General features: G+C 37.0%; 3 non-coding genes and 1 pseudogene across 3 annotated transcripts; all 4 read right to left on the bottom strand.

The window, feature by feature from the left end:
- Positions 1 to 7,840: 7,840 nt before the first annotated feature.
- Positions 7,841 to 8,001, bottom strand: LOC142173042 (U1 spliceosomal RNA). Its single transcript, XR_012702476.1, has one exon. It is a non-coding gene; the product is annotated as a U1 spliceosomal RNA (small nuclear RNA).
- A 44,252-nt stretch (positions 8,002 to 52,253) lies between these two features.
- On the bottom strand, positions 52,254 to 52,432 carry LOC142173067 (U2 spliceosomal RNA; annotated as a pseudogene).
- Positions 52,433 to 55,638: 3,206 nt separating this feature from the next.
- On the bottom strand, positions 55,639 to 55,833 carry LOC142173052 (U2 spliceosomal RNA). Its single transcript, XR_012702486.1, has one exon. It is a non-coding gene; the product is annotated as a U2 spliceosomal RNA (small nuclear RNA).
- A 9,996-nt stretch (positions 55,834 to 65,829) lies between these two features.
- On the bottom strand, positions 65,830 to 65,990 carry LOC142173038 (U1 spliceosomal RNA). The gene has a single exon (XR_012702472.1). It is a non-coding gene; the product is annotated as a U1 spliceosomal RNA (small nuclear RNA).
- Positions 65,991 to 72,089: the final 6,099 nt, after the last annotated feature.

Raw genomic sequence — 72,089 nt, 5'->3', positions numbered from 1 at the left:
AAAGTCAACAAAAGTCAACGCGAGACTCGCCTCTCGGAACCTGACATAATTTTCATGAAATACGAACACCCATTCCGATACGAGTTCAAGCATACCAATTTTATCGAATTCCAATAACAAATCGACCTCCAAATCTTAAATTTAAACCAAGAGGGTTTTCTAAAATTTTCAACCCAATTCACTAATTTAGTGATAAAAATAACAATAGATGTATGTAATTTAACCAAAATCAAGTTAGGAATTCTTACCGCAATATTTTCCTTGAAAAACTTTTGAAAACTCGCCTCACCCGAGCTTCCTTGGTCCAAAAATGTAAGAATGACACGAATTTGGACTTTATTCTACTGCCCAGGGATTTGTTCTTCGCGTTCGCGATGAACAAATTCTTCAAAAGTCATTTTCAAACTCTTCTCAGACAGCCTATAATTTAATGGTCATAACCTTTTGTACAATACTCCAAATGATGAATGGTTTGACTCTCTGAAAACTAGACTCCAAGGGCTATAACTTTCATTTGTTGCTTATCTCCCAATTCCTTATAAATTATGAGATATAAGCTTCCAAAATCAGCCATGTGCAATAAAGATTTCCTAACTTTTCTCGGACAGCCTATAGTGTATCCACCATAACTTTTTGTACATAACACCAAATCACAAATAGTTTACCTTTCTGAAAACTAGACACAAAGAGATACAACTTTTATTTTTAGATCATCTCCAAATTCCTTATATATTGCAAGATATGAGCCTCTAAAGTCAGACGACGAGCAACAAAATGTCCTTCTTCGCGAACGCGAGAACCTCTTCGCGAACGCGAAGAATAAAGTCCTAACAGCAAAATCCTTCTTCGCGAACGTGAGAGGCTCCTCGCGAACGTGAAGAACAACACCAGAACCAACAACCAGTAGCATCAAAACACCCAAACTTAGTCCGGAACCACCCCGAATCAAACCCGAGGCCCCGGGACTCCGTCCAATCGTACCAACCAATCCCAATACATAACACGAATCTGCTCGAAGCCTCAAATCACATCAAACAACATCAAAGCCACGAATCATACCCCAATTCAAGCCTAATGAACTTTGAAATTTCAAATTCTATATTTTGTGCCGAAATACATCAAATCAATCTGGAATGACTTTAAATTTTGCACACAAGTTATAATTGACATAACGAAGCTATTCTAATTTTCAGAATCGGATTTCAGCCCCGATATCAAAAATTCATTCTTCCATTTTTTGACCAAGGAAGGCGTATGATGATTTCAGACTTAGGCGTATGTTCGGATTTGGATTTGGAAATCCGTAGGACAATTCGACATATATATATATATATATATATATATATATATATATATATATATATATATATATATATATATATACGAATAATAATAATATACAATATATATTATATATAATTATACAATATTCATATATTAATTAACACTGCGCAAAAATACATAGAACAATTTTAATATAGTCTACCTAGCTTTAAGTTATAATAAAGTGTATACACATAAATAAGTATTATACAATATCCTACATACAATATATAATATTGTGGGGCTGAAATAAGAATGATTCCAATTCCATTCTGTTTCTAAAGAAACTAGAAGTTTCAGAATTTGATACGGAAGAGACTAGTGACATATTTTATGTTGATTAGAGAGAAAATATGATAATTTTAAATTTAGTGTAGTGATGTGCTTTAATTGGCATAATCCCTATTTCTTAGGTTCAATAATGCGTTTTTAGGAGAGAGATATTAGGGATGAAAAATTATATATAATTTAATTAAAAGGTAAAATTTTAAAATAAGTTGTATGATATGTAATTTTCAAGAAGTGATTGTAAGTTATTTAAATAAGTCTTAAAAAGGTTGTATTCTATGTAAATTTGTTTATGTGGTGCATATATTGAAAGAATAACATGAAGAGGAAGCTTGAGTTTCTGTGTGATCTATAGGCCACGGGTTCGAGCCGTGAAATCAGCAACTGATGCTAGCATCAGGGTAAGCTGCCTACATCGCACCCCTAGGGTTCCAGCCCTTCCCCGGACCCTGTGTGAACGTGGGATGTTTCGTGCACTGTGCTACCCATATGATGAAAGAATAACATACATGAGCCACTTTGAGTTATACAGCGAGAAAAAAAATTGACGTGCTAATGATAGAATAATCAAGCCAAAAAGCATTATGAATAGCTTTAATTTGCAAGAAGAATTCATAACAAGTGCAAGATATAGGGTGTGAAGAAATCACATAAAAAAAGAAGTATAGTTTGATCCGAAATATGAAAGAGTTATTACTCAGAGAAAAGTCCAAAACTTTTAAGCATCAGCGACATATTCCTTAAAATAAGCTTATTTGAAACTGGATAGCCTTTTCTTTACATCAGAATACTGGCATATGCAGAGATATCGCACATAGTATCTCCGCCTTCATAAGGTAGAGGTAAGATCTGGGTACACATTACTCTCCCCAAACCCCACTTGTATGATTTCACTGTGTTTGTTGTTGTTGTTGTTGTTGTTGCAGATATATCGCACAGAATCACAGACCATTAAGCAAATAATGTGAACTCCAAACTATAAATGAGTGGCTTATTTTAATAAAACTTCTGGTTTTATACATGATATTTTGTTAATAATCTCAGGAGGGAAGAGGGATTATCTGTGAGATTATTGTTGTATGAGAATAGTGGTAAACTAGTAATACTAGTAATTAGTAAAGTGATTAAAGATGTGATAGGAGCAGAAATTAGAGACTCATTTTCTTGTAATTTGTAAGAGGCTGAGAGGGAAATTTGAAAATAGACATGGCAATGATAAAGGATAGTTATGGAGGAATTATTTTGTAGCTAGCATAAAGTTTTGGAAAAAGGCAACAACTTTTGAGAAAAGGTTTTACACTCAAAGAAAATAATTCAAGAAATTTTTGGAAAAGACTAACTAAATAAAAGTTATCAAAATAATTCAAAAATTCTCTAGTCCAAACGACTTATTAGACGATCCTTGCGGTAATAATTTGGGTACATCTTAAAGAACACTTACCTATTAGAATAGTAAAAGAGATTTTATATTATGATTTCACCAATTATCGGAATCCTTCCCACTATATCTGCTCTATTATTTCGCCTAGATATTCTCTATTGATCGTGAGCACTTCAGGAGTCGTAATTTTCTTTCGAGCAACTACAACAATTTACTAGATATATTCCCCCGCACTATGCTAGCTGGCTGTGATGACCCAAAATATTATCTTTAAATTTAATAATTAATTATATGATCTAAGCACTATTTACCATTACCAGACTTGCGTGTGCAGTCCGTAAAAATTTTCCGGAAAGTTTTCAGGTGAAAAATGGATTAAAATGTGAATTAGATGTTTAAAACACAACTGAATTGACTTTGGTCAACATTTTGAGCAAACGAACTCGGATCAGTATTTTGATAGTTTCGGTAGGTCCGTATCGTGAATTGGGACTTGGGCGTATGCCCGGAATCAAATTCCGAGGTCCCTAGCCCGAGATATGAAATTTTTGATGAAAAATTAAAAGTTTAAGTTTAAATAGTGACTGGATGTCAAATTATGTGCAAACGACCCCGGAATAGAATTTTGATGATTCCAACAGCTCGTATGATAATTTTGGACTTAGGAGTGTGATCGAAATTTTATTTGGAAGTCCGTAGTAGAATTATGCTTGAAATGCCAAAAGTTGAATTTTTGGGAAGTTTGACCGGGGGGTTGACTTTTTGATATCGGGGTCAGAATCCAGTTTTGAAATTTTTTACAGCTCCGTTATGTCATTTATGACTTGGGTGCAAAATTTGAGGTCAATCGGACTTGATTTGATAGGTTTCGACATCGAATGTAGAAGTTGGAAATTTTAAGTTTCATTAAGATTGAATTGGAGCATGATTCGTGATTTTAGCGTTGTTTGATATGATTTGAGGTTTCAAATAAGTTCGTATGATATTTTAGGACGTGTTGGTGTATTGGGTTGAGGTACCTAGGGCCTCGGGTGAGTTTCGGATGGTTAACGGATCAAAAGTGGGATTTAGCTGCTGTAAAAGCTGCTGCAATTTTCTGCTGGAAATGCTGTCAAAATCGGGCTGCCTGCCAAAATCGAGGTCCCTGCCAAAATCGAGGTCCCTGACAAAATCGAGGTCCCTGATAGATCGAGCTCCCGAGTTTGAGCTCCCAAGATCGAACTGGACAGACCGAGCTCCCAAGATCGAACTGGACAGATCTGTAATTTATAAAAAAAACAGAGGCATTCAACCCATTTGCCATTTTTGACAAACTTGAGCTTGCACAGAGGCGACTTTTGACATATTTTCAAGGAAAGACATTTGGGGTAAGTGATTCCAACTCGGATTTGGTCTATATACACAAATATATCATTGTTTTCACCATTTAATTAGTGTTTTGAGATTGAAATTTGGAAATTTTAGAAATCCCATAGAAATGAATTTTTGAGATTTCGGTGTCGATCCGGAGTCCGATTGGAGTGAAACTGGTATGGTTGGACTCGTAATTGAATGGGTTATCGGATTTTATAAGTTTCGCTGGATTTTGAGATGTGGGCCCCACAGGCAAATTTTGAGCTAATTTCGGATTTTATTGAAAAATATAATATTTTCTTATGAAATTGATTACTATAATTTTTGTTGACTGTATCGAATTAATTATGACTAGATACGAGTCGATCGGAGTCGGAAAAATCGAGAAAAAAGCATAATATTTAAATTGGAGCAAGTCGAGGTAAGTGACTTGTCTAACCTTGTGTGGGGGAAATTTTCCCTAGAATTGATATTAATGTGATTATTGAAATGTGTTGAAAGTCGTGTACACGAGGTGACGAGTGTGTACACGGGCTAAATGTGAAAGATTATATTTTTAAATTGTGTAGATCATTATTGCGCATTTATTAAATTATTTTATCTTGTTATATTCTTCATCATTGATCTGTGATATATATTATAAAATTGTTTGACTTTTTTCTGCTAATTGTTTTACCTGTTTAATTGAAACTTGGTTTCTTTTATACTGTGCATTATTTGAAGGTTAATTTTCTTTAAATTAAATATTATTAATATGAAGTATTTGACATTTTTTAAATTTTGATATTGAAGTAACGTATTAAAAATTTGAAATATTATTTTTCCTGAATTATTTATTCTTGAATATTTTCGTAAGATTTTTTTTGGATTATTCTGGCATGAGCCGTGATCTCTTTATTATTAAAAAATATTGTTGTTGATTTTTTTTGTGAAAAAATTAAAATATTGGGCACTTGAGGTGCAAATTGTGATATATTGTGATATTGATACGCATGCGATGGTATAAGGTGTGGGTGTTGAAACGCATGCGGTGAGATAAGGGTGGCTTGATACGCGTGGCTAGTAGGAGTGACTACTAGAAGTCATGCGGTGTGATAAGAGTGGCTAAAACGCGGGATGCTATTTCGGAAAAAATATTTTCTTTAAATAAATTGTGAAGACTCCCGCGGTGGTATAAGAAAATGAGATATTGTGAATTTGTTTATGATTTGGGACTACGAGGCGGTACCTCGGGAGTGCCCTTGTTGATATTGATTTATGGCCGCAATTGCCTTTGATTATTGTTGTAATTTTCTTAAAGTTGTAAAGAATTCTGTTTTTGTTTCCACGAGATATTTATTTGCCATTATTTGATGTAATTAAATGTGACATATTACTTGATTCATTTCCATTGTCATTTTATCTTATAATATTGTTTAAACATTTTACCATGCCATTATTTATTCTTCAGTAGGGCCTGACCTGACCTCGTCACTACTCTACCGAGGTTAGGCTTGGCACTTACTGGGTACCGCTGTGGTGCACTCATACTATGCTTCTGCACATCTTTTTGTGCAGATCCAAGTACATCTTATTAGACCATGCATCAGTAAACTAGCTGTACGAGGAGATTTTGAGGTATATCTGCCAACGTTCGTAGACTCCGGAGTCCCCTTCTATCTTACTATGTTGTCTTCCTTATTTTTTTTAGACTCTGATGTATAGAGACATAGAGAATAAATTCTTAGAAGCTTGTGACTTATTTCTACCGGGTTTTGGGGGTTGATATTGTTTGAATTGTAGTTTAATTATTTTAAATATTTATTATTATTCCGCATTGATAGGCTTACCTAGTCTTAGAGACTAAGTGCCATCACGACATCCTACAGAGGGAATTTGGGGTCGTGACACTGGCACTATTTTACCGCTCACTATGACCACGTTAAGACTTTGTTATTCCTAAACTCACATTTAAACCTGCCGTATTGATTCTTCACATATGTTAGGAGTGACGTTGATCAACAACCACCTAAATATGTACCCTTTTCCAAGCAATACATAATAAATATGCACAGTCAATCGATGGTCATTCAATCAACTAAAATAAAAACGTAGTTGAGCAAATAGAGAAATTCAAATGCTCAATTGTATAAAAACATAACAAGAAAGACTTTTGGTAAACAAAATAATGACAATCTAAAAATATTATGAAACTTTAATTTGAAAAGGGAATATTTTAAAATAAATTGTTATTTACCACATTGTATTGGATGTAATTGCAAGATCCAAATCTCTAAATAACAAAGGGCATACACTTATACAAGGGAAAATGGCCAAATATATCCCTCTACTTTTAGATATTGTCTACATTTAACCTCTGTTATACTATCCAGTCAAATTTATCCCTATCGTTATACTATCGGGCAAAATTTATCCCTACAATCAGTAAACTTTTAAAAATTACCCCTCAGTCCGTCAGGTGACCCAGAATCTCCCAAATTATTTTAATTAAGTTACTGATTCTTCTTCTTGATCCACTATTTTCAAAATAATTGGCATTTACCTACTCTTTGAATTGGAGAAAAAAAAAGAAAAAATATTAAATAATACAACCATTAATAAATAAAATATAGTTATTTAAAAAATCTAAATTAGGTAGCTTGTCTAAATTCTAAAAGTATTTACAACATCCCAATTTTAATGAATTCATTGCACCAAATTTATGGGAACTTTGCAAGTATTAGTGATTGAAGTTGAAGTTCCTCGGAGACTTTACATTGTCGAATTCAACTTTGCTTTAATCAAATGTCTACACATTGTGCACTCTTAAGTTAGTCGATCGAACTCTACAAACAACCAGACAATGAAAAAATATATTTGAATATAATACATGTACATACATGGTGATCGGCTGCATATAATTCACAATAAATAGACTCTCTGAATTCTACAGTGTGTATATGGTTGAAAAATAAAAAAAATTAAACTAATCCAAACCCATTATTACAAGAAAAGAAGTGGGTGCATTGGCATGAATAATTTGTATAGTCTAGTAACTTTAACATTCACATCAATAGTAATTTTTGAAAATAGTGGAATAAGAACAACAAGTAATTTAAATAGAAGTATTTTGGGAGATTTTGGATTATTTAATACATCAAAGGGTAATTTTTAAATGTTTGTTGATGATAGGGTAAATTTGGCCAGATAATATAACGGGTAAATTTAGCTGAATAGTATAACAGAAGTTAAATGAGACAATATTCGAAAATAAAGAATTTGACAAGATAATATAATGGGTAAATTTAGCCGAATAGTATAACAGAGGTTAGATGAGACAATATTCGAAAATAAAGGAGTATATTTGGCCATTTTCCCTTTATACAATGACGCTCCATTGGGACTTCAGTGGAGACTAGAGAAAAATAGTGTTCCCTTTATACAATGACGCTCCACTGGGACTTCAGTAGCGACTGAAACTAGGCTATAGACACAAGAGTTGGGACTGAGGATTGGGTAGAGGCCGCGCGAACGCAAGCCCTTACTGCCACAAATTATGATGTAGGCTTGATCACTTGGGCCGATCTTAGGTAAGCACCCCTCCAAAGTGCAATGAAGGTCACAAGCCTAGATCACAGGCCTTCTTGATTGTACATTGACCCCGTCCAGGTAAGTATGTTAATCTGTCAGCTTAGCCCAAGTTTTATTGTACAGAATTTGCTCATTCTCAGTTAGTATTTACGGATGTGGGATTAATCAACCAATGAAGTCATAAAAACACTCTTTTGTGACATTTAGATCTTCAGAATTTTAAAAACATTAAGATTTTGCAATTTCATCCAAATTATAGGTCGATCAAACAAATATCCTAAGTGTGAGAAATTTTCTCTCTGTTTAAATTCGGTTTCAAGATGTATTTTTCCTTAAAAAAAGTTAGCGGCAAACGTTTTTAATAAATATGTCCTTTTGTTCCTCTTATGAAAATAAATGTATAATGTGAAAAGAGAATAATATTCTAGTGTATTTTATTCTCTATAGAGATTGTGAACGCAGTCCATAAATCCATTGTAACGACCCGACTTGTCGTTTTGAATATTTACGCTCCTTCCAACTATTTGAAGTCTTTAATAGCTTCATATGATGTATTATGACGTGTGTGAATCGCCGGTTTTGATTTTCAAGTGTTTCGGGATTAGTTCGGAAGAATAAATTCCATATTGGAAGCCTTAAGTTGAAAGAGTTGATCAAATTTGACTTTTTAGTATTCGACCTCGGATCGGAATTTTGATTTTTCTGTTAGGCCCGTATGGTGATTTTGGACTTGGGCGCATGCTCGGATTTGCATTTAAATATCTAGAAGGTTTCGGCACTAATTGGCAAAAGTTGAAAATATTAAGTGGAAAATGTGTCTTAATTTGCACAACACCTACCTTTGAACGGGTATAACTCTCATAATGTTAAGATACATTCTATGAATTTTGATCCTAGAGTGTAGAGTTCTTTGAGTCTAGTTTCTAACGTATCAAGCCGTTCGTCATTTGGACATTCCTACTAAAAGCTATGATCAAATTACCAAAGTTAGATCACCTAGTTATTTTGGCGAACAACGAAGTGAGGGTCACTACACCAGATCGGGCGCAGATCCTGTCTTCTCTTGCATGCAGTGGACAACGAAGTAAGGGTCACTTTGCCAGACCGGGTGCGGATCAACTCCAGCTCTTTTTAAGCCAATTCGGGGCTCCTTTTCCCTATTTCATTTGGACGAATTTTGGAGCTCTTCTCCACTCTCTCAAGACCACCAACTCCTCTCTTCTTCAAGGTAAGCAATCCCCATTATCTTGGTGTGAAATTCCATAATTTCTACACTAGTATTGATGAAATCTACACATAAAATACCTAGATCTTCAAGAAATTTCTTCAAGAACTCAAAGGAGGGTTTTGCAAGTTTTCTTCCAAAATGTAATCCTAGATCCTTAGACTTACATGTATGGATATATTATGGGAATATGAGTATGAATTAAGTATTGAAACTTATGGTATGGTGATTGGAAGCCAAAAGTTCCCAATTTAAATACATAACCATTGTAGAGATTAAAATGTGAATATTTGATGGAATTTTGTTGGTTGGGTGTGGATGGATTGTCATGTATGTGATGTTGGAAGTTATGAATTATTTAAGAATAATGGTGGGATAAATTATTGGTAAATGGTAGTAGTTGAATGAACTGATTCTATGGTTAAGAGATGTAGAGATTCATACCTACTAGGTGTTTGATAAAATGCCTAAATGACCTAAAACCTGAAAATTTTACTAATATTGGTCCAATCGAATTATGTTGATGTAGATCAAAGTTGTAAAAGTAGTTGGAGGTTTTAATATCACTAAGAGCTGAATCAAGAAAGCTCGATTTGTAGCGATTTTGCTGAAGGATTTTCAAGGAAATATTCATCTGGATTCGAGCCATTCGGAGTTGGATAATCGCGAAAAAAGGCTTACCATTGGATTGAGTTGCTTGAGGTAAGTATCTTGCCTAATCTTGAGCGGGGGAATTACCCCTTAGGCATTGAGTCTTATGTGAAAATTGTGTAATTGAAAACCATGTACGCGAGGTGATGAGTACATACTTGATTTATATGTGCAAATTATATCGGTTGAAATTCGTAGACGCCCTTATGTATTAAATTGGAAAATTGTTGGAACTTAGTAAATCCATGATTTGTCATGCCTCATTCCCTGTTTGTCGAATTTGTATTTTATATGATAATTTGGTGTGACAACCACTTGGATTTTTATGTGAATTCCGTGTGTTTGTTGATTTGATATTTCTTGGAAATAATTACGTTATGAATTTTTCATATGCAAATAATTAATTAAATAAGTTTAAATTAAGGCGTTTATATATTTATCAAAAAGTTGGATTAAAGAAGGCGTTGTCCTGTGATGAGTTATTTTCCCATCCTTGTGGTTGGTTTTGAGATTTTATATACATTGTGTTGAGCCGTGGACTATCTGTTGTGTAATTAATTGACTTTATTGTACCTTTGGAGTGGTTGTAACCTATGGACAATTTGTAAAAACGAGTTGATGATGATGTGTTGTTGTGATAATATCCTGTGTGAATTGTTGTGTGATTTGGGTTACTGTTATGCGGCGTATAAGGGAGGCATTCCATTATTGACATTATGCGGGCATAAGAGTGGCATTTCACTATTGTTATGTGTGTTGGGATATTGTCTAGGTGGAGCGATAAGGGAGTCTATTAAACGGAGCGATAAGGGAGTCTATTAAACGGAGCGATAATGGAGGCTATTATATGAGCAATAAAGGTGGCTACAAGTGCGATAATGGTGGCTATATGAGCGATAAGAGTGGCTATTGATATTGTCAGGGCGGAGGGATAAGGGAGGCTATTTTAGGTGTGATAAGGGTGGCTATTGTCAGGGATGATACGTGATGATGCGGGGTTATTCTGTTGGTAAATTTCATGTGATGATATGGGGTTATTGCGTTGGTAATTTTCATGTGGTGTTGTGATTTTTCTTTTGTTTATTTTTATACCTTGTACAACTTGTCTTGTTGTTTCGGTAAACTTGATAATAGTGTGATATATGTTGAAATTGTGAGCATGTGATTATTGCCGGGCGAATTATGTTATATGGGATCGGGTTGCACACCGCAACAGATATGAAATGTGGGCACGAGGTGCCGGAAAAAATATGATAATTTTTATTATTGGCACGTGAGTTGTCCGTGCGGTTTTGATAGAAATATGGGTACAAGGTGCCATGGAAATATGAAAGTGGGCTGAGACCCGTGTTACAAAAATATGAAAGTGGCTGAGACCCTTGTTACGAAAATATGAAAGTAGGATGAGACGCGTATTACAAAAATATGAAAGTGGGCTGAGACCCGTGTTTTATATTTATGAAATGAGGTGTCACAAAGTGATATTTATTTGAAAGAAGTATATTCGAAAGATATTTTTTTGAAAGAATTTTATATTCGAAAGATATTTATTTGAAAGAATTTTTATATCCAAAAGATATTTATTTGAAAGAAATATATTAGTAAGGTATTTATTCGAAAGAATTATATGTGAAAGATTTATATTTGAAGGACTTGTTTAATTGGTTGTACTTGTGTTCCTTATTCGTTTGAGTAATAATTATGGTGTTCTTGTTGCCTTGTTGTTTATATCACTTGTTGATTTTTGTTGCTATTATTGCTAGTTGTTTTTCAGTACTATTGTATACTGTTATATTTCACAGGTTATTTGACTAGTGAGTGTCTTCACTGTACCTCATCACTACTCCACCGAGGTTAGTCTTGATACTTACTGGGTACCGACCGTGATGTACTCGTACTACACTTCTACACATTTTTGTGCAGAGCGGGTACTAAAGATATTGGACTTGAGCAGAGTTAGTGTGTTGATCGTAAGGATTCAAGACCACAAATGCTGTTACACCCCATGCTTTCGCACGTGAAAGTACGCCATAAGTAAATTGATATATGCTCGGAAATGAGATGTTACATCCCGCATTTTCGTACGTTAAAGTTTTGTCATAAGTAAATCGACGCAAGTTCGTGGATGAGATTATTTTGGGATTATAAGTATTATGCTATTTTAAATAAGTGATAAGTAAATTCGTGAAGGTGAGAGGTAAGCAAATCGAAGAAAATGAATTTCGTCGAAGTTTGACATTTTGGCATAAAATACGGCCCGAGCTAAAATACCATGTACTTATGGACTAGTACCATACAAGGTACCACATGGACATGATAGTAAGGTGTATAAGGCGTGTTAAAAGTGAGTAGTAATTTAAGTAAGTTGAGATAATTCTTAATTATGTGGATGATTGGGTAATTAATAATTTTTGGTGAGAGATTAGCTAATTAATTACAACATTTGGATAAGTCTAACCCCCTAACGTGGCTACCCAAAGGGGCCTTGATGATGAGTATTAACTCACACAAAAAAGGTGGCAAATTTTAGAGGGGTTCTTTGCTAAGTCATCACCTAGTGGGGCCCACACCAACTAAGGTAAGACTTCTTAAATTCAACTAATTTCATACAAGAATATGATCATTTCACAAAGAAAGAGTACGGTGCAATTTCATACAAGAATGATCAATTCACAATCTTCAAGTCTAATTCACAAAAAACGTGAATTAAAACTAAGGAAAGTGACGTATTTTTGATAAATTTTCATACAAAGTTACACTGCGTAATAGCAACGGGATTTGCAATTCTAAGAGAGCACGGTACAATCTTTTTCAAGAATAACATATGTATTTTTCCCTACTCCAGGTAAGTTAAGGCTAAGCTCTTCCTTCATTTTGCATGATCTCGTAATTACACAAGTTTGATAACGAGGTATAAAGAAAAACTTCATGTTCCGGAATTTACGTATATTTTTCCTAGTCTTGTAAGTACAATATTCAATTGAGTATTTCCTCCTTCTAGTCAAGAGAGCAGAGAGTCTATATATACAGTATTACAGTATTTTCATTACCATCGAGCTATAATCGATGGGCAGGCCCCTATTGGGCAACCTCTGATCATATGATAAGTTATATACCGAGCCTACTGTGGCCGAGCGCCTATGAGCGAGCCCAGTTGGCCGAGATACAGAGCCTAGTATTATCGAGTGCCTATGAGCGAGCCTACTACGACAGAGAAGTTATATATGTATATACCGAGCCTTATAGGGCCGGACATCTATTGTACTTACTATATTGAGAGACTTGAGTCAGTATCAGCAGGTGAGCATATCTTTAGATTATCTTTGACTCCCAGTTACTTCCAGTTATTATATTATCAGTTCAGTTTCAGCTTTCAATATATTGCCTTATATACTCGGTACATTATTTCGTACAGACGTCCCTTTTCTGGGGGAGCTGCATTTCACGCGTGCAGGTTCAGACAGACAGGCAAGTAGACCTCCTCATTAAGTGTTTCCCGAATTCAGCTTGATCGGTAAGCTCCATGCCTTTCGGAGTTACCGGGTCTAGAGCTTTATGTACGTCTTGTGTGTATATTTATATATGTTATGAGTAGGTCAGGAAGCTGTTCCGATCATAGTATATCCATCAATAGAGGCTTGTGGACATATCCTGTCAGTTAGTGCAGTACGTTGGGCTTGCGGTCCTTGTATGTATATTTGGTTGGTTTGTCAGCTGCAATAATTATGACGGCCTTGTCGGCCCAGCTTTATATTGATATTTAGTCAGCATTCGCAGTTGTCTTGCAATGTGGCCCATGGCCAAAGTATGATATCATATGTTCAGAGTCCCTTAGTCACAAGTTAGTACACAAGGATAAGTGAGGCACCGGGTGCCGGTCTCGCCCCCTAGGCTCGGGGCGTGACAAAAGTGGTATCAGAGTAGTTCTGTCCTAGGGAGTCTACAAGCCGTGTCTAGTAGAGTCTTGTTTATGGGTGTGTCGTGCACCACACTTATAAGCAGGATGTTACATGGCATTTCTGACTATCACTCTTTCTTCTTACTCTAGATCGTATGGTATAACTCAGTTAACTTATTCATAATACGACGATGCCTACATCCAGAAAGACGGTTGGTAAGAGGTATAGCTGTAGTGGAGTTGAGTTAGAGGAACTCAATTTTGCATCATGATTATGATGAGTAAATGTAAGGTCTTCAACAGAACTTATGTGTACTAAGACGTGTATGCTTCTTGATGAGGAGCCTTAAGGCAAGAATATCTGTCCACCCGTATGGTGAAAAATAATGAGAGATTCAAAAGGAAGATACAAGTTTCAACAAGTAAAAGAAGCAAGGTGAATAAGGGTACGAGGTACCTAATTAGTAGAGATGAACATTATCTGCAATTCAGGGAGATATATATAAGCATTTTGAGTTACCTTCATCGATAACAAAGGTATGTACAATTGGCCGCACCCATCTCAGTTATGCCCTGTGGGGGCTAACAAGTATAGTTTAAGAAAAGGATGGAACATCAAGATCCGGCTAGGGTCATAGTAACCCAAAATGGTGGATGGATTATTTGTATTAATTGACGTTTTTGAAGGATATTGCAGAAGTTCTAATAAATCTCCTTATGAGACATCGAGAGGGTACACTCTAAAATAGTACAACTAGATATGAGTACTACAAAGGTAGGCACTGGAAGCCTTGAAGGGATAAATATTACCTAAGTGTGGCTCCCGTCCCTAGTAAAGCGAGAATGTTAAGCAATCCGAAGAGCCAGTAAATAGAGAAAGGGGAGCTAAAAGCAAAAGAATATCTTGTTGAAGTTTTCAGAATAAAGTGATAGACAAAAATGTTAGCAAGGAAATAAGGAGAGAGTTAATGAAGCATTATGAGTAAGATGTGATACATTGATGACAACGGTAGGAAAAGAGAGAGAAAGAAACAATATTATAGAGTCGATAGTCAAGGGAAGGGAAAGACGAGAAGTGACCGACCTTGAGACAACAAAAGAATATAGGCCATAAAATCATATCCTCATTTAAAAAAAAAAAGCTCGTGACTCCAATGTAACTACCGGAAGGGAAAGTTAGACCCCAGAATAATAAAAATCAGTATGGGCTGGTGAACAAGACAAACTAAACATGAATTAAGGACTGAGTTATTTGATAATAGTCATCATCATGAGAATTTCAGAAATTGCATTCTGACCATAATAGAATGGAAAACAGAAGAATAACCCTTAAAGGTCATTCAGGAGGACGCTTCCCTAAAGCAAGCAATGTGAGCAAAATTAAGCTTAAGGGACTATATGTGTTGGTTACACTAGGTATCACCCTCGTGAATAAGGAATTTCGTTATCCTTGGTACAAAAGGGTTTCCGCAAGGCGAGTAAGGGTCATCGATTATGTGAAAAGAAGCCAAAGATAAAGAGGTAAAAACATCTATAGGTAGATCGTCGTAGCGCTAAATATTAGTACTTCCCTAAAGAGGGGAATGTGGAGTGAGGTGGCATTAAGTCAGAATTAAGTGGTTCTAGTAATTATGGAATGGTAAAGGAAGAATGCGATAAAATGAAAAAGGGACGAGATTGCACTTATTCAAATCCTACAGACATGCTACGATTCCATAACATCATGCAAACACGACATCAAGGAAAGGAAGTAAGGGTTCCTGCCTGGGATGTTATTGATAAATAAGGAGCCAGTGCGAGAGGTAAGTTAAGACAAAGGAAATAACCCCAGAAAGATTACACGGAATATTAATATGAGAGTGGGCCAACGAGTGGTTAGTAGTTGATTCAGGAAGGGCCTAGTTATGGCTAGATAAGAGGATACAGACAAATCAATAGACCGTGCAAGATAAATAGAGTGAACCCCAACATGGGGAATTCAGCCTCGCAGTTATGATGGCATTATAATACTTGAGATATATTCATATGGGGAAGTTAAAAAGGTACCGTATAAGTGTTACAGAAATAAAAGAGAGTGTCACTGATAAGATAGTCAAAATATCAGTTCAGAAGCAACCTTACAAGTTTAAGGTCGTGGAGGTAAGTAACTACGGATAAGTATACGCAAGGAAGGACATAAGGAGGTCCGTTGAGTATACAATGTAATAAGCTCACAGCTTTACAAGAGTCAGAGGGTCCTCCCTAAGTACTACAATGGAATACTAGCTAAGAAAAATAAGGAATAAGGCTTCAACCTAAACTTAGTGACCTAAAGAGGAAATGGTCTTACAACAACAGTCTCAAAACAATATTGACTCCATAAGAAAGTGGCACCTATCGTGGCTAGTGAACGGGGAGAAAAATTAGAAGTGATATTCAAGATCATATGAGTTGTATGGAATTCCAATATGTGTGGGCACTAAGATAAGCTAAGTATGGACGCAACAAGGGGGTAGAAAGACCAGTAAAAGTAATAGCTTACGTTTAATGAAAGCTAAGATGGAAAGAAAGGAATTATCTGATCAATGATCCAGAGTTGGTTACGTTATGAATGCACTTAAGAGTTCGGAGTTTTATACATACAGCATATATGTTGACAATCATACAGCCGTAGAAGGTTCCGGTATAAGTTAAAAGGAAGAATTGAGCCCAGGTCATAAACAAAGGATTGAATTGCTAAAGGATTGTATCATGGATATTCCATAGTGCCATAAAAGGCTAAAAGTAATAACTAATACCATGAGCTGCAATAGCTTAAGTCTATATAAAGGTTGATCAGAGGGAAGAGGAAATTAAAGAGTTACATCAACTAAGTAAATCAAGAATTTGATTATTGGACCCAGAAAATTATCAACATCGTGATTGAGAACATTGCAGAATCACTCATAATATCAGAGGTACAAGAGAGATAGTACAATAGCCATATTCTATAACGGCTCTACGATAAAGCCCGTTAGAAGAGTACCAGTCTCATAAGAAGTCAGTATAAAGCTCCCACTAGATTGTGTATGCACCAGAGGTGCAAGTATTATAATAGAGCTTCAAGTCGTGGATATGAATTATACCTATATGGAAGAGAGGTCATGAAAGAGATATGTGATGACCCAAAATATCATCTTTAAGTTTAATAATTAATTTTGCATTCTAAGACCTCGAAAAGCACTATTTATCATTCCTCGACTTGGGTGCGCAGTCCGTAAAATTTTTCGGAAAGTTTTCAGGTGAAAAAAATGAATTAAAATGTGAATTAGAGCTATAAAACTCAACTGAGTTGACTTTGGTCAACATTTTGAGCAAACAGACTCGGATCAGTATTTTGATAGTTTTGGTAGGTCCGTATCGTGATTTGGGACTTAGGCGTATGCCCGGAATCAAATTCCGAGGTCCCTAGCCCGAGATATAGAATTTTGATAAAAAATTAAAAGTTTAAGTTCAAATAGTGACCGAATGTCAAATTATGTGCAAACGACCCCGGAATAGAATTTTGATGATTCCAACAGCTCCGTATGGTGATTTTGGACTTAGGAGCATGATCGAAATTTTATTTGGATGTCCGTAGTGGAATTAGGCTTGAAATGCCAAAAGTTAAATTTTTAAAAAGTTTGACCGGGGGGTTGACTTTTTGATATCGAGGTCGGAATCCGATTCTGGAAATTGGAATAGGTCTGTTATGTCATTTATGACTTGTGTGAAAAATTTGAAGTCATTCTGAATTGATTTGATGTGTTTCGGCCCAAGATATAGAATTTGAAAGTTCAAAGTTCATAGATTTTAATTTGAGGTGCGATTTGTCGTTTTGATGTTGTTTGATGTAGTTTGAAGCCTCAACTAAGTTTGTATTGTATTTTGGGACATGTTGGTATAATTGGTTAAGGTCCCGAGGATCTCGGGTGGATTTTGGAAGGTAAACAGAATGGATTTCGGACAAAGAAGGCTGCTGGAAATTTCTATTGCAGAAATTTCGCCAGCTTATATCGCGCAATCTATAAGGAATAAGAAAATTATCAAAACATAAGAATTGTAGCCCTTTGATTTTAGTTTCCATAAAGTTAAACTATTCATCATTTGAAAATTTGTAAAGAAAGTTATGATGGATTGAATGAAGGCTGGTAGAGCAGTTTTGCCAGAAATTTCGCCAGAAATTTCTGATGTGTGGAGCCAACTTTGGAAGCTTATATCTCGAAATTCATAAGGAATCTGAAAAGTATCAAAACATAAAAGTTGTAGTCGTTTGATTCTAGTTTCCATAAAGTTACACCATTTATCATTTGGATATTTGTACATAAAGTTATGATCGATTGAAGGAAGGCTGGTAGAGCGGTTTCTGGTGGATTTTTAGTGACGGAAAATGGACTTTTAGTGACGGATTGGCAGAAACTTAAGACCAAAAATGGTCATTTCATTCATTTCGTTTTGGAATTTTGGAGCACGGTTCTTGGGCAATGTTTGGGCGATTTTCATTGGGGTAAGTGTTCCTTATCCTATATTGATTATATTTTATGATTCCATACTCATTTACATCATGAATCCGTGAATTTATGGAAGAAAAATCAAGATTTTTGCAAAATCTTCCAAAAACGAAAATTTAAGATTTGGAGGTCGAGTTGTTATCGGATTTTGGTAAAATTGGTATGGGTGGACTCGTAATTGAATGGATTATCGGATTTTATAAGTTTCACCGGGTTCCGAGATGTGGGCCCCACGGGCAAATTTTGAACTAATTTAGGATTTTATTGAAAATATAATATTTTCTTATGAAATTGATTACTATAATTTATGTTGACTGTATCGAATTAATTATGACTAGATACGAGTCGATCGGAGTCGAAAAATTGAGAAAAAAGCATAATACTTGGTTAAATTGGAGCAAGTCGAGGTAAGTGACTTGTCTAACCTTGTGTGGGGAAAATTCCCCCTAGGATTGATAATTGTAATGTGTGGAAAGTCGTATACACGAGGTGACGAGTGTGTACACGTGCTAAATGTGAATGATTATATTTTAAATTGTGTAGATCACTGTTATGCATTAATCAAATTATTTTATTTTGTTATATTCTTCATTATTGATTTAATGTTTATATTTTAAATTTGTTTGACCTTTTCCGGCTAATTTTTTTTTTTGTTTAGTTGGAACTTGATTTCTTTTTATTCTGTGCATTATTTGAAGGTTGATTTTCTTTAAATTAAATATTATTAATATGAAGTATTTGACATTTTTAAACTTGATATTGAAGCAACATATTAAAGATTTTGAAATATTATTTTCCTGAATTATTTACTCCTGAATATTTTTGTAAGATTTTCGTACTCATTGTGATGGAGCAATGAGCTCTTTATTGTGAAAAAATATTATTGTTGAATTATTTTGACATGAGTCGTGAGCTCTCTATTGTGGAAAAATATTATTGTTGAATTATTTTGACATGAGCCGTGAGCTCTTTATTGTAGAAAAATATTATTGATATTTTTTTTTTGGCATGAGTCGTGAGCTCTTTATTGTGAAAAAATACTGTTGTTGAATTATTTGAGAACTTGAGGTGCAAATTGTGATATATTGTGATATTGATACGCATGCGGTGGTATAAGGTCTGGGTGTTGAAACGCATGCGGTGAGATAAGGGTGGCTTGATACGCGTGGCTAGTAGGGGAACTACTAGAAGTCATGCGGTGTGATAAGGGTGGCTAAAACGCGGGATGCTATTTCGGGAAAAATATTTTCTTTAAATAAATTGTGAAGGCTCCCGCGGTGATATAAGGAAATGAGATATTGTGAATTTATTTATGATTTGGGACTACGAGGCGGTACCTCGGGAGTGCCCTTGTTGATATTGATTTATGGCCATAGTTGCTTTCGATTAATTGTTGTGATTTTCATAAAGTTGAAGGAAATTCTGTTTTGATTCCACGAGATATTATTTGTAATTATTTGATGTCATTAAATGTGACATACTATTTGATTCATTTCCAATGTCATTTTATTTTACTACATTGATAAACATTTTACCATGCCATTATTATATTCCAGTAGGGCCTCACCTGACCTCGTCACTACTCTACCGAGGTTAGGCTTGGCACTTACTGGGTACCGCTGTGGTGTACTCATACTACGCTTTTGCACATCTTTTTGTGCAGATCCAGGTACATTTTTACCAGCCTAGACGTCAGTGAGTTACCTGCGCACGGAGATTTCGAGGTATATTTGCCAGCGTCCGCAGACTCCGGAGTCCCCTTCTATCATTTTATGTTGCTTCCTTATATTTTATTTAGACCTTGACATATAGAGACATTGAGAATAAATTCTTAGAAGCTTGTGACTTATTTCTACCGGGTTTTGGGAGTTGAAATTGTTTGAATTGTAGTTTATTTATTTCAGATATTTATTATTATTCCGCATTGATAGGCTTACCTAGTCTTAGAGACTAGGTGCCATCACGACATCCTACGGAGGGAATTTGGGGTCGTGACAAGTTGGTATCAGAGCACTAGGTTCATAGGTGTCATGAGTCACAAGCAGGTTTAGTAGAGTCTTGCAGATCGGTACGGAGACGTCTGTACTTATCTTCGAGAGGCTATGGAATTGTTAGGAAATATTCACTTCTTTGACTCCTTATCGTGCGGCATTGATTTATCTTGAAACATATTTCTTATATTCCTTTGTATCCACTCGTGTATGACATTGCGCACTCGGTATCAGTTGTGCGTCGACGGTTCGTGATGCCGTAGATGGACTATGAGGGAGCCAAAGATGCTCAAACATTGCCTCAACGTGTGGTTCCGACTGAAGATGCGGGCGTATTGAGAGATCACCTAGTGAATCATGTGGGGGTGCAACGGACGTTGGCATCTGGTTGATTTATACAAGCTGTGAAGATTATTATTGTGGATCATCGGACGTTGTGACCTATGACTTCGCGCTGAGTAGGGGGAGTCCACTACCAATGGGTGGATTGCGGGGTAATGTATTATATCAGCTTTGGCCTGAAATGTATATATGTGGTACTGAAAGGTTCCCTAAAATTTACATATGTTTAAGACCTGAGATTTTGTAGAGGATAAGGTTGGGACTTGCGGTATGTCCGCCTCCTTAATAATCCTATACTTCAATACCAAAGGAGTTATAGAAACAACTCTAAATTTGTAGAAGGTCTACTGAGCGTGGACGTCACTGTTGCGGATTTTGGGGTGCTTCGGAGTAAGTACACTTGTTGACGAGAGTCTGGACTATGTGGTTCGTGACAAGAGTTGTCTGTATGGAGCTCTACAGTGTTACCCCAAAAAAGAGTCGAAGAGTATGTTAAGAAATTGGTCAGCTCAACAGTGTAGAATCAGTATAACAAAAGAAGAAATTCGCCTTGGGAGAGATAATTCTCCACCGGTGTTCGTGGCAAGCCTATGAAGAGAGCAGACCAGCCAATGCAACACCGCCCACTTGGCTCAGTTCTCAGAAATGCTTTTGAAAGAGTTTGTTTTCTGGACTCTCCGTAATGCGTGGCGCATAGGGTTTGAATGGTTACGTCATGTCACCATTGACGATGTTAGAATATGCCATCAAGTTTAATAAGTTAGCCTGTCATACTCCTACTTTTCTTCCTACAGCCAGAGGGAAAGTCCATAGACTCATTAAAGGACTCAATTATGATTGTAAAATTTTGTACGACTCGGGAGCTTCAACAGTGTTGAGTCAGCATAACAAAAGAAGAAATTTGCCTTGGGAGAGATAATTCTCCACCAGTGTTCGTGGTAAGACTATGAAGAGGGGAGACCAGCCAATGCAACACCGCCCACTTGGCTCAGGCAGTCGTCCAGTCCAGTCTGCACATCGGATTACTCGGGGTGCTCCAGTAAGTTCTTTTAATGCACCACCGACATGAGTTCCTACAATGGTTATTCCAGTTTTCTGGCACAGACTCAATATGAGCAGCCTAACCCGCAAAGGAGTTGTTATGAATACGGTGATACTAGGCACATCATGAGAAAAATTATCAAAAACTTGGGAGAGACTTATTTCATCAAAGCACTCAGGCTACGTGCCCCATTGCAGTTACTACACCACCCACACGACCAGTTAGGGGTGAAGGTCATATGAGTAAAAGGCGTCCTAGAGGTGGAGACCCAGCCGTTGATATATTTGTTTTACGGTATGGCGGAGGTCGCTACATCAGATGGTGTCATTGCAGGTATGACCTCGATTTAATATAAAGGAATAATTTCCTTAAGTTGATTCGGTTCTCAATATCGAAACGAGTCTTCCTATTGTGCTCCACTTATGAGTGAGCTTCATAATTCTACAATCTACTTATGTGTTTACCCCTGTTGGGAGATTTTATGGAGATAACTACGCCTATCATTTCGTGTTGGTCACTAATAAGAGTTGCGAGGCTAAATGTGGCTTTCTGTTACTTATTTCGGTATATTTTGATGTAAATTCCGAATAATTAATTGCAAATTATGAATTATATGCCCTACCGGTGTGGGGTTCATTATGTGTTGTGATTTGGTGTAACCAAAATTATTTAAAAGGAGAAAATGGAAATTTTCAATTGGCACGATGTGCATATTACTTGTGATTCAGAACTGAGGATGAGATCCTCACATTTTTATGTAAATTGATATGTTTAAACCGGGTTACGAGCTGCGGTGGAAGTTATATAAGGACGAGATCCTTGTGAGGAAAATTCTTGTGTTTAAGTTCTCCCTTGTGAAATTAAATTTGTACTATAGTACTAATAGGGAATCATGCCTATTAGGCTTATTTGAAAATTCTTATATGAAATTCTCTGTGCATAGTTGTCAAATTCGTGTTGTAATTATTAATTTTTAATCTACGAGGTAGGTGCCCGCCTAGGTGGCGTTAAATGTGACTCATTAATTCGGGTAAATAATTATGAAGTCTTCATGCCTCGCATCTAGTTATCAGTATTGTGAAGGTTTGCAACGAGATTTTTGTTAACATGAGGTTAAATGACGATTCTGTAATTGATTGTGAACAACTATTAAGATCAAATGGATCCAAGAGGGTGCCCCATTTACAGGGTCAGACGAGTGTGAGTTAAGCTTTCAGAAGCTCAAGATCACTTTGACTCCGACGCAAGCGTTGGTATTACTTACATATTCAAGGTCTTATACTGTGTATTGTGACGCGTCGCGTATTGGTCTCGGTGCGATGTTGATGCAAGACGGTAGGGTGATTGCCTACGCGTCCAGACAGTTAAAGGTACATGAAAAAAAAAAATTTTGGTCCACGGCCTTGAGTTAGCAGCTATTGTTCATGCCTTGAAGAATTTGGCGACATTATTTGTACGGTGTCCATTGTGAGGTCTACATCGATCACCGTAGTCTACAATATCTGTTTAAACAGAAGGATCTTAATTTGCGGCAGCGAAGATGGTTGGAGGTGCTTAAGGATTATGATATCACCATTCTCTATCATCTTGGGAAGGCCAATGTAGTGGCCGATGCCTTGAGTCGTAAGGCAGAGAGTTTGGGAAGCTTAGTATATTTACCGGTATCAGAGAGGCCTTTGGACTTGGATATTCAGGCCTTGGCCAACCAGTTTGTCAGATTGGATGTTTCCGAACCGAGTCGAGTTTTGGCTTGTGTGGTTTCTCAGTCTTCTCTTTATGATCGTATCAGGGAGCATCAGTATGATGACCCCCATTTTCTTGTCCTTAAGGATACAGTTCAGCACAGTGATGCCAAAGAAGTCGCAATTGGAGATGACGATGTATTACGGATGCAGGGCAGGCTATGTGTGCCTAATGTAGATGGTTTTCGTGAATTGATTCTCCAGGAGGCTCACAGTTCGCGGTGCTCGATTCATCCAGGTGCTGCGAAGATGTATCAGGACTTGAGACAACACTATTGGTGGAGGCGGATGAAGAAGGACATAGTGGGGTATGTATCTCGGTGTTTAAATTGTCAACAGGTAAAATATGAGCATCAACGACCGAGTGGATTACTTCAGAAGTTAGAGATTCCAGAATGGAAATGGGAGCAGATCACTATGGATTTCATTGTTGGGCTCCCACGGACTCAGCGGAAGTTGGACGCAGTTTAGGTGATTGTGGATAGGCTGACCAAATCAGCTCATTTCATTCATGTGATTACTACTTACTCCTCAGAGCAGCTGGCTCAGGTATATATTTGCGAGATTGTCAAACTTCACGGTGTACCAGTATCTATCATCTCTGACCGGGGTACACAGTTTAGCTCACGGTTTTGGAGGGCAGTTCAACGCGAGATGGGTACTCGGGTAGAGTTGAGTACAGTATTTCACCCTCAGACGGACGGGCAGTCCGAACGCACTATTCAGATACAGGAGGATATGCTTCCTGCGTGTGTGATAGATTTTGGGGGTGCTTGGGATCAGTTCTTACCACTTGCGGAGTTTGCTTACAACAACAGTTACCAGTCAAGCATCCAGATGGCTCTGTATGAGGCCTTGTATGGTAGGTGGTGCCAGTCCCCAGTGGGTTGGTTCGAACCGGGCGAGGCTAGGCTATTGGGTACAGACTTGTTTCAGGATGCCTTGAAAAAGGTTAAGTTGATTCAGGATTGACTTCGTACAGCCCAATTTAGACAAAAGAGTTATGCGAATCGGAAGGTTCGTGATGTTGCATTCATGGTTGGTGAGCAATTTGAGCCCTAGGTATATTGGGCCTTTTGAGATTCTTGAGAGAGTTGGAGAGGTGGCTTACAAACTTGCACTACCACCTACTTTCTTTGCCGGTCATCCGGTATTCCATGTGTCCATGCTTCGAAAATATCATGGCGATCTGTCTCATGTGTTAGACTTCAGTTCGGTTCAGTTGGACAAGAATCTATCTTATGTTGCGGAACCAATGGCTATTTTGGATAGGCATGTTCGAAAGCTGAGGTCAAAGAACATTGCTTCCGTGAAGGTTCAGTGGAGGGATCATCCGGTCGAGGAGGCGACTTGGGAGACCGAGCATGATATGCGCAGCTGTTATCCACACTTATTCACTAGCTTAGGTACTTTTTCTAACTCCGTTCGAGGATGAACGTTTGTTTTAGAGGTGGAGAATGTGATGACCCAAAATATCATTTTTAAATTTAATAATTAATTTTGTATTCTAAGACCTCGAAAAGCACTATTTATCATTCCAGTCCGTAAAATTTTTCGGAAAGTTTTCAGGTGAAAAAAATGAATTAAAATGTGAATTAGAGCTTTAAAACTCAACTGAGTTGACTTTGGTCAACATTTTGAGCAAACGGACTCGGATCAGTGTTTTGATAGTTTTGGTAGGTCCGTATCGTGATTTGAGACTTAGGCGTATGCCCAGAATTAAATTTTGAGGTCCCTAGCCCGAGATATGGAATTTTGATGAAAAATTAAAAGTTTAAGTTCAAATAGTGACCGGATGTCAAATTATGTGCAAACGACCCCTGAATAGAATTTTGATGATTCCAACAGCTCCGTATAGTAATTTTGGACTTAGGAGCATGATCAGAATTTTATTTGGAAGTCCGTAGTGGAATTAGGCTTGAAATGCCAAAAGTTAAATTTTTTGGAAGTTTGACCGGGGGGTTGACTTTTTGATATCGAGGTCGAATCCGATTCTGGAAATTGGAATAGGTCTGTTATGTCATTTATGACTTGTGTGCAAAATTTGAAGTCATTCCGAATTGATTTGATGTGTTTCGGCACAAGATATAGAATTTGAAAGTTCAAAGTTCATAGATTTTGATTTGAGGTGCGATTCGTCATTTTGATGTTGTTTGATGTGGTTTGAAGCCTCGACTAAGTTTGTATTATATTTTGGGACATGTTGGTATAATTGGTTAAGGTCCCGAGGGTCTCGGGTGGATTTCGGAAGGTAAACGGAATGGATTTCGGACAAAGAAGGCTGCTGGAAATTTCTGTTGCAGAAATTCGCCAGGAATTTCTGGTGCGTGGAGCCAAATTTGGAAGCTTATATCGCGCAATCTATAAGGAAGCAGAAAGTTATCAAAACATAAGAGTTGTAGCCCTTTGGTTCTAGTTACCATAAAGTTAAACCATTCATCATTTGGACATTTGTACAGAAAGTTATGATGGATTGAATGAAGGCTGGTAGAGCAGTTTTGCCAGAAATTTCGCCAGAAATTTCTGATGTGTGGAGCCGATTTTGGAAGCTTATATCTAGAAATTCATAAGGAATCTGAAAATTTTCAAAACATGAAAGTTGTAGTAGTTTGAGTCTTGTATCCAGAAAGTTACACCATTCATCTTTTGGACATTTGTAAATAAAGTTATGATTGATTGAAGGAAGGCTGGTAGAGCAGTTTCTGGTGGACTTTTAGTGACGGAAAATAGACTTTTAGTGACGGATTGGCAGAAACTTAAGACCAAAAATGGTCATTTCATTCATTTCGTTTTGGATTTTTGGAGCACGGTTCTTGGGCGATTTTCACGGGAAAACATTGGGGTAAGTGTTCCTTATCCTATATTGATTATATTTCATGATTCCATACTCATTTACATCATGAATCCGTGAATTTATGGAAGAAAAATCAAGATTTTTGCAAAATCTTCCAAAAATGAAAATTTAAGATTTGGAGGTCGAGTTGTTATCGGATTTTGGTAAAATTGGTATGGGTGGACTCGTAATTGAATGGGTTGTCGGATTTTATAAGTTTCGCTGGGTTCCGAGATGCAAATTTTGAACTAATTTCGGATTTTATTGAAAATGTAATATTTTCTTATCGAAATTGATTACTATAATTTATGTTGACTGTATCGAATTAATTATGACTAGATACGAGTCGATCGGAGTCGGAAAATCGAGGAAAAAGCATAATACTTGGTTAAATTGGAGCAAGTCGAGGTAAGTGACTTGTCTAACCTTGTGTGGGAGAAATTCCCCCTAGGATTGATAATTGTAATGTGTGGAAAGTTGTGTACACGAGGTGACGAGTGTGTACACGTGCTAAATGTGAATGATTATATTTTAAATTGTGCAGATCACTGTTATGCATTAATTAAATTATTTTATTTTGTTATATTCTTCATTATTGATTTAATGTTTATATTTTAAATTTGTTTGACCTTTTCTGGCTAATTGTTTTTTTTTGTTTAGTTGGAACTTGGTTTCTTTTATTCTGTGCATTATTTGAAGGTTAATTTTATTTAAATTAAATATTATTAATATGAAGTATTTGACATTTTTAAACTTGATATTGAAGCAACATATTAAAGATTTTGAAATATTATTTTCCTGAATTATTTACTCCTGAATATTTTTGTAAGATTTTCGTACTCATTGTGATGGAGCAGTGAGCTCTTTATTGTAGAAAAATATTATTGTTGAATTATTTTGACATGAGCCGTGAGCTCTTTATTGGGGAAAAATATTATTGTTGAATTATTTTGACATGAGCCGTGAGCTCTTTATTGTAGAAAAATATTATTGATGATTTATTTTGGCATGAGCCGTGAGCTCTTTATTGTGAAAAATACTGTTGTTGAATTATTTTGGCAAGTTAAATTATTTGAGCACTTGAGGTGCAAATTGTGATATATTGTGATATTGATACGCATGCGGTGGTATAAGGTCTGGGTGTTGAAACAATGCGGTGAGATAAGGGTGGCTTGATACGCATGGCTAGTAGGGGTGACTATTAGAAGTCATGCGGTGTGATAAGGGTGGCTAAAACGCGGGATGCTATTTCGGGAAAAAATATTTTTTTAAAATAAATTGTGAAGGCTCCCGCGGTGATATAAGAAAATGAGATATTGTGAAATTATTTATAACTTGGGACTACGAGGTGGTACCTCAGTAGTTCCCTTGTTGATATTGATTTATGGCCATAGTTGCTTTCGATTAATTGTTGTGATTTTCATAAAGTTGAAGAAAATTCTGTTTTGATTCCACGAGATATTATTTGCAATTATTTGGTGTCATTAAATGTGACATACTATTTGATTCATTTTCAATGTTATTTTATTTTACTACATTGATAAACATTTTACCATGCCATTATTATATTCCAATAGGGCCTCACCTGACCTCGTCACTACTCTACCGAGGTTAGGCTTGGCACTTACTGGGTACCGCTGTGGTGTACTCATACTACGCTTCTGTATATCTTTTTGTGCAGATCCAGGTACATTTTTACCAGCCTAGACGTCATTGAGTTACTTGCACACGGAGACTTCGAGGTATATCTGCCAGCATCCGCAGACTCCGGAGTCCCCTTCTATCATTTTATGTTGCTTCCTTATATTTTATTTAGACCTTGACATATAGAGACATTGAGAATAAATTCTTAGAAGCTTGTGACTTATTTCTACCGGGTTTTGGGAGTTGAAATTGTTTGAATTGTAGTTTATTTATTTCAGATATTTATTATTATTCCGTATTTATAGGCTTACCTAATCTTAGAGACTAGGTGCTATCACGACACCCTATGGAGGGAATTTGGGGTCGTGACAAGATAGAAGATGTGATGTGATATTTTAAGGTAAGTAAGGTAAAGGTTAACAACGTACGAGATATTCACATGCGGAAGGTTGTGTATAGTCCACACTTCAGATAGAAGGTTAGAAACGTTGGGATTCAGTATCAAGGAATAATAGCGGCATCGTCAGTGGCATACCTTCCAGCCCATGGTTGCGAGTTACTGAGAGGTCTGGTTAAGAGAGTAAAGAAGAAATTAGAGACGATGTGATGTCTCGCTTGATGTTCCAGAATAATACAAGGAAATCTATGGTGCAATCAAGTTGAACGAAGGCTGCGAATAGTATAAATAGATATGTATAGGTCGCAAGCTAAAGTATAGTAAAGCGAAAAATTTTTATGACATGAGTAAGGACGAGAAAAGGCGAGTGAGAAGGTGACGAGAATGGATAAGTCCTCGGGATTAAGCCCATGGAAACAAGAGAGCTGATGGTTTCTCTAAGTTATAGAAAGTTTAGTATAGCCTAAATAAACTAAAAGGAGTCTAATACTAGTAGCATTTAGAAAAAATAAAATGCTACCCTGGTAGTGGAAAAAGAGTGTAATTGTGATAAATAAAGGATAACGTTTGGGCCTTCGATCGAGTAATGATTTGAAGAGGATTTCATGAGTTATACAGGATTAGAATAACCCACATAGGATGAATCACGTTGGAATACTATGAAATACAGTTATGGAAGCATGGTATCGCCCAAGATAGATCCGTCTAATTATTTCAGATGTTCCCCGATGAGACGTGAGCCCTAGCGGCAGTGTTACATAAGAGGTCAAGTTATCGGTATTAAGGTGAGTCAACAATAGATGGATAAAAGATACAAAGTACGAGATGAGATTAGACCATCATTCTTAAGATGAACAGTAATGAAGAAGCATTAAAAGACTTAGCTTTATGCATATAGGATAAGCAACAAGAGTAACCTGGAGTTTGGTCGCAGACCTCAGTAACAATAAATCGAAGTAAGAGTTACGATATAGTATGGCCTACCTAGATGTAGTAAACCTAATGACGCCCAGAGGAACATCTTGACATAATTTTGTATATGTTCACAAAGTGAGGCCTAGAGATTAGCTAAGATCTGGAGGAAAGAGGAGAGAAGCGTCGTATAGGCGCATATACAAAGTTAGAGTCGTACAGGCTGCATGATAGAAGGTAGCAACAGTTACGAGATTAGAAGGATTCCGACTTCAAGTCGTGGTATGAGAAAGAGGCTTAAATGGGGGAATGCCCTAGCCTTTGAATTTATTCAAAGAATAGTTGTCTAAATGGAAAGGAGAATATTAAAGTATTCGCAAGAGCTATGAGTTATGAGAATGATAAGTGCATCAGTAAACATTCGAGGACGAATATTCCAAAGGGGGAATGATGATACACCCCATGCTTTCGTACGTGAAAGTACACCATAAGTAAATTGATATATGCTCGGAAATGAGATGTTACATCCCGCATTTTCGTACGCTAAAGTTTCGTCTTAAGTAAATCGAAGTAAGTTCGGAGATGAGATTATTTTGGGATTATAAATATTATGCTATTTCAAACAAGTGATAAGTAAATTCGTGAAGGTGAGAGGGTAAGCAAATCGAAGAAAATAAATTTTGTCGAACTTTGACATTTTGAGATAAAATACGGCCTGAGCTAAAATACCCGATATTTATGGACTAGTACCATACAAGGTACCACATGGCCATGATAGTAAGGTATATAAGGCGTGTTAAAAGTGAGTAATAATTTAAGTAAGTTGAGATAATTCTTAATTATGTAAATAATTGGATAATTAATGATTTTTGATGGGAGATTAGCTAATTAATTACAACATTTGGATAAGTATAACCCCCCTTAACGTGGCTGCCCAAAGGGGCCTTGATGATGAGTATTAACTCACACAAAAAAGGTGGCAAATTTTAGAGGGGTTCTTTGCTAAGTCATCATCTAGTGGCCCCCACACCCACTAAGGTAAGACTTCTTAAATTCAACTAATTTCATACAAGAATAAGATCATTTCACAAAGAAAGAGTATAGTGCAATTTCATACAAGAATGATCAATTCACAATATTCAAGTCTAATTCACAATAAAACGTGAATTAAAACTAAGGAAAGTGACGGATTTTGGATAAATTTTCATACAAAGTTACACTGCGTAATAGCAACGGGATGTGCAATTCTAAGAGAGCACGATACAATCTTTCCCAAGAACAACATATGAATTTTTCCTATGCCAGGTATGTTAAGGCTAAGCTCTTCCTTCATTTTGCATGATCTCATAATTACACAAGTTTGATAACGAGGTATAAAGAAATAATTCATGTTCCGGAATTTACGTATATTTTTCCTAGTCTTGTAAGTACAATATTCAATTGAGTATTTCCTCCTTCCAGTCAAGAGAGCAGAGAGTCTATATATACAGTATTACAGTATTTTCATTACCATCGAGCTATAATCGATGGGCAGGCCCCTATTGGGCAACCTCTGATCATATGGTAAGTTATATACCGAGCCTACTGTGGCCGAGCGCCTATGAGCGAGCCCAGTTGGCCGAGATACAGAGCCTAGTATTGTCGAGTGCCTATGAGCGAGCCTACTATGGCAGAGCAGTTATATATGTATATACCGAGCCTTATAGGGCCGGACATCTATTGTACTTACTATATTGAGAGACTTGAGTCAGTATCAGTAGGTGAGCATATCTTCAGATTATCTTTGACTCCCAGTTACTTTCAGTTATTATATTATCAGTTCAGTTTCAGCTTTCAATATATTGCCTTATATACACGGTACATTATTTCGTACTGACGTCCCTTTTCTGGGGGTGCTGCATTTCACGCGTGCAAGTTCATACAGACAGGCAAGTAGACCTCCTCATTAAGTGTTTTCCGAATTCATCTTGATCGGTAAGCTCTATGCCTTTCGGAGTTGCCGGGTCTAGCGCTTTATGTACGTCTTGTGTATATATTTATATATGTTATGAGTAGGTCAGGAAGCTGTTTCGATCATAGTATATCCATCAATAGAGGCTTGTGGACATATCCTGTCAGTTAGTGCAGTACGTTGGGCTTGCGGTCCTTGTATGTATATTTGGTTGGTTTGTCAGCTGCAATAATTATGACGGCCTTGTCGGCCCAGCTTTATATTGATATTTAGTCAGCATTCACAGTTGTCTTGCAATGTGGCCCATGGCCAAAGTATGATATCGTATGTTCAGAGTCCCTTAGTCACAAGTTAGTACACAAGGATAAGTGAGGCACCGGGTGCCGGTCTCGCCCCCCAGGCTCGGGGCGTGACAAAAGTGGTATCAGAGCAGTTCTGTCCTAGGGAGTCTACAAGCCGTGTCTAGTAGAGTCTTGTTTATGGGTGTGTCGTGCACCACACTTATAAGCAGGATGTTACATGGCATTTCGGACTGTCACTCTTTCTTCTTACTCTAGATCGTGTGGTATAGCTCAGTTAACTTATTCATAATACGACGATGCCTACATCCAGAAAGACAGTTGGTAAGAGGTATAGTTGTAGTGGAGTTGAGTTAGAGGAACTCAATTTTGCATCATGATTATGATGAGTAAATGTAAGGTCTTCAACAGAACTTGTGTGTACTAAGACGTGTATGCTTCTTGATGAGGAGCCTTAAGGCAAGAATATCTGTCCACCCGTATGGTGTAAAATAATGAGAGATTCAGAAGGAAGATACAAGTTTCAACAGGTAAAATAAGCAAGGTGAATAAGGGTACGAGGTACCTAATTAGTAGAGATGAACATTATCTGCAATTCAGGGAGAGATATATAAGCATTTTGAGTTACCTTCATCGATAACAAAGGTATGTACAATTGGCCGCACCCATCTCAGTTATGCCCTATGGGGGCTAACAAGTATAGTTTAAGAAAAGGATGGAACATCAGGATCCGGCTAGGGTCATAGTAACCCAAAATGGTGGATGGATTATTTGTATTAATTGACGTTTCCGAAGGATATTGCAAAAGTGCTAATAAATCTCCTTGTGAGACATCCAGATGGTGCACTCTAAAATAGTACAACTAGATATGAGTACTACAAAGATAGGCACTAGAAGCCTTGAAGGGATAAATATTACCTAAGTGTGGCTCCCGTCCCTAGTAGAGCGAGAATGTTATGCAATCCGAAGAGCCAGTAAATAGAGAAAGGGGAGCTAAAAGCAAAAGAATATCTTGTTGAAGTTTTCAGAATAAAGTGATAGACAAAAATGTTAGCAAGGAAATAAGGAGAGAGTTAATGAAGCATTATGAGTAAGATGTGATACATTGATGACAACGGTAGGAAAAGAGAGAGAAAGAAACAGTATTATAGAGTCGATAGTTAAGGGAAGGGAAAGATGAGAAGTGACCGGCCTTGAGACAACAAAAGAATATAAGCCATAAAATCATATCCTCATTTAAAAAAAAAAGCTCGTGACTCCAACGTAACTACCGGAAGGGAAAGTTAGACCCCAGAATAATAGAAATCAGTATGGGCTGGTGAACAAGACAAACTAAACATGAATTAAGGACTGAGTGATTTGATAATAGTCATCATCATGAGAATTTCAGAAATTGCGTTCTGACGATAATAGAATGGAAAACAGAAGAATAACCCTTAAAGGTCATTCAGGAGGACGCTTCCCTAAAGCAAGAAATGGGAGCAAAGTTAAGCTTAAGGGACTATATGTGCTAGTTACACAAGGTGTCACCCTCGTGAATAAGGAATTTCGTTATCCTTGGTACAGAAGGGTTTCCGCAAGGCAAGTAAGGGTCATCGATTATGTGAAAAGAAGCCAAAGATAAAGAGGTAAAACATCTATAGGTAGATCGCCGTAGCGCTAAATATTAGCACTTCCCTAAAGAGGGGAATGTGGAGTGAGGTGGCATTAAGTCAGAATTAAGTGGTTCTAGTAATTATGGAATGGTAAAGGAAGAATGCGATAAAATGAAAAAGGGACGAGATTGCACTTATTCAAATCCTACAGACATGTTACGATTCCATATCATCATGCAAATACGACATCAAGGAAAGGAAGTAAGGGTTCTTGCCTGGGATGTTATTGATAAATAAGGAGCCAGTGCGAGAGGTAAGTTAAGATAAAGGAAATAACCCCAGAAAGATTGCACGGAATATTGATATGAGAGTGAGCCAACGAGTGGTTAGTAGTTGATTCAGGAAGGTCCTAGTTATGGCTAGATAAGAGGATACAGACAAATCAATAGACCGTGCAAGATAATTAGAGTGAACCCCAACATGGGGAATTCAGCCTCGCAGTTATGATGACATTATAATACTTGAGATATATTCATATAGGGAAGTTAAAAAGGTACCGTATAAGTGTTACAGAAATAAAAGAGAGTGCCACTGATAAGACAGTCAAAATATCAGTTCAGAAGCAATCTCACAAGCACAAGGTCGTGGAGGTAAGTAACTACAGATAAGTATAGGCAAGGAAGGACATCAGGAGGTCCGTTGAGTATACAATATAATAAGCTCACAGCTTTACAAGAGTCAGAGGGTCCTCCCTAAGTACGACAATGGAATACTAGCTAAGGAAAATAAGGAATAAGGCTTCAACCTAAACTCAGTGACCTAAAGGGGAAATGGTCTTACAACAACATTCTCAAAACAACATTGACTCCATAAGAAAGTGGCACCTATCGTGGCTAGTGAACGGGGAGAAAAATTAGAAGTGATATTCAAGATCATATGAGTTGTATGGAATTCCAATATGTGTGGGCACTAAGATAAGCTAAGTATGGACGCAACAAGGGGCAGAAAGGCCAGCAAAAGTAATAGCTTACGTTTAATGAAAGCTAAGATGGAAAGAAAGGAATTATTCGATCAATGATCCAGAGTTGGTTACGTTATGAATGCACTTAAGAGTTCGGAGTTTTATACATACAGCATATATATTGACAATCATACAGCCGTAGAAGGTTCCGGTATAAGTTAAAAGGAAGAATTGAGCCCGGGTCATAAACAAAGGATTGAATTGCTAAAGTATTGTATCATGGATATTCCATAGTGCCATAAAAGGCTAAAAGTAATAACTAATACCATGAGCTGCAATAGCTTAAGCCTATATAAAGGTTGATCAGAGGGAAGAGGAAACTAAAGAGTTACATCAATTAAGTAAATCAGGAATTTGATTATTGGACCCAGAAAATTATCAACATCGTGATTGAGAACATTGCAGAATCACTCATAATATCAAAGGTACAAGAGAGATAGTACAATAGCCATATTCTATAACGGCTCTACGATAAAACCAGTTAGAAGAGTACCAGTCTCATAAGAAGTCAGTATAAAGCTCCCACTGGATTGTGTATGCACCAGAGGTGCAAGTATTATAATAGAGCTTTAAGTCGTGGATATAAATTATACCTATATGGAAGAGAGGTCATGAAAGAGATAGAAGATGTAACGCAAGATTTTAAGGTAAGTAAGGTAAAGGTGAACAACGTACGAGATATTCACATGCGGAAGGTTGTGTATAGTCCATACTTCAGATAGAAGGTTAGAAACGTTGGGATTCAGTATCCATGAATAATAGCGGCGTCGTCAATGGCATACCTTCCAGCCCATGGTTGCTAGTTACTGAGAGGTCTGGTTAAGAGAGTAAAGAAGAAATTAGAGACGATCTGATATTTCGCTTGATGTTCCAAAATAACAAAAGAAAATCTATGGTGCAAGCAAGTTGAAGGAAGGCTGCGAATAGTATAAATAGATATGTATAGGTCGCAAGCTAAAGTATAGTAAAGCGACAAAGTTTTATGACATGAGTAAGGACGAGAAAGGGCGAGTGAGAAGGTGACGAGAATGGATAAGTTCTCGGGATTAAGCCCATGGAAACAAGAGAGCTGATGGTTTATCTAAGTTATAGAAAGTTTAGTATTTCCTAAATAAACTAAAAGGAGTCTAATACTAGTAGCATTTAGAAAAAATGAAATGCTGCCATGGTAGTGGAAAGAGAGTGTAATTGTGATAAATAAAGGATAACGTTTGGGCCTTCGATCGAGTAATGACTTGAAGAGGATTTCATGAGTTGTACAGGATTAGAATAACCCACATAAGATGAATCACATTGGGATGCTATGAAATACGGTTATGGAAGCATGGTATCGCCCCAGATAGATCAGTCTAATCATTTCAGATGTTCCCCGATGAGACGCGAGCCCTAGCGGCAGTGTTACATAAGAGGTCAAGTTATCGGTATTAAGGTGAGTCAACAATAGATGGATAAAAGATACAAAGTACGAGATGAGATTAGACCATCATTCTTAAGATGAACAGTAATGAAGAAGCATTAAAAGACTTAGCTTTATGCATATAGGATAAGCAACAAGAGTAACCTGGAGTTTGGTCGCAGACCTCAATAACAATAAATCGAAGTAAGAGTTATGGTATAGTATGACCTACTTAGATGTAGTAAAGCTAATGACCCCCAGAGGGACAACTTGACATAATTTTGTATATGTTCACGAAGTGAGGCCTAGAGATTGGCTAAGAGATGGAGGAAAGTCGTGATATGAGAAAGAGGACTAAAGGAGGGAATACCCTGGCCTTTAAATTTATTCAAAGAACAGATTAGAAGGATTCCGACTACAAGTCCTGGTGTGAGAAAGAGGCTTAAAGGGGGGAATGCCCTAGCCTTTGAATTTATTCAAAGAATAGTTGTCTAAATGGAAAGGAGAATATTAAAGTATTCGCAAGAGCTATGGGTTATGAGAATGATAAGTGCATCAATAAACATTCGAGGGCGAATGTTCCAAAGGGGGAATGATGATACACCCCATGCTTTCGTACGTGAAAGTACACCATAAGCAAATTGATATATGCTCGGAAATAAGATGTTACATCCCGTATTTTCGTACGTTAAAGTTTCGTCGTAAGTAAATCGAAGTAAGTTCGGGGATGAGATTAATTTGGGATTATAAGTATTATGCTATTTCAAATAAGTGATAAGTAAATTCGTGAAGGTGAGAGGGTAAGAAATTCGAAGAAAATGAATTTCGTCGAAGTTTGACATTTTGGGATAAAATACGGCCCGAGCTAAAATACCCGATATTTATGGACTAGTACCATACAAGGTACCACATGGCCATGATAGTAAGGTATATAAGGCGTGTTAAAAGTGAGTAATAATTTAAGTAATTTGAGATAATTCTTAATTATGTGGATAATTGGGTAATTAATAATTTTTTATGGGAGATTAGCTAATTAATAACAACATTTGGATAAGTATAACCCCCCTTAACGTGGCTGCCCAAAGGGGCCTTGATGATGAGTATTAACTCACACAAAAAAGGTGGCAAATTTTAGAGGGGTTCTTTGCTAAGTCATCACCTAGTGAGCCCCACACCCACTAAGGTAAGACTTCTTAAATTCAACTAATTTCATACAAGAATATGATCATTTCACAAAGAAAGAGTATAGTGCAATTTCATACAAGAATGATCAATTCACAATCTTCAAGTCTAATTCACAAAAAAACGTGAATTAAAACTAAGGAAAGTGACGGATTTTGGATAAATTTTCATACAAAGTTACACTGCGTAATAGCAACGGGATTTGCAATTCTAAGAGAGCACGGTACAATCTTTCCCAAGAACAACATACAGATTTTTCCCTATTCCAGGTATGTTAAGGCTAAGCTCTTCCTTCATTTTGCATGATCTCGTAATTACACAAGTTTGATAACGAGGTATAAAGAAAAAATTCATGTTCCGGAATTTACGTATATTTTTCCTAGTCTTGTAAGTACAATATTCAATTGAGTATTTCCTCCTTCCAGTCAAGAGAGCAGAGAGTCTATATATACAGTATTACAGTATTTTCATTACCATAGAGCTATAATCGATGGGCAGGCCCCTATTGGGCAACCTCTGATCAGATGGTAAGTTATATACCGAGCCTACTGTGGCCGAGCACCTATGAGCGAGCCCAGTTGGCCGAGATACAGAGCCTAGTATGGCCGAGTGCCTATGAGCGAGCCTACTACGGCAGAGCAATTATATATGTATATACCCAGTCTTATAGGGCCGGGCAACTATTTTACTTACTATATTGAGAGAGTTGAGTCAGTATCAATAGGTGAGCATATCTTCAGATTATCTTTGACTCCCAGTTACTTCCAGTTATTATATTATCAGTTCAGTTTCAGCTTTCAATATATTACCTTACATACTCGGTACATTATTTCGTACTGACGTCCCTTTTCTGGGGGTGCTGTATTTCTCGCGTGAAGGTTCAGACAGACAGGCAAGTAGACCTCCTCATTAAGCGTTGCCCGAGTTCAGCTTGATCGGTAAGCTCCATGCCTTTCGGAGTTGCCTAGTCTAGAGGTTTATGTACGTCTTGTGTATATATTTATATATGTTATGAGTAGGTCGGGAAGCTGTTCTGATCACAGTATATCCATCAGTAGAGGCTTGTAGACATATCCTGCCAGTTAGTGTAGTACTTTGGGCTTGCGGGCCTTGTATGTATATTTGGTTGGTTTGTCAGCTGCAATAATTATGACGGCCTTGTCGGCCCAGCTTTATATTGATATTTAGTCAGCATTCGCAGTTGTCTTGCAATGTGTCCCATGGTCAAAGTATGATATCATATGTTTAGAGTCCCTTAGTCACAAGTTGGTACGCAAGGATAGGTGAGGCACCAGGTGCCGGTCTCGCCCCCTAGGCTCGGGGCGTGAGATGCTTGGTCGTCGCAGTCCCTTGGTGTCTTTCCATTTTATTGTACTATTAATTATTATTCGAACAATATTGTATATTCTATCCTTGAGATCATTGCATGTATTTAGTTAGCGTGCGTGACTTAGTATTACCAGTCTTGGGAGGTTGTTACATTTGTTTCCGCTTTTGGTTTTGACACGTGTATTCGATTTTCTATTTCAAAAAAATGGCTTGAAGTGTAATTGTAATCGGCTTACCTAGTCTTAGAGACTAAGTGCCATCACGACACATGTGGTGGGATTTTGGGCCGTGACAAGTTGGTATCAGAGCTCTTGGTTCATAGGTTCTACGAGTCATGAACGAGTTTAGTAGAGTCTTGTAGATCGGTACGGAGACGTCTGTACTTATCTTCGAGAGGCTACAAAATTGTTAGGAAATTTCCACTTCTTTCATTCCTGTCGTGTGGAATTTGATGATTTTGGAGTTTGAGCCTTTGTATCTCTATTCTCTCAAAATGGTGAGAACACGTGCTACCGGGTCAGCTAAGCAGACACCCGCGCATTCTGCTAGGGCCACAAGAGGACGGGGCCGAGGTAGAGGCCGAGGAAGGGCACATGCCGCAGCTAAAGCACATGTCAGAGCAGCAGTTCAGGAGTCACCAAGCACCTGTTGTCACCCCCCGGACATCAGTAGACTTTAGCACAGTTCCTGAACATGTTTGGTACATTGACTCAGGCAGAATTGATCTCCGTTTCACCAAATATTTCACAGATTGGGGGACTAGTTCAGAGTCCTACCGCCCGTACTCCATAGCAAAAGGCTCACATTGATGAGGTTCTGGGTGTGGTGCCGGTATAACCTGTTATTCCGATTCAGCCTGAGGTCAGGCCAGAGGTATCAGAAGAAGAACAAAAGATACTTGAGTGATTTAAGAGGTATAGTCCACCTACCTTCAGTGGTACAACTATCGAGGATGCCCAGAGATTTCTATAAAAGTGTCACCGTATTCTCCGCACCATGGGTATTGTGGAAGTGAGTGGAGTTTCCTTTACTACATTTTCGCTGTCAGGAGCAGCGTATCAGTGGTGGCAAGTTTATGAAGAAGGTAGACCAATTAGTGCAATGCCACCAACTTCGGCTCAATTTTCGGAGATGTTTTTGAAAGAGTTTGTTTCCTAGGCTCTCCGGGATGTGTAGCACACAAAGTTTGAACGGTTACATCAGGGCACCATGATGGTGTCAGAATATGTTATCAGGTTCAGTGAGTTAGACCGCTATGCACCTATCTTGGATCTTACAGTTAGAGACTGAGTCTGCAGATTCATTGAAGGGCTCAATTATGATTTTAAAATATGTATGGCTCGAGAGTTGCAGACTGACATTCCATTTCAGCAAGTAGTAGAGATTGCCCGGATGTTAGAACGTGTTCGAAGTGAGGAAAATGAGTCTAAGGAGGTCAAAAGGTCTTGGAGCTCTGGAGGATTCAGTGGATTCTACTCTGTAGTTATGACTCATCATGGCGGAGACTCGGGCAGTCGGTCAGCCCAGTCCACAATTCGGAGTACTCGTAGTGCTCCAGTTAATACTTTTAGTGCACCACCGGTACGAGGTTTTTACAGTGGTTATTCTAGTTATTCGGCACAAACTCAGTACGAGCAGTCGCGACCTTAGAAGGGTTGTTATGAGTGTGGTGATACTAGGCATATCATGAGAGATTGCCCCAGACTTGGTAGAGATGAATTTTATCAGGAAACTCAGGCTACAGTCCCCGTCCCAGTTACTATGCCACAAACACAACCAGTTAGGGGTGGAGGACAGGCGAGTAGAGGGCGCCCTAGAGGGGGAGGCCCGACCCATTGATAAATTTGCTATGGTATGGCTAAGGCTGCTACACCATATGGTGTCATTACTGGTATGATTTAGATAATAATAGAGGAGCCCTATTCTTATTTTGATTCAATTCTGATTATTGAGGTTAGACCTCCCATCATGCTCCATATAGGGCGAGTTTGTGATTTGTACACCACTCACGTGTTTATCCCTATTAGGAGATTTGATGGTGTTAGCCCGTGTCTATCATTTTGTTTTGTACACTATTGAGGGATATGAGTCCAAAAGTGACTTTCTATTACTCACTACAGTGGGTTTTGATGTATATTCGGGATAGTTTGATTAGACTTTGTGAATTTGATTGCCCTAATGGTATGGGGGTTCATTATGTATTGTGAAATTGTTAGTCGAGATTTATTTAAAAGAAGGAAAAAGAAATAGAAAAAAAAATCCAGTTGGCACGATGTTCATAATACTTGTGATTTAGAGCTGAGGATGGGATCCTCGCATTTTAATCTGAATTGATATGTTTAAATCGGGCAACGTGTCGCAGTGGAAGTTATATCAAGGTGAGATCCTTGTGGTTAAATTCATGTGTTAAATTCTCCCTTGTGAAATTGAATTGCATTATAGTACAAATAGGGAGTTATGCCTGTTAGGCTTATTTGATAATTCTTTTATTTTTGTGTGTTTATCTGTGCATGATAGCCATATTCTTGTTGTAATTATTGTGGTTTAGCCTACGGGGTGAGTGCCCAGGTGACGTTAAATGTGACTCAACGATTCAGGTGATTAATTACGATATTTTCATGTTCCTCAAATTGTTGTTAGTATTGTGAAGGTTTCAAGCAAGGCTTAAACTGAGATGAAGATAATTGTCGGTGCCGTAATTGATTATAGGTAGCTATTGTGACCAGAGTTATTATAATGGGCCTATGTATGATGTATTACGTTATGTGGTTGTGCCGTGCAAGTGTAGGCACAAGTTGCTATAACCGGTTGAGACTAATAGCGTGTATTGATGTGAAAACTAATTAGGCCTTTTGGAAATGCTTGGAGTATAAGAAATTTGATTTATTATAAGTATGGATGAGAGAAATAATCTTCAAAAGAGATGGCGTTGTCGTATCCATGTTAAATTTGCAGTGACGTAGAATCACCCGCGAGTAAGTGTGTAATAATACACTAAGTAATTGAATGTCCTCAAAAAGATTCTTGGCACGTTCGAGGACGAATGCATGTTTAAGTGGGGAAGGATGTAACGACCCGATTTTTCGTTTTGAACATTTGCTCTCCTTCCAACTATTTGATGTCTTGAATAGCTTCATATGATGTATTATGATGTGTGTGAATCGTCGGTTTTGATTTTTAAGTATTTCGGGATTAGTTCGTAAGAATAAATTTCATGTTGGAAGCCTTAAGTTGAAAGAGATGACCAAATTTGACTTTTTAGTATTCGACCTCGGATCGGAATTTTGATAGTTCCGTTAGGCCCGTATGATGATTTTGGACTTGGGCGTATTCCCGGATTTGCATTTGGACAGGTCTAGAAGGTTTCGGCACTAATTGGCGAAAGTTGAAAATATTAAGTGGAAAAGGTGTCTTAATTTGCACAACACCTACCTTTGAACAGGTATAACTCTCATAATGTGAAGATACTTTCCATGAATGTTGCACCTAGAGTGTAGTCCTTTGAGTCTAGTTTCTAACACATTAAGTTGTTCGTCATTTGGACATTCCTACTAAAAGTTATGATCAAATTACCAAAGTTAGATCACCCAGTTATTTTGGCGCACAACGAAGTGAGGGTCACTTCGGCAGACCGGGCGCGGATCCTATCTTCTCTTGCATGCAGTAGACAACGAAGTGAGGTTCACTTTGCCAGACCGGGCACGGATCAGCTCCAGCTCTTTTTAAGCCAATTCGAGGCTCATTTTCCCCATTTTATTTGGACAAATTTCGGAGATCTTCTCAACTCTCTCTCAAGACCACCAACTCCTCTCTTCTTCAAGGTAAGCAATCCCCATTATCTTGGTGTGAAATTCCATAATTTCTATACTAGTATTGATGAAATCTACACATAAAATACTTAGATCTTCAAGAAATATCTTCAAGAACTCAAATGAGGGTTTTGCAAGATTTCTTCCAAGAGGTAATCATACACTCTTAGACTTACATGTATGGATATATTGTGGGAATATGAGTATGAATTAAGTATTGGAACTTATGGTATGGTGATTGGAAGCCATAAGTTCCCAATTTAAATACATAACCATTGTAGAGATTGAAAGGTGATTATTTGATGGAATTTTGTTGGTTGGGTGTGGATGGATTGTCATGTATGTGATATTGGAAGTTATGAATTATTTAATAATGATGGTGGGATAAATTATTGGTAAATGGTAGTAGTTGGATGAACTAATTCTATGACTAAGAGATGTAGAGATTCATGCCTACTAGTATTTGATAAAATGCCTAAATGACCTAAAATCAGAAAATTTTACTAATATTAGTCCAATCGAATTATGTTGATGTAGATCGAAGTTGTAAGAGTAGTTGGAGGGTTTAATATCACCAAAGAGCTGAATAAAGAAATCTCGGTTTGTAGCAATTTTGCCGAAGGATTTTCAAGGAAATATTCATCTGGATTCGAGCCATTCGGAGTTGGATAATCGCGGAAAATGGCTTACCGGTGGATTGAGTTGCTTGAGGTAAGTATCTTGCCTAACCTTGAGCGGGATAATTACCTCTTAGGCATTGAGTCTTATGCGAAAATTGTGTAATTGAAAACCATATACGCGAGGTGACGAGTACATACTTAGTTTATATGTGCAAATTATATCGGTTGAAATTCGTAGATGCCCTTATGTATTAAATTGGAAAATTGCTGGAACTTAGTAAATCCATGATTTGTCATGCCTCATTCCTTGTTTGTCGAATTTGTATTTTATATGATAATTTGGTGTGACTACCACCTGAATTTTTATGTAAATTCCGTGTGTTTGTTGATTTGATATTTCTTGGAAATAATCACATTATGGATTTTTCATATGCAAATAATTAATTAAATTTATTTAAATTGAGTCGTTTATATATTTATCAAAAAGTTGGATTAAAGAAGGCGTTGTCCTGTGATGAGTTATTTTCCCATCCTTGTGGTTGGTTTTGAGATTTTATATACATTGTGTTGAGCCGTGGACTATCTGTTGTGTAAATTAATTGACTTTATTGTACCTTTGGAGTGGTTGTGGCGTACAGACAATTTGTAAATACGAGTTGATGATGATGTGCTGTTGTGATAATATCCTGTGTGAATTGTTGTGTGATCTGGGTTACTGTTATGCGGCTTATAAGGGGGGCATTCCACTGTTGACATTATGCGGGCATAAGGGTGGAATTTCACTATTGTTATGTGTGTTGGGATATTGTCTGGGCGGAGCGATAAGGGAGGCTATTAAACAGAGCGATAAGGGAGGTTATTATAGGAGCGATAAAGGTGGCTATAGTTGCGATAAGGGTGTCTATAGGAGCGATAAGGGTGGCTATTGTTATTATCAGGGCAGAGGGACAAGAGAGGCTATTATAGGAGTGATAAAGGTAGCTATAGGAGAGATAAAGGTGGCTATTGTCAGGGATGATATGTGATGATGTGGGGTTATTGTGTTGGTAATTTTTATGTGATGATATAGGGTTATTGCGTTGGTAATTTTCATGTGGTGTTGTGATTTTCCTTGTGTTTATTTTTATACCTTGTGCAACTTGTCTTGTTATTTCGGTAAACTTGATAATAGTGTGATCTATGTTGAAATTGTGAGCCTGGACTATTGTAGGGCAGATTATGTTATATGGGATCGGGTTGCATGCCGCAACCGATATGAAATGTGGGCACGAGGTGCCGATAAAAATATGATGATTTTTATTATTGGCACGTGAGTTGTCCGTGCGGTTTTGATAGAAATATGGGTACGAGGTGCTATGAAAATATGAAAGTGGGCTGAGACCCGTGTTACAAAAATATGAAAGTGGGCTGAGACCCGTGTTACAAAAATATGAAAGTGGGCTGATACCTTTGTTACGAAAATATGAAAGTGGGCTGAGACGCGTATTACAAAAATATGAAAGTGGGCTGAGACCCGTATTTTATGTTTATGAAATGAGGTGTCACAAAGTGATATTTATTTGAAAGAAGTATATTCGAAAGATATTTATTTGAAAGAATTTTATATTTAAAAGATATTTATTTGAAAGAATTTTTATATCTGAAAGATATTTATTTGAAAGAAATATATTAGGAAGGTATTTATTCGAAAGAATTATATGTGAAAGATTTATATTTGAAGGACCTGTTTAATTGGTTGTACTTGTGTTCCTTATTCGTTTGAGTAATAATTATGGTGTTCTTGTTGCCTTGCTTTTTATATCACTGGTTGATTTTTGTTGCTATTACTGCTAGTTATTTTTTAGTACTATTGTATACTGCTATATTATACAGGTTATTTGACTAGTGAGTGTCTTGACTGTATGTAATGACCCGACCGCTTGTTTTGAGTATTACAGCCCTGTTCCCCCATTTACTGCTCAATTGATGCTTTACAGTTGCTATATGACTTGACGGGGTAATTAGTTCGGGTTGGGCGAGGTTTTGAAATGAATTGAAATACTTAGTCTCCAAGATGAAAACTAAAGTTGAAAAGGTTGACCGGATGTTAACTTATGTGTAAACGACCCCGGAATAGAATTTTGATGATTCCAATAGCTCTGTATGGTGATTTTGGACTTAGGAGCGTGTCCGGAAAATTATTTGAAAATATGTAGTTAAATTAGGCTTGAAATGGCTAAAATAAAAATTTAACTTTGGAAGTTTGACCGGGGAGTTGGATTTTTTATATCGGGGTCAAAATCAGATTCTGGAAATTGGAATAGGCCTGTTATGTCATTTATGACTTGTGTGCAAAAATTGAAGTCAATCGAACTTGATTTGATAGGTTTCGGCATCGAATTTAGAAGATGAAATTTGATAGTTCCAACGTCATTTCTTCAAGAATAAGTGGTATTATATTATGCAAATGATATCCAAATTCAGTTTTGATTGAAGCATTGGATCTGTATTGAAATTTCAGAGCCATAGCAAAAAGATTCGTCGAATTCAGACATCGTATGAGAGAGTTATGCCAATTTCCGTGTCATGAAAGATTTCCCGTTTCCGCGAGCGCCCAGGGTAGCGTGAGGCGCTAGCCCTAGCGCTGAAAAGTTTTGGAATTCTAGAAATTGTGCCCCACGCTATCTGTGGCGCTCGAAAACAGCAGAGGCTCTATAAACGGGGGTTTTTTTTTTGCCATTTTTGACAAAAATAGAGTTTGGGAGCTCGGTTTGGGCGATTTGTAGAGGCAAACTTCACAAATTGGACTGGGGTAAATAATCTTAACTTGATTTGGTACATTATTCATGAATCTAGCACTATTTCCAGCACCTATTTTGTGATTTGGGGGATTAGAATAGAAATTTTCCAAAATTTGATTTGAGGGTTTGAAGGCCGAATCAGAGTCGGAATTTAGTATTCTTTGTATGGTTGGACTTGTGTTTGAATGAGCGTTCATATTTTGTAACTTTTGTCGGGTTCTGATATGTGGGCCCCACTGTCAATTTTTGAATTAATTTCGGATTTTTATTGTGAAATTTAGCATTTTCATATGGAATTGATTCCTATACCTCGTGTTCATTATATCAAATTATTTTGACTAAGATTCGAGGCGTTCGGAGGCCGAATCACGAGGAAAAGGTTTATTGGAATAAAGAATTTTCTTGGATTGAGATAAGTAACACTTCTAAATTTGGTTCTGAGGGTATGAATCCCCGAATTTGGTGTTATATAAATTATTTGGAGGTAACGCACACGATAGTTGACGAGTGTGTGGACGTGCACCATAGAAATTGTGACTCAAATAAATTTTGTGGAGTGGTAAAAATTAAAGAATCATGTTATTATCCGTGTATCCTCCACATGTTAGAGAAATTGAGCTGAGGCTCTTATTAAGGATCATGTTTAGGTTACATGCTGATATTTTGGGACCCATGGGGTCGTGTTGCTGTTAAATTAATTATTTTAAAAATATATATTTCACACTCAGTCATATTCATCCATTTTGAGGATATTAAGGGGATCGAGTTGTGCGCCGCAGCAGGCCATATTGGCTTTATATATATTGTTATTATATGGATCGGGGTTGCCTGCCTGCAGCAGGCCTTATAGGTTTTATTATTATATGGATCGGGGCTGCCCGCCTGCAGCAGGCCTTACAGGCTTTATTATTATATGGAATAGGGCTGCCCGCCTATAGCATCCCTTATAAGCTTTATCATTATATGGATCGGGGTTGTCCGCCTGCAGCATGCCATATCGGCTTTATATCACGCTTGGGCTGAAGGAGCCCCTCCGGAGTCTGTACACACCCCTAGTGAGCGTAGATGATTATATATTCGGGATGGACTTCCCAGGGCATGGACTTGCCTTACTTATTTATATTGTGATGAATTTTCCTGGATATGGATCTTGTCCGTATCATTTACATTTGGGAATGAATTTTCCAAGGCTGGATTGGCCTTATGCGGTACTGAGTGATTGACTTTCACTCGATGTGTATATATATACGAGATGGAATATCCCTCGGATGGATTGGCCATAAACAATACCGAGTGACCGAATGATTTGTGACTAGTAGTACATAAGGTCTTACCACTGAGATGTCATATTCCCCATATCATGCAGTATTGATCTATTTTTGCTTGTACAGAGTTTAACTGTTGAATTTGAAAGCATGCCTTTATTTCTGTACCATTATTTATGTACTGAATTGTACCTACGGAGCTTGTCACTACTTTCATCCCGGAGGTTAGTCTTGTTACTTATTGAGTTGGTTGTACTCATACTACACTCTGCATCTCGTGTGCAGATCCAGGTGCTTGCGGACATGGCGAATGTTAGATCTCAGAGTGCTATCAGTTGGAGACTATCAAGGTAGCTGCTTGGAGTCCGCTGACTTTGACTCTCTTTCTTTCAGTTATTGTACTGTTCTATATTTTAGACAATGTTTTATCAGTCAGATTTTGTATTCATATTAGATACTCATGTACTCAGTGACACCGGGTTTTGAGGTTTTCTATGAAATTCAAATATTATATTTTCAAAAGAGATTATTATGATTTATTGAGATTATCGACTTGCCTAGTATTGAGATAGGCGCCATCACGACATGTTAGGATTTTGGGTCGTGACATTGTACCTCGTCACTACTCCACCGAGGTTAGTCTTGATACTTACTGGGTACCGACCGTGGTGTACTCATACTATACTTCTGCACATTTTTGTGCAGATCGGGTACTAAAGATATTGGACTCGAGCAGAGTTAGTGTGTTGATCGTAAGGATTCAAGGTAGAATTGCTTGGTCGTCACAGTCCCTTGGAGCCTTTCTATTTTAATGTACTATTAATTATTATTCGAACAATATTGTATATTCGATCCTTGAGATCATTGCATGTATTCAGTTAGAGTTCGTGACCCAGTATTACCAGTCTTGGGAGGTTGTTATATTTGTTTCCGCTTTTAGTTTCAACACGTGTATTCGGTTTTCTATTTCAAAACAAAAATGGCTCAAAGTGTAATTATAATCGACTTACCTAGTCTTGGATACTAAGTGCCATCACGATGCTTGTGGTCGGATTTTGGGTCGTGACATCCACGAATTCTACTTAAATTGGGTGAAAATCATTTTGATCTCCCAACTTCATCTTAAAAATCAAACTCCTCCTCCAACATTGAACAATAGACATTCTGCTCCTTGAAATTTAATTGTATTTTTAAAATGCTTATTTTATCCTCAATTTTATCAGACGTGGTCGATATTTTTTTTTTTACTTTTTTAATATCATGATATTTTTCTTAATCTATGTTATGAATTTACCTATAGTGAAAATATATTTTAAAAAATAAAAAATGATAATCAATCATATATAATTTACTGATATTGATTAATGAAGGAAATATGCAAAATTTAAATATTAGTGTCACGACCCAAAACCTAACCCGTCGTGATGGCGCCTATCGTGGTACTAGGCAAGCCGACCTTTCCAAAACACTTTCAAAATTTAACAGAAATGAATTAAGACATTTAAAATAATCGGAGTATCTCATAAATACGGGATAAAACCCAAATAAAACATAAGTGGGAAAAAATAGCCCGACATCGGGATGTCACTAAGTCATGAGCAACTAGACTTTCAATCTAAAAGATAGTGTCTACAATAGTCTGAGTCTAGATATCGATACAGAGAAAGAAAGATAATAAGGAAGGAGCACAAGGTCTGCGAACGCCGGCAGCTACCTCGTAAATCTCCGGAAAATCAACTACGCACAAACTCAATGACCTTCACGTCCGGTCACACCTTGATTTGCACACAAGGTGTAGGGTGTAACGTGAGTACTTCCAACTCAGTATGTAACCGAATTAAATATGGAACTGAGAAGCAGTGACGAGCTATACAAATGCAGTTCATTTCAGTAATTTTAGCAAGAAAAATAGGCATGCTTTCAATCCGGTGTTTTAAATCAAAACATTTCGAGCTCAGGTACAACAATATAAGCCCTCCAGAAAATTTCACAACACCAACAATTAGCAACGAAGTGCAACAACAAATAAGAGCAAGTACAACCTCACAGGGCTACTATCACTCATCTATCTCAACAACTCAATCACTCGGCTCTCAGCCTCAATACCCACAATCAAAGGTACCTGCGCTCATTGGGGGTGTACAGACTCCGGAGGGGCTCCTACAGCCCAAGCGCTAGTGCCTATCATGGTACTAGGCAAGCCGACCTTTCCAAAACACTTTCAAAATATAACAGAAATGAATTAAGACATTTAAAATAACCGGAGTATCTCATAAATACGGGGTAAAACCCAAATAAAATATAAGTGCAAAAAAATAGCCCGACATCGGGGTGTCACTAAGTCATGAGTAACTAGACTTTCAATCTAAAAGACAGTGTCTACAATAGTCTGCATCTAGATATCAATACAGAGAAAGAAAGATAATAAGGAAGGAGCACAAGGTCTGCGAACGCCGGCAGCTACCTCGTAAATCTCCTGAAAATCAACTGCGCACAAACTCAATGACCCCCATGTCCGGTCATACCTGGATCTTCACACAAGGTACAGGGAGTAACGTGAGTACTTCCAACTCAGTAAGTAATAGAATTAAATAAGGAACTGAGAAGCAGTGACGACCTACACAAATGCAGTTCATTTCAGTAATTCCAGCAAGTAAAATAGGCATGCTTTCAATCTAGTGTTTTAAATCAAAACATTTTGAGCTTAGGTACAACAATATAAGCCCTCCAGAAAATTTCACAACAACAACAATTAGCAACTAAGTGCAACAACAAATAAGAGTAAGTACAGCCTCACATGGCTACTGTCACTCATCTATCTCAACAGCTCAATCACTCGGCTCTCAGTCTTAATACCCACAATCAAAGGTACCTGCGCTCATTGGGGGTGTACAGACTCCGGAGGGGCTCCTACATCCCAAGCGCTATATTGCTGTGGCGTGCAGCCTGACCCAATACTGTTGCGGCGTGCATCCTGATCCATATATTATTGCGGCGTGCGGCCCGATCCGATATATGGCTCGAAGGCTTGTTGCGTCGTGCAACTCGATCCAATATTGCTACGGCTTGCAGCTCGATCCAATATATCTCACATAGCTCTCAACCCGGCACTTAGGCCCTATCTCAGTCACTAACCTCTCCAGCCTCTCGGGCTCACAGAATATCATAGTAATTAGCCCAAACACAGAATACACCATGTATCAACAAAAAATGAGATGGAATGGAGATATAACACACAAATAAGACTGTGATTGAGTACAAGACAACAATTAGCAGTCAATTCAACAATTATTCGACCGCTGCGGGTCCCAACAGTGATATCATATGGCCTAAGCATGGCTTCTAACATGAAAGGCAGTCAATTGCTCAAGACAAGGAAAAACAAGTAATAACAATGGCTATTCGACTTTACAATCTCACAGGACAGACCAAGTCACAATCCCTCACGGTGCACGCTCACACGCCCATCGCCTAGCATGTGCGTCACCTCCAAATATTCACATCATACAAATTCTCGGGATTTCATATCCTCAAAACCAGATTTAAGACTGTTACTTACCTCAATCCGAGCAAAATCCTACTTTGCGATGCCTTTGCCTCTCAAATCGGCCTCCAAACGTCCCGAATCTAGCCAAAAGTAATACAACACAATCAATAAAGGCTAAAGGGATCAATTCCACAAGAAAACTACTAAATTAGAGCCAAAATCCGAAATCGACTCAAACCTCCCCCCTCCCCGGGCCCACGTCTCGAAATCTGACAAAAGTCACAAAATCTGAAAGCCTATTCACTCACGAGTCTAGTTATACCAAATTTACCAAAATTCAACCTCAATTGCCCCTCCAAAACCCCAAAGTTCACTCTCCAATTCCCAAGCCCTAAATCCCTAAATTTCTAATTCCAATCCCTAATTAAATGATGAGCAAAGCCATAGATTCACGAAAATTAGACCAATACGGGTTAGAATAATTTACCCCAACGTCTTCCTTGAAAACCTTTGACAAATTGCCTCTCTCCCGAGCTCCCCAAGTCCAAAATTGAAAATGGAAGACAAAACCTCGAGATGGGGTTTTCTGCCCAGTTAAAACCGCACCTGCGGAACCGCATCTGCGAAACGGCCTCCGCTTCTGTGAAAATTCATTAAAAGCCTGACTCATCTCCTACGATCGCTTGACCGCATTTGCGGTCATCGTAGATGCGGGACCCAAGCCGTACCTGCGATCTATCTGCGCATCTGCGCCCCCTAAATCGCTTCTGCGACCACCGCAGATGCGGGATTTCCATCGCACATGCGGTCTGAGCCCAAATCTCCCTTAGCCGCACCTGCGGCTCTTTCTTCGCTCTTGCGGCCTCGCACCTGCGGTTCTCACTTCGCAGGTGTGTAAAGCACCAGTAGCAGCAGCTTCAACTGCACTTCTCCAACTCCAAACCTTCCGTTAACCACCCGGAATCACCCTGAGACCCTCGGGACAACAACCAAACATACCAACATATCCTATAACCTCATACAAACTTAGTCGAACCTTTGGATCACTCAAATCAACATCAAAACACCAAATTACGCCCGTATTCATGCCTAAGAACTTCTAAACTTCCAAATTCCGCAAACGATGCCGAAACCTATCAGATCACGTTCGAATTACCTCAAATTTTACACACACGTGAGAAATGATACCACGAACCTACTCCAACTTCCGAAAATCCATTCCGACCCCGATATCAAATTTTTCACTACCGATCAAAATCGCCAAATTTTTAATTTTTGCCAATTCAAGCCTAATTCCACTACGTACATCCAAATTACATTCTGAATGCGCTCGTAAGTCCAAAATTACCTAACGGAGCTAACAGAACTATCAAAATTCAAATCCGAGATTGTTTATACATAAGTCAACATCCGGTTGACTTTTCCAATTTAAGCTTCTAATAAAGAGACTAAGTGTCTCAATTCACTCCGAAACCACTCCAGACCCGAACCAACTAACCCGACATATCATAATATAGCTGAAGAACATAAAAAGAAGCAGAAATGGGAAAAACTTAGCTATAACTCTCGAAACGACCGGCTGTGTCATTACAATTAGAGTAAAATATTTGGTAATTTCAATCAAATAAAAGGTAGCGCAATAATATTAAAAATAGAGTTAGGTTTTATAATAAATTCCTAAAACATTACATATAAACCTTCAATGTTCTTTAAATTACAACTTAAAATATATTTCATTAATAAAAATAAAAATTCAAAAATACACACACCGCGCGCGCACATATATATAAAATAAAAGAGAAAGTAAAACTTAGATTTATACTTAATATTAAAGTAACGACAAAAAGTAATAACAATGAATTTTGTTACAAATTCATAAAAGAATTATTCTAGTTAAATTTTATTGAGCTTTAGTTATAAAATTAATAATAAGATATTTAGCTTAGTGTTTTACCAATTTAAATATAACAAAAAGTTTATGTGCGTAGAGAAGAAATTGAAAATGTTAAGGGTAAAATAGACAATGCATATGATAAGAGGAGCAAAATGTCTATTGTTGAAGGATGAGTTTGATTTTTAAGGTAAATTTGGGGGATCAAAATGATTTTCATTAGTAACATCAAAATTAGTCTACACTAACTTTTTTTAATGTCTTTGTTTCAAAATACGGTTAATCAACTTGTTAACTAATGGATTATAATAAATTAGTTTACTCTAATGTTTAAAATTAAGAGTCTTTGCCAAGTATTTCACATGATCATGATAGGAAGATAAATGTCCTTTTTTTCACTTACATGATAGAGTATATTACTTTGCGTCTGTAAGATTTTTTGTATAATATTATATAATCAAAGTACAAAAATACATACTAATAAAGAAATATAAAGCAAGGCCTATTAAGAAATTTCAAGTTGATTTGGTGGGGTGCGTCAGACCCTTGCAACAGTGCAACGCATGAGAGCCCAAGTAGCAAGCTACCTTAACTGCCCCTTAAAAAACTGAATTAATATTGTATGAGTTGATGACTCACGTATCAGATATTTAACTAAGAAGGACAAATACTACACTTGATCTTAGCTAAAAGGCCGCGAAAGGTATGAATTATTTTTCGCTCGGCCTGCCGCTTTTATTCTAGTTCTCTCCCTTCTGTTTTTTGTTGGCTTTCGATGTGATATTATTGTAGCCTGGAGAATTTTACGTTTGAAATATGCGCCTTTTTCTTGCCTGAAGAGTTAAGACACAACAGGGTGGAAAAGTGAGTACGAACTCTTCTCACTTTATATTCAAACTTTATAACTTTCACGTTGAATTAATGGACAAGGATGAAATTTCAGGAAAAAATAAGAGTTGTGATGTGAAAGTTTGTTCTACCATGGTAAGTATTGTATCCACATTTACATCATGTAACAATACAAATTAAATGAAAATTAAAATAAGAATACGTATCTTTTAACCATGACACCTGATAAATGATATAGTAAGAATGCTACCGGTGCAAGTAAATTTTTACTATTCTACCATTTGCCCGAAATTGAACCTCATCGGTTTTTTCCTCCTTAGTAAATACCGGCAAATTTTAAACAAATGGAGATTTGCGAGAGATAATAATGCAAGAACCTAAAATTTGCAATAATCTACGTAGGATCCAATAATACAAGTATCAGCAAAGAAATATTTAAATATGAATATATAATATATTGAAAAAATAACATAATACATGTCTAATGATTAGATGACTTGATCAACATTACAATAGATCAACAGTACATTACGGGTATAAAAAGACACAATAACCCGCGCATTGTTGTCAGAGAATAAAAACCATAAGTGTAAAAAGCTGAAAAATCGAAAAATTACCAATCATTCTCTAAAGATTTACATAATTATTGTGGAAAGCAATTGCAAAAGGAACCCAATTCGATAATAATCTGGTAGAAGGGCTTGCATTAAAATAAGATTGGCAGTCAGAACTTATTGGCTCGATTAATCTATAATTATATTGCCTAGGGCTTATTTAAGAGGAAACCATTCTCTAGCAGGAATTTTTCCATTCTCAAGGCTGGAATCGGAAACCTCTGGTTAAATGTAGAGAGATCTCATCCATCCTACCACATCTCTTGGTTAAATTTAATTGATGTATAAATAATTAATGCTATTGCCATTTAAACTTTAATTTCTTCCAAGTCCATTGTAAAAGTTATACTAAAACCAAGTAACTTGGTAAGTATATGCATTCACAAAATAAGTTGTAGGAAAAATCAATTTAAACCATAAATTGTAAAACATGAAATCTTCTCAAAGGATGAAGGAATTATGATATCCGTTTCAAAACGTTTCAATTTTATATTCAACAATACCAAATCAACTACAAAAATATAAACAAAAATGAAAACTTAACAAGTCAGAAGGTCATAAAAATCTGGACTAGATTTGGTGGAGTGCGCTAGGCTTTGGCCGTAGTGCAACATCAAAGCCACGCGCGAATATCCGGATAGCAAGCTACCCCGAAGGACCTTCTCCTTAAAAAATTAAGTTCATTAGGCTTGAATCGATGTGCAATTCATATTTTTAGTGTTGCTTGATGTGATCTAAAGGCTCGACTAAGTCCTTATGATGTTTTAAGCCTTGTTGGTAAGTTTGGCTGATATTCCGGGGGCCTCGGGTGGATTCCGGATGGTTAACGGATCAAATTTGGATTTGTGAGAATGGCCAAAAGCACCAGTTCTGGTGTAATCTCACATGCGCAAGATTGACCGCATGTGCGAGCCCGCAGAAGCGAGCAATTGGGCACAGGTGCGGGGCCGGGGGTAATGGCCAGTGGTCGCAGATGCGACGTGAAGGCCATAGAAGCGGAGTCGCTTTTGCGGAAGAGTGATCGCAGAAGCGGAAGCGTGCTTGGGAGGCCTTTCCGCAGAAGCGGACGAATTTGCGCAGATGCGCACCCGCAGAAGCGGTCTTTGAACCGCAGAAGCGAAAATTGGCGAGGAAGCTGAGACCGCAGAAGCGGCTGGGAGGCCCGGAGAAGCGAGACCGCAAGAGCGAGGGAAACCGCAGAAGCGGATAAGTTGTCACTTCTGCGACGCCGCAGATGCGGCTAAGTTTCCGCAGAAGCGGAAGTGCTGGACAGAATACTTAAATACAAGGGTTCGCGATTTTGCTTCATTTTAAACATTTTGAGCTCTGGTCTTGGCGATTTTTCAGAGCATTTTCGAGGGATTTCTTGGGGTAAGTCTCTTGTACTCATTTTTTATCAATAATCTTGTTTCCCCATTGATTTTTCCACTTAGATTGTGTGTGGTTAAGATGAAATTTGAGACTTTGAGGCTAGGTATTTGGAGAGCTTGGTTTCGGATTTTACTTTATTGTGGTGGAAAGCAATTGCAAAAGGAACCCAATTCGATAATAATCTGGTAGAACGGCTTGCATTAAAATAAGATCTTTTTTGGTTTAACCATTCGGCTGTCGGAACTCATTGGCTCATTTAATCCACAGCTTAGTCTGGCTTTTATCTTATCCTTCTATTCTAGGCGAGGAGGAAAATTTAGAATAAATAGCCCTAGAAAAAACTACAAACTAGTCAAAGGACAACCTGCCTTATTCTTCTCCCGTTCGGAACTCCTATTTTCTCGGAGATAGCTTGGTCTGTGCTAGAACAACAGATTTGTGAGCAAGAACGTATTTCACAGCCGATTCAACAACAACCACTTTCTCTGGGGACAATTGTGTTGCGTAGGGCTTATTTACATGGAAATCATTCCCTACTAGAATCTCTCCATTCTCAAGGCCTGAGTCGGAAATCTCTGGTTAAAGGTGGAGAGATCTCATCCATCCTACCATATATCTTGATTAAAATAAGTACTTTGGATTGCACCCAAAACAATTAAATTGTAGAGCACGATAGCAGGATAATGTTGTTGACATTTAAAATTTAATACTCTGCCAAGTCCATTGTCAAAATTATAGTAAAACCAAGTAACTTGTAATTATATACCTTCATAAAATAAGAGTATCACAATTTGTAGGAAAAATCAATATTCAGTTTCAAAATGTTTCAATTTTATTTTGAACAATACCAAATCAACGACAGCATTTTAAAAATAAACAAAAATGAAAACTTAACAAGTCAACAGAATTGTAGAAAAGAGAAGAAAACCTCATTTATGCTATTCATATCATAAAACGATTTAACGCTCAGATCAAATTATAAAAAGGTCGAAAGAGAAAAACTAATTTCCCTTAACAGACAGCTTGTGAATACACAATGCAAGTTAAATCAAGGCACATAAAAAACTGTAGTAGATTTGGCAGGGTGCGCCAGGCCCTTGCAATAGTGCAATGCATGGGCGACGCTTGAAAGCCCAGATAGCAAGCTACCTTAGTGGACTCTCCCCTTAAAAAATAGAGTTAATATCATGTGAGTCAATGACTCACATATCAGATATTAAACTGATAAGAACAGATACTACACTTGATCTTAGCCAAAAGGCCGAAAAAGGTATGCTTTGAATCGTTTACGACCTGCATATTTTATATCAGTTCTCTCCTTTCTGGTTTGTGTTAGCTTTCGATGTGGATTTCCTGCAGATTGGAGAATTTTATGTTGCATATGCCCATTTTCGAGCCTGAAGACACAACAGGGAAAAACTAGAGTACTAACTCATTTTTCTCACCTTATGCTAAGTTTACAAATTTCACATTTAACTAATGGACAAAGATGAAATATCAGCCAAAACAAGGATTATGATTTGAAGATTTGTTCTACCATTTAGCCGATATTGAACCTCGTGGGTTTATTTTTAATAATAATAAATGCTGGCAAACTTAAACAAATGGAGTTATGCGAGAGATACCCAAGTAAGGGTCCCCAACAATACAAATATCCAAAATAAAATGTTTATATGTGCATATATTAAAAGAATAACTTGAAGGGGATCTCGGAGCTGTTAGAGTAGTTTGTAAATATGTGGGAGTTCCACATCGAAGGTTTTGTAAATATGTGGGAGTCCCACATCGATGGCCACAAGCCATTTAGTTGGCTTTGATCTTATTTTCGTATTTTATTTTGGAACAACTTTTTGTTATTTAAAATTTGAATTTAAGATTTAAATTTTGAATTAACAGAAAAGTTGTGGCTATTCGTGAAAACGGACAACTCTTCCGAAAAAGTCTCCTTTTCTTATCTATAAATACAGAAGACATCCAGAAGTAGTGAATTCAATCTGCACGTATGTTTCAAGCTTTGTTGTATCCTTATAGAGAATTGCTTATAATTCCTAAAGTATATACAGGCAATAATTCTTGAAAGATAGTGATCTTTCACGCCTCAAAGCTTTTTTAGTCCTCTGTTACTTACCTATTTTTTTCTAACAATTTTCACGAGTTATTTCTGCAATGGAGAAATTATTGGCTACTGTTGAGAATCCGAAAGACTTAATCAAATTGGATCGCTTTGATGGATCAAACTTCAGTCGTTGGAAGGACAAGATGATCTTCTTACTCACTGCGCTGAAAATCTTTTATGTCCTTGATCCATTGTTGGCTGCACTACCAAAACCTACCCCGGAGGATACTGATGCGATCAAAGCAGAGAGGAAGAAACAAGAAGAAGATGAACTGCTTTGCCGAGGTCATATTCTGAATACTTTGACTGATCGATTATACTATTTTTACTCCAATCTAAAATCTCCAAGGGAAATCTGGACGGCGTTTGTAGGCTGCATATGAAAATGAGAAACAAGGTATCGATAAATTCTTATCTTTGCAGTATTTCGAATTTAAGATGGTAGATACAAAAGCCTATAATGGATCAGATACATGAGTTACAAATCTGTTTCAAAACTAAGTGATCTTGAAGTGAAAATTCCTGATGCACTTCAAATAGGTGTGATTCTCTCGAAATTGCCTTCTTCCTAGAATAACCTCAAAAAGAAAATTCTGCATTCTACTGATAAATTAACTATAGAACAATTTCGAACTCATCTTCAAATTGAAAGTGAGACTCGTGCTCGTGATAAAATTGTTCACGCCTCTAGTTCTACAGTTAATATTGTAGTCAGAATAAGTCGGGAAACAAAAATAAAAATCTAAAAGTTTCAAAGAAGTCTCTTAATAAAAAGAGAAACAATATGAATTGTTATCATTGTGGAAAGAAAGGCCATAAGATTCGAGACTGCAGGTTTAAGAAAGCAGGAATAAATTTTCATTTAGGAGATGTTGGAAAATCTGGAAATTCAAGAAATTCAGAGAAGGTAAACACAGTAGAAAGTTCTTCACAAGGGATGGTGGCTATGATTTCTGCTATACCAACTGAGATGGTTAAAGAGTTGAACATGGCTGCAACAATCACAAAGAATCAAGACTGGTGGTTGGATTCTGGTGCAACAATTCATGTCTATCACTACAAGAATATGTTCAAGACTTATTTGGAAGTTAAAGATTCTGAAAAGGTGCTGATGAGCAATCATGTTACAGCCGAAGTTGCAGGAAAAGGAACAGTTGAAATCAACTTTACATCTAGATAGAAGTTGACTCTTCTGAACGTGTTCCATGTTTCTTAAATTATGAAAAACTTGATTTTTTCTAGTTTACTTTCTAAGAGAGGTTTCAAAAATGTAATTGAGTCTGATCATGTAATTGTGTTTAAGAGTGGTCTGTTTGTAGGAAATGGGTACCATTGTGATGGCATGTTCAAACTAAGTGTTAATGCAATAAATTGTGCTTCTGCTTATACCGTTGTGTCTGATTCTAATTTATGGCATGCTAGATTAGGCCATTTAAATTTTGGTTCTTTAAATTATATGTCCAAAAATGGTCATATCACTTACAAAACTGAACATGGAAGAAAGTGTAAAATATGTTTACAAGCGAAAATGACTAAGAAACCATTTCGTAAAGTTGAAAGATTTATAGAATTATTACATTTAGTGCATTCTAACTTATGTCAATTAAATGGAGAATTAACTAGAGGATGTAAAAGATACTTTACCACTTTTATAGATGATTTCTCTAGATTCACACATGTTTATCTACTTAGAACAAAAGATGAAGCATTTCTAAAGTTTAAGAAATATAAGCCAGTTGTGGAAAATCAAAAGAGTAGGAAAATAAAATTATTCGAAGTGATAAAGGAGGAGAATACTTTCCTACTGAATTTAGTAATTTCTGTGAAGAGCATGGAATAATACATCAAAGAGTGCACATTATACACCACAACAAAATGGATTGGTGGAAAGGAAAAATAGGACTTTAGTAGACATGATTAATTCTATGTTATTAAATGCACATTTACCGCACAATCTGAGGGGTGAAGCACTACTTACTGCTTGTCATATATTAAATAGAATGCCTTCAAAAAGTGTTCATATTTTACCTTATGAACTTTGGAATGGTAGAAAAACTAACATATAGTATTATTTTAAAGTGTGGGGGTGTATATCCTTTTATAGAGTTCCTGATCATCAAAGAACAAAATTGGGACCTAGAGGAATAAAAAGTATTTTTGTTGGATATGCACAAAATTCGAAAGCATATAGATTGCTTGATCTAGAATCTAATGTTGTTGTAGAATCTATTCATGTTGAATTTTTAGAAAATAGATTCATTAATTATATTGTAGATGAGAAGTTGATTGCACAAGGTCAAAGTAGACATGATACACAAAGATGTCACATTTTAAAATGTTTTTAAATAAAAGGAAAAGTGACAATGTTCAATTAGAGCCTAGATGAAGCCAAAGAGTTAGAAAAGAAAAAACTCTTGATCCAAATTTTATATCTTCGAAATCTATAGTTTTTCTAGTGAAGGGAGATAGAACTAAAGTCTGTAATCAGATACCTATTTTGTTTAGTATAGAAGAAGATCCTAGAACATACAAAGAAGCCATATCTTCAAGAGATGTTGATTTTTGAAAAGAGGCGATCAATGATGAAATGGACTCAATAGTGTCCAACAACACTTGGATTTTAGTTTATTTGTCTGCTGGATCTAAACCTATAGGTTGTAAATGGTTATTCATGAGAAAATATAATACAGACGGTTCTATAAAAACCTTCAAAGCAAGACTAGTTGCAAAAGGCTTCACGCAAAAGGAAGGCGTTGACTACTTTGATACATATGCTCCAGTTGCAAGAATAACATCTATTAGAGTACTTTTGTCAACATATGATCTATATGTACAACAAATAGATGTTAGAACTGCTTTCTTAAATGAAAATTTAAGTGAAGAAATTTATATGAAACAACCTAAATAATTTTTTTTCCTGGTAATGAACATAAAGTTTATAAGCTTATAAAGTCTCTCTATGGCTTGAAACAAGCACCAAAATAGTGGCATGAAAAGCTTGATAGTATAATATTATCAAATGGTTTCGTACATAATCAGGCAAACAAATGTATTTACTCTAAGTTTACAGTAGATTATGGAGTTGTTAATTGTCTTTATGTCGACGATGTTGGAAAACGTGTCAGGCTAATAGAAGGAAAAAATATTTAAAAGAGAAAAGTAATAAATTGTATAAGAAAGACAAGACAAGATTTATGTGGTTCGGCAATTTTGCCTACTCCACGGCCACACAAAGAATAGCTCTTTATTAATTGAAGAGAGAAATAAGAAGTTGAGGGATGATTTGCAAATAAAAATGCATACCCTTTTATAGGAATTTGAATGCCCTAGCGAGGTAAGCGCTTACATCATAGAAATGCTGATGTAAGCGCTTACATCATAAGAATGCCAATGTAAGTGCTTACATCATAAGTTTATCCTCAAACCTATGTTACATCAAGAAAGAAAATAAAAAAAAAATATTTGTTATTCTCTGGTGGCGCCTTATGCTATCAGTCTTGAAGGCTAACTGAGGCAGTGCACAACCTCAGTTTGTCAACACCGACAACTTTGGTCAACATGTCTGACGGGTTCTTTGATCCTGGTATCTTCTACAGGGAAAGAGTTTCTTCACTTATCAACTCTCGGATATGATGATACCTTAACTGTATATGATTCGATCTTGCATGAAATACTGGATTCTTGGAAAGATGAATTGCACGAGGGCTATCGCTGAAAAGCTCACAATTGTCCTGCTCTTTAAGGAAATTCTTAAGCCAAATCATCTCTTTTCCAGCTTCTGAGATTGTCATGTACTCTGCTTCAGTGATAGATAGAGAAACACTTTTCTGAAGTCTGGACATCCAACTAACAACAGTACCACCCAAGGTGAACACGTAGCATGTGGTACTTTTTTGACTATCCAGATCGCCGCCTAAATTTGCATCAGCAAAACCTTGTAAGATAATATTGCTCCTTTTAAAATAAAGTGCCATACCTGAGGTGCCTTTGAATATCGCAATATCCATTTTACACCTTCCCAATGCTCATTTTCTGGATTTGACATGTATCTACTAACAACTCCAACTGCATGGGCTATGTCAGGTCTAGTGCAAACCATAACATACATGAAACTTCCTACTATTGAAGCATATGGATCTTTGGACATGTACTTCCGTTTTTCATTTGTCATAGGTGATTGGTCTTTCGACAGATTAAAATGGCTTCCGAGTGGAGTGCTTCTGCTCTTTGCATCATGAAGACTGAACCTGCTTAGTACCTTTTGTATGTACTTTTCTTGAGACAATCTTAAGGTTCCTTCTGACCTGTTTTTACTAATCCTCATCCTAAGCATTTGCTTAGCTGTTCCTAAGTCTTTCATTTCAAACTCCTCCGCCAGTTGTTACCTAACCCTGTTGATCTCATTTATGCTAAATCCTGCAATTAGCATATCATCAACGTACAACAGTAAAATGATATAGGATTTATCAAGATTTTTGATATAACAGCAATGGTCCATCGCACATCGTGTGAAACCATTATTATGCATGAATCCATTAAATTTCTTGTACCATTATCGGGGTGCTTATTTCAAACCATATAAACTCTTCTGCAACTTACACACAAGGTTTTCTTTACCAGAAACTTGAAAACCTTTAGGTTGCTTTATGTAGATGTCTTCTTCAAGGTCACCATGCAAGAAAGCAGTTTTAACATCTAGCTGCTCCAAATGCAAATTTTTTGCAGCTACGATACTTAGCACCAACCTGATAGTAGTTAATTTTAATACAGGAGAGAAGATCTCGGTGTAGTCAATCCCTTCCTTCTGCTGAAAGCCTTTTACTATTAATCGTGCTTTGTATCTCTTCTTACCATCATGCTCTTCCTTAACCCTGTACACCCACTTATTTTGCAATGCCTTTTTTCCTTTTGGTAACTCTGTAAGTATCCATGATTTATTCTTTTGAAGAGAATTAATCTCTTCTTTCATGGCTAGCTTCCACTTATCAGAGCTTATCACCTGCATTGCTTCAACAAGATGCTCTGGTTCTCCAGCATCAGTCAGAAGTAAATAGTGGAGAGAGAGAGTTAACCTATTTGGAGCATTCGTGACTCTTTTAGATCTCCTTAATGTAGGTTCAGGATTAACCGATCCCGAATTTGATTCAAGTCCTCACTCCAGATCTGGTTCTCCATCTATTTCTATTTTTTATTCTGATTCTGATCCAGATTCGGCTTCTGGTTCGGCATCTTCAATTTCAGATCTAGTTGTAGTCTCTCTGGCCACTTCATTTTCTGAGATTTCTTCTAACTCAACTATTTCAGATGTCTGTCTTCTGGTGCTGGTTGGTTCTACTTCAAGCTTGTCTTTGTACATCACATTTTCATTAAATGTGACATTCATGTGTCTTAGGATCTTTCTATTCTGATCATCCCAAAATCGATAACCAAAATTATCATTATCATAGCCAATAAAGAAATATTTCTTGGCCTTAGGATCAAGCTTATCTCTACCATTAGAGTTTACATGCACATAAGCAACACAACCAAAAATTTTCATATGTGAGAGAGTTACCTCCTTTCCTGTCCATACCTCTTCAGGAATTTCAAAATCCAGCGGTACAGAGGGTCCCCTGTTTATGAGGTAAGATTCCGTGTTAACAGCCTCAGCCCAAAAATAATTCGGCAATCCAGAATGTATTCTCATACTTTTGGCTCGTTCATTCAGGGTTCTGTTCATCCTCTCAGCAGCGCCATTTTGTTCCAGTGTTCCAAAAATTGTCTTGATCAATCTGATCCCATTCTCAGAGCATAATGCTTTAAACTCTTGACTATCATACTCTCCTCCATTGTCAGACTTCAGACATTTTAACTTTAGACTTGTCTGATTTTCAACTTTAGCTTTCCATCTTTTAAAGATAACAAACACATGAGATTTATTTTTCAGAAAATAAACCCATACCTTTCTTGTGGAATCATCAATGAAGGTGACATAATAGCGTGAGCCTCCCAGAGAAGTTACAAGTGCTGGTTCCCACACATTTGTATGCACTAGTTCCAGCTTCTCTTTCTTTGGCGTTCTTCCCACCTTTGAGAAACTAACTCTCTTTTGTTTCCCGTAAATGCAATCTTCGCACAAACCTAATTCAATATGCTTTAGGTTTGGCAACTTTTCTTTAGATGCCAACAACTTCATTCCCTTCTCACTCATATGCCCGAGCCTTCGGTGTCACAATGTTGTATCACGACCATGATCAACTGTTGCTATAGTATCTTTCTGTATTGCAGTTGCATACAGTGTTCCCTTCTTAAAGCCTCGTGCCACAACCAAATTTCCTTTGGTTATCTTCCACGATCTGTTACCAAATGTTGTTGTATATCCTTCACTGTCAATCTGACCCATAGACATCAGATTTTTCTTGAGGCCAGGAACATGTCAGACATTTTGCAATTTCCATAGCGTGCCTTGTGAAGCCTTTATATGAACTTCACATTTCCCGATAATGTCTAGAGGTTCGCCGTCTGCTAGATAAACCTTTCCAAATTTTCCAGCAATATAATTATGCAATAATTCTTTGCATGATGTAGAGTGAAAGGATGCACTTGAGTCGAGAATCCAAGATTCGGCTGGACTGCCTGTACAACAAACTAGTGCATCACTGACTTGTTCAGCAATTGCATTTGCTGAATTATCATCACTAACTACTGTAGTGACCCTTTTTATCGCAATTCCAACACATAATGTCTTTGCAAATTTTGAATTGCCCTCTTCTCCTGGACATTGATCTGCCACGACCATGACTTTGTCCTCTTTGGCTATTTCTTCCCCTGCTTTCGGTATTCAAAGCAGATCCTGGGGAATCACTTGATTCTTTCTAGCGAATATCTTCGCTTAGAACCAAGTTCCTAATATCATCCAATTTGAGTTTGGTACTTCCCGATGAACTGCTAACTGCAGTTACTGTTGCAGACCAATACTCCGGTAGAGATGATAGTAGTATCAATGCCCTGACTTCGTCATCGAATATTATATTGACAGAACTCAACTGAGTTAATATTACATTAAACTCATTGATATGTTCTGTGACAGATCCACCTTCTGTCATCTTTAAGTTAAACAATCGACGCATCAAACAGACTTTATTTGAAGTAGATGGCTTCTCGTACATATTTGATAACGCCTTCATCAGACATGCAGTGGTCTTCTCGTTAATGATGTTAAACGCCACATTTCGTGTTAGCGTCTAACGAATCGCACGAAGAGCTTGGCGATCTAATAGATCCCAATCCGCTTTGGCCATATTCTCTGGTTTTACCTTAGTTAGAGGTAAGTGTACGTTTTTCTGGTACAAATAATCCTCTATTTGCATTTTTCAGAATCCAAAATATTTACCATTGAACTTGTCAATATTAACCTTCCCTTCTTCCGATGCCATTTTTCACAAAACTAATTTATGTGAATAGTGCATGTGAATAGTAACGATGATCAATAATGTCGCACTATTCTTGTGAATAGTACCTGTACCGATAACGTACTTTTCTACCAGAATTACATTGTCTGTGCTCTGATACCAGTTATTGGGAAACGTGTTAGGATAATAGAAGGGAAAAATATTTGAAAGAGAAAAGCAATAAATTGCACAAGACAAGACAAGACAATACAATATTTACGTGGTTCAGCAATTTTGCCTACTCCACGGCCACACAAAGAATAGCTTTTTATTAATTGAAGAGAGAAAGAAGAAGTTGAGGGATGATTTGCAAATGAAAATGCATACCCCTTTTATAGGCATTTGAATGCCCTGCCGAGGTAAGTGCTTACATCAAAAGAATGCCGATGTAAGCGCTTACATCATACGAATGCCGATATAAGCGCATACATCATAAGAATGCCGATGTAAGCGCTTACATCATAAGTTCATCTCTTTTTTATTTTTCTTTCTTTTGTTTTGTCTACTTTTATTTCTTTCACCTACAACAACATGTTTGCTACTATCAGACGACATGTTGATTTTTGGTACGGACATGCTTGGAATTTCTGAAACTAAGAAGTATCTAACTTCAGTCTTTAAAATGAAAGATTTGAATGAAGTAGATACTATCTTAGGTATCAAAGTTCAAAGAAGTGATAAGAGAGTGACTTTATCATAAACTCATTACATTGATAAGATTCTTACCAATTTCAGTCATCTCGGCATAGTGGAGTCTAAAACTCCATATGATTCAAGTATCAAACTAACTGAAAATACTGGAAGAACAATGGCTCAATGCAATTGGCAATTTGATGTATGTTATGCACTGCACTAGGCTACTACTAATAAGGGCGTGTAAGAAAGAGAGGTGAGGTGACTAGCTTAGTAACTTTATTCAATCTAAAAGGATGGCTTCAGTGGCCTGATATAGTATTTGCCGTTAGTAAACTTTCAAGGTTTACAAGCAATCCAAGTAATACTCAAGTTGAATATTTACCTTGGGGGGTGGCGCCATTTGTCGGGCATCCAAGAAACAAACTTGCATTTCTCATTCTACTATGAAATTCGAATTTATTGCATTAGCAGCTGCTAGAAAAGAAGCGGAATGGCTAAGAAATATGTTACTAGATATAAAGTTGTGGCCACAACCTATGCCAGCCATTTCAATATTTTGTGATAGTGAGACTACTATGTGTGTAGCTCTCAATAAAATATATAATGGGAAATCAAGACATAAGCTTAAGGCATGCTTATATAAGAGAATTAGTTATAAATGGAACTATAACTATAGTGTATGTGAGATCAAACAAGAATTTGGCAGATCCACGAACCCATCTTTAAATAGAGAGGCAGCTAAAATAATTAAACAAAAGTGATGGGAACCCATCTTTGAGTTGGTATACAATCTAACAATATAAGTTCAATGGGTAATAACAAGTTGCTCGTATTGATTAAGCAAGAATCTTCTCAATTAGAGCCTAGATTCCTATGTACTGTTATGTGAGGAGTTGTTAAATGTGTGTAATAAAAGGAGCATAATGACAAACTCCCATTGTATTTGATGTAATTGCAAGATCCAAACCTCTAAATAACAAAGGACATACACAGGGATTTCAGTGGCGACTAGAGGAAAATAGTGTTCGCTTGGGCCAACCTCAAGCTGAAACTGGGCTATAGACCCAAGAGTTTGGACTGAGGATTGGGTAGGGGACGCGCGAACGCAGGCCCCCACTGCCACAAATTATGACGTAGGCTCGACCACTTGGGCCGACCTTATGCTAGCACCCCTCCAAAGTGCAATGGAGGTCACAAGCCTAGGCCATAAGCCTTATTGATCACTCATTGACCCCGTCCAGGTAAGTATGTTTCTCTATCAGCCCAACCCATATTTTATTGTGCAGCATTTTGGTCATTCTCAGTTAGTATTTGCCGATGTGGGATTAATCAACCAATGAAGTCAGAAAAACACTCTTTTGTGACATTTACATAATTTTAAAAACAACTAGATTTAGTGTACGTGCGTTGCACATATTTTTCACGTCTATCAATAAATAAGTGTATAAAATTTAGAGTAAAAATAATTATGTGAAATAGAAATTGACATCGAGATAGTGCTACATTCATTTAATTAAAAAATAAATGTTATTGACAAAATAGTTGAATACAGAGTTATTAGATATCTTCTGAACTTGCAAAAATATAAGAATTTAGGTAGGTTAATTATATAATTTTTGTATTTACATATATTTTATTGTGCGAAGATAATTATGATATGTTATATTTTTATATCTGATCTAATATCTCTTTATAAAGAGCGTTCTTGGTGTAAAAAAATACTATTCCAAGTATTAAGTGTTATATATATATATCATATAGTATGTATGATTATCCTTGGTAAAATATTTTTAAAATTATATGCTTTTTTGGATTTGGTTAAGGTTATTCGAATGAGTGAATAAATTATGATAAAGTTTTCTTCTCTTATTAATTACTTAGTACTTTTATCTCCCTCTTCGAGTGTTATTTTCCCTCCTCTACGTATATTTATTTTTATACTTCTAATGATTTAAATTTTCAATGTCAATTCACTTTTTCTAAAATAACTATTTTTCTTATCTCTTTTGATTGATTCAAAAACGGGAAAGTTAATTTTTTTTTAATTTTTCTCGTAAGTACATGAATTTCATGAAAAGAATTTAAGGTCTCTTATTATAGTTTGACTTTAGACCATCAATTTTATTGCGCCCCTCGATTAGCTATGAAATTTTATTTAATTAATTTTGTATTTATTTTTTCTATTCTTCAATCTTGGTGATTACTTTTCTTACAAGTCAAGTCAGTCTAACAAATTGACATTTAATATTCTTTAATAATCCATCATATTACTCGAAGTTTTGATCCATCAAAGAACAAAAGTTTATATTTCAAGACATGTTTAATGAATATTATTTCCTTTTCTGTTCTTCACCTGCTAGGCTCCTTAAATTTTCAAATTTTAATAAAATTTAGTAGCTTAAAATTGAAGATATTCTTCAATTGCTAAGCGTCTCTATTCTTTTGTTGAGCCAGAAAATTTTTTGTGTCTTTACATTCTTTTGTACGTCTTTAGAGGTTCTATTATACACACTGGTTGTGGGATGTCAAAGAAGAAAAAGATTATATAAACTAAAATTTAATCGATTTTAAAGTCCTAAATATTAGCAGAAATACAAGGTAAGGCTGCGTACAATATACCCTTATGATCCGGCCTTTTCCCCGGACCCCGCGCATAGTGGAAGCTTAGTGCACCGGCTGCCCTTTAAAATCCTAAATATTAGGACTTTCAACATAATTCAAATAATTAAGGAAAATTTAATAATTAAAATTGTAGTTAATTTTAAATCCCTAAATATTAAAAAAAATAGTTAAATTATAACTTTTTCCAATGAAATCTATTTATTTTTACCCTTTAAAATATCTTTCACGTTAGATAAAATAATTATTAAATTATTTCTCTAAAAATTAGAAATTTAAAATCAACTAAAATTTTGCATATTAAATCCTTCTGTTTTTGAACTTCTATGCAATAAGTCATAATATATAGGGCTCACGCATTCTATAAGCATGAAGAACCGAAACAAAATATTTCCTTTTATGAGAAAAAGAAAACTTAAGGCTCAGCAAGATGCAACTTTCTTCGTTGACCAATGAAAAAAAAAGATGTCATCGTTTGTGTCCTAATTTTAATAAAAAAACATATTCTAACTTATAGACAAAATTTGTTCTTAACGAATTGTCATCATTTTTTAATTATTTCAACAAATGATAATTTTTGATATTTCTATATATTTAATTATTTAGCAAATACTTTTTCGGATTAAATAGATATCAGTACCGTTCATTCAATTACAAAAAACATTAAGAAAAGAGGAAGAAACTTAAAAACCAGGGAGAAAAATAAAAACTTGACTACTCATGTAGAATGTGATGACCAAAATATCATCTTTAAATTTAATAATTAATTCGGTGTTCTAAGACCTCAAAAAGCACTATTTATCATTCTTCGACTTGCGTGCGCAGTCCATAAAATTTTCTAAAAAGTCTTTATGTGAAAAATGGATTAAATGTGAATTAGAGCTTTAAAACTCAAGTGAGTTGACTTTGGTCAACATTTTGAGCAAACGGACTCGGATCAGTATTTTGATACTTCCGGTAGGTCCATATCGTGATATTGAAACTTGGGCATATGCCCGGAATCAAATTCCGAGGTCCCTAGCCCGAGATATGGAATTTTGATGAAAAATTAAAAGTATAAGTTCAAATAGTGACCGGATGTCGAATTTTGTGCAAACAACCCCGGAATAGAATTTTGATGATTCCAACAGCTCTGTATGGTGATTTTGGACTTAGAAGCATGATCATAATTTTATTTGGAAGTCCGTAGTGAAATTAGGCTTGAAACGGCTAAAATAGGAATTTAAAGTTTGGAAGTTTGACAGGGGAGTTGACTTTTTGATATCGGGGTCGAAATCCAGTTCTGAAAATTTTCACAGCTCTGTTATGTCATTTATGACTTGTGTACAAAATTTGAGGCCAATCGTACTTGATTTGATAGGTTTCGACATCGAATGTAGAAGTTGGAAAATTTAAGTTTCATTAAGCTTGAATTGGAGCATAATTCGTGGTTTTAGCGTCGTTTTATGTGATTTGAGATTTCAAATAAGTTCGTATAACATTTTAGAACTTGTTGGTATATTTGGTTGAGGTCCCGAGGGCCTCGGGTGAGTTTCGGATGGTTAATGGATCAAAAATGGTACTTAAACAGCTGCTGCAAAAGCTGCTGCAAATTTTCTTCTACTGTGCAATCGAGCCCAAAAATCGAAGGCCAGAAATCGAGTCCAGAAATCAAGCCCAGAAATCGAGCCGAGGATCGAAGGCAGGCTCGAGATCTATGATCGAAGGCAGGCTCGAGAGCCATAATCGAAGGCAACCTCGAAGGCCAGTGATCGAAGGCCCAGGATCGATAGCCAGGATCGATGGCTGTGATTGAGCCCCAGGGTCGAGGGCCATGATCGAAGCTATGATCGAAGGCCATGACCGAGGTCCATGATCGGACTCCTACGATCGAGGTCCAGGATCGGACCCCATGATCGAGGTCACCCTGGACAGATCTGTAAGTTATAAAAACAGGGGGGCTTCGTCCCATTCGCCATTTTTAACAACTTGGAGCTAAAGCAAAGATGATTTTTAATATATTTTCAAGAAAAAAAATTGGGGTAAGTGTTCTTAACTCAATCTTGGTTAGATTACCCGAATCCATCATTATTTTTAAGATTTAATTGGTGATTTAAGTTGAAAAAATTTGAAAACCCTCTTGGATAGATTTGAGGATTTTAGGGTCGAATCGTTATTGGAATTTAGTCATTTTGGTATGGTTATGTGGTTGAATGGGCGTTCATATTTCGTAACTTTCGCCGGATTCCGAGATGTAGGCCCCACGAGCTATTTTTTAGTTAATTTCGGATTTTTATTGAAAAATATAGTATTTTCTTACAGAATTAATTCTATAATTTTTGTTGACTGTATCGAATTAATTATGACTACATACGAGTCGACCGGAACCGAAAAATTGAGGAAAAAGCATACTACTTGGTTAAATTGGAGCAAGTCGAGGTAAGTGACTTGTCTAACCTTGTGTGGGGGGAATTTTCTCTTGGATTGGTATTAATTGTAATGTGATGAAAGTCATGTACACAAGGTGACGAGTGTGTACACGGACTAAATGTGAAGGATTATGTTTTTAAATTTTGAAGATCATTGTTGCATATTAATTAATTTATTAAATCTTGTTATATTCTTCATCATTGATTTGATTTGTATACTTTAAATTTGCTTGACCTTTTCCTGCTAATTGTTTTACCTGTTTGGTTGAAACTTGGTTTCTTTTATTCTGTGCATTATTTGAAATTGATTTTCTTTAAATTAAATATTATTAATATGAAGTATTTGACATTTTAAATTTGGTATTGAAGCAACGTATTAAAGATTTTGAAATATTATTTTGCTAAATTATTTATTCCTGAATATTTTTGTAAGATTTTTGTACTCATTGTGATGGAGCCGTGGGCTCTTTATTGGGGAAAAATATTATTGATGATTTATGTTGGCATGAGCCGTGAGCTCTTTATTGTGAAAAATATCGTTGATTTATTTTGGCAAATTGAAATATTTGGGCACTTGAGGTGCAAATTGTGATATATTGTGATATTGATACGCATGCGGTGGTATAAGGTCTGGATATTGAAACGCATGCGGTGAGATAAGGGTGGCTTGATACACGTGGCTAGTAGGGGGAACTACTAGAAGTCATGCGGTGTGATAATAATGGCTAAAACGCGGGATGCTACTTCGGGAAAAAAATATTTTCTTTAAAATAAATTGTGAAGGCTCCCGCGGTGAGATAAGAAAATGAGATATTGTGAATTTATTTATGATTTGGGACTACGAGGCGGTACCTCAGTAGTGCCCTTGTTGATATTGATTTATGGCCATAGTTGCCTTCGATTAATTGTTGTGATTTTCATAAAGTTGAAAGGAATTCTGTTTTGATTCCATGAGATATTATTTGCAATTATTTGGTGTCATTAAATGTGACATACTATTTGATTCATTTTCATAGTCATTTTATCTTATTAAATTGTTTAAATATTTTTTCATGGTATTATCTATTCTCCAGTAGGGCCTGACCTGACCTCGTCACTACTCTACCGAGGTTAGGCTTGACACTTACTGGGTACCGCTGTGGTGTACTCATACTACGCTTCTGCACATCTTTTTGTGCAGATCTAGGTACATCTTACTAGTCTAGACATCAGTGAGTTACCTGCGCACGGAGACTTCGAGGTATATCTGCCAGCGTCCGCAGACTCCGGAGTCCCCTTCTATCATTTTATGTTGCTTCCTTATATTTCTTTAGACCTTGATACATAGAAACATTGAGAATAAATTTTTAGAAGCTTGTGACTTATTTCTACCGGGTTTTGGGAGTTGTAATTATTTAAATTGTAGTTTATTTATTTTAGATATTTATGATTATTCCGCATTGACAGGCTTACCTAGTCTCAGAGACTAGGTGCCTTCACGACCTCCTACGGAGGGAATTTGGGGTCGTGACAAGTTGGTATCAGAGCACTAGGTTCATAAGTGTTATGAGTCACAAGCAAGTTTAGTAGAGTCTTGCAGATCGGTATGGAGACGTCTTTACTTATCTTCGAGAGGCTATGGAACTGTTAGGAAATATTCACTTCTTTGATTCCTTATCGTTCGCCTTTGTTGATTTCAAAGTCCTAAACAATTGTCTTTCTATTCTCTCACAGATGGTGAGGACACGCACAACTGGATCTGATGATCAGACACCCGCGCCCCCTATTGGAGCCGCAAGAGGTCGGGGTCAGGGCAGAGGCCGAGAAAGACCACATGGTGCAGCCAGAGTACCTGCACGAGCTGCTGCACCAGAGCCACCAGTAGCTCCAGTTTGAGAACAGGCACCTGAGACACCTGTTACTACTCCTGCACTTCAGGAGACTCTTGCCCAGTGTTTGAGCATGTTTGGAACTCTAGCTCAGGCAGGGTTAATTCCACTTGCTCCTGCCACATCTCAGGCCGGGGGAGGAGCACATATTTCTGCCGCCCGTACTCCAGAACCACGGGCCTAAGTTGACCATGCCCCATAGGTTATACCAGTGCAACCAGTTGTCCCAGTTCGGCCTGAGATTAGGACAACAGTTTCAGAGGCGGAGCAGCTCAGGCTCGATAGGTACAAGAAGTACCACCCTCCCACTTTCAGCGGCTTAGCTGCAGAGGATGCTCAGGGTTTTCTGGAGGAATGTCACCGTATCCTTCGTACTATGGGTATTGTGGATTCCAGCGGGGTTTCTTTCACGGCATTCCAATTTAGAGGAGCAACCTACCAGTGGTGGCGGGC

This window comes from Nicotiana tabacum, chromosome 18 (assembly GCF_000715075.1).
Source record: "Nicotiana tabacum cultivar K326 chromosome 18, ASM71507v2, whole genome shotgun sequence".
In the NCBI taxonomy this organism is placed as follows: Eukaryota; Viridiplantae; Streptophyta; class Magnoliopsida; order Solanales; family Solanaceae; genus Nicotiana; species Nicotiana tabacum.
The sequence above is the reverse complement of the archived record's forward strand: the minus strand, read 5'-3'. Positions and strand labels throughout refer to the sequence as shown.